General features: G+C 43.6%; 4 protein-coding genes across 4 annotated transcripts in view; 3 read left to right on the top strand and 1 right to left on the bottom strand.

Annotated features, from left to right (window-relative positions):
* Positions 1–353: 353 nt before the first annotated feature.
* On the top strand, positions 354–16,233 carry LOC308156140 (splicing regulator ARVCF-like; the record flags this gene model as incomplete). The annotated part of the gene is made up of 9 exons (XM_080529496.1): positions 354–618; positions 4,785–5,051; positions 13,988–14,115; positions 14,407–14,557; positions 14,864–15,056; positions 15,304–15,415; positions 15,561–15,648; positions 15,813–15,889; positions 16,141–16,233. 9 exons carry the CDS (start codon positions 354–356, stop codon positions 16,231–16,233), a joined length of 1,374 nt encoding a protein of 457 aa, XP_080385622.1.
* Positions 16,234–35,630: 19,397 nt separating this feature from the next.
* LOC308154788 (bone morphogenetic protein 10-like) lies at positions 35,631–37,740 on the top strand (the record flags this gene model as incomplete). Its single annotated transcript, XM_080528008.1, has 2 exons — positions 35,631–35,985; positions 36,737–37,740. 2 exons carry the CDS (start codon positions 35,631–35,633, stop codon positions 37,738–37,740), a joined length of 1,359 nt encoding a protein of 452 aa, XP_080384134.1.
* A 2,302-nt stretch (positions 37,741–40,042) lies between these two features.
* LOC308156557 (mothers against decapentaplegic homolog 4-like) lies at positions 40,043–47,918 on the top strand. The gene is made up of 12 exons (XM_080529925.1): positions 40,043–40,263; positions 40,739–41,133; positions 41,227–41,401; positions 41,557–41,586; positions 41,700–41,903; positions 42,245–42,370; positions 42,771–42,878; positions 43,249–43,302; positions 43,489–43,672; positions 43,813–43,981; positions 45,796–45,934; positions 46,277–47,918. Exons 2-12 carry the CDS (start codon positions 40,894–40,896, stop codon positions 46,486–46,488), a joined length of 1,641 nt encoding a protein of 546 aa, XP_080386051.1. The 5' UTR covers positions 40,043–40,263; positions 40,739–40,893; the 3' UTR covers positions 46,489–47,918.
* A 4,858-nt stretch (positions 47,919–52,776) lies between these two features.
* rfx3 (regulatory factor X, 3 (influences HLA class II expression)) overlaps positions 52,777–60,948 on the bottom strand; it is a gene marked incomplete at both ends in the record, with an annotated part of 31,660 nt that continues 23,488 nt past the window's right edge. Inside the window, 9 exons of the mRNA XM_080528835.1 lie at positions 52,777–53,051; positions 54,025–54,067; positions 54,711–54,864; positions 55,041–55,249; positions 55,488–55,637; positions 55,812–55,909; positions 55,994–56,148; positions 56,403–56,518; positions 56,705–56,820. Of these exons, the coding sequence (XP_080384961.1) occupies positions 52,777–53,051; positions 54,025–54,067; positions 54,711–54,864; positions 55,041–55,249; positions 55,488–55,637; positions 55,812–55,909; positions 55,994–56,148; positions 56,403–56,518; positions 56,705–56,820 (1,316 nt within the window). The remainder of the gene's footprint in view (positions 53,052–54,024; positions 54,068–54,710; positions 54,865–55,040; positions 55,250–55,487; positions 55,638–55,811; positions 55,910–55,993; positions 56,149–56,402; positions 56,519–56,704; positions 56,821–60,948) is intronic.

The raw sequence follows: 60,948 nt of genomic DNA, 5'->3' as shown, positions 1-60,948 counted from the left end.
TTTAAAACATATGTTACGGTACATGTGGGAATACGGTACATGTGGGAAAACTAGGGTTAGGATTAGGTGCTAGGGTGCTAGGGTTAAGGTTAGGATTAGGGTTAGGGGTAGGGTTAGGGTTAGAATTAGGGTTCGACATGCCAGCATGTACCAAGTCACCCTAGCACCTAACCCTAACCCTAGTTTTCCCACATGTACCGTATTCCCACATGTACCGTAACACATATATATATTTTCTTACTATCCTCCTCTTGGTATTGTTCAATGCTGTATGTAAAGCACTTTGAATTGCCTCTATTGTATGAAATGTGCTACAAATAAACTCACCTCGCCTTGCCTATGTGACACCAGATATGAGGGTATCACATGTCTTGCCAAACTTTGGCAAGGAGGATTATGGCCTCTTGGTGCGAGGGATCTGCACCAAACTGCTGGTGAATATATTTCCCGCCATATCTGGGAGAGACCTGAGTGAGAAGAGCATGGGCATCACAGAGTCGGTCCTCTCAGACTTCTGCGCAGCGTCACGCATCCCACGGACTCAGGAATACCCTCGGGGTCTGGACATCTACAAGATCTACATGGATGTTCACAAGGAGCTTGTGCAACAGTTCGGTGGTGAGGAAGGCCTCAAGATGGCGGCTGAGTCCAAATATCCAGCAATTGTCAATGTTTTGGAGACGTCATTGACGACGGAGCTTCTTGGTGCGTGTGGTGCAGCACAGGCAGCCAAGAAAGGAAAGAAGGGAAAACTATTCTCTCGCTGGAAGGTATATTACACATACTAAATCTATATCTTTCAAAATGTTAATTGATAACACTGCCTTGTCTTTAACTAATTGATACAGAATTACACATTTATATTCATATGTGTAGTATTTTAGTTTGTATAATTGCATTGCTTTATTGGGATTGATAAGCTGCAACAGGTATGGCATTTCCATTTGCACCTTTTCTCAACATTCAGGGCTCCAAGAAAATAGACGGCAGTCCTCGGAAATCGATGAAGAGCAAACCTCAAAGCTCTTCCAGGCCTGTATCCTCTACAGCAGTGGTCTTCAACCGGGGGTCCGCGATCCCTAGGGGGTCCGCAGAGGTACTGCAGGAGGTCTGCCAATTTCTGTCATAATAATTGACAACTTTCACCAAAATAATCAGTGAGAATTAAAAAATATAACAAAAATTATATTGAGTAAGGTACAAGAATTAATAGGCAATACTAAGCTACGTTTGACAAAAACAATTTACAAAATAAATGATGCCCATGATTCTAGAGTCTAACATAACGTCAGCTGGAAAAAAACACACACCTGTCTAGCAAGCTAGGTGTTGGCTAAAACGCTGCAGTTCGGTCTTCATTGCGAAATTAACGTTAATTAATAACTAGCATAACATTTCTAATTTAGTTACTAGTTTGATAATAACAAACCCGCCTCTTTGCTTCTCTATGCGCCACATTCCACATAATTTCACATTAAGGAAGTGTAATGTAAAGGTAAAGTCTTACCAGTTTATCATAAAACAGCAGACAAGCTATGCATAGTTGTTGTAGGAATAATGGGGTTTTAAGAGATATGTTCTGTCATTGATTCTTCTTCTGTAACAACTGATATAGTGCAAGAGGACCAACCAGGTTGGTGTCCAGCCTCCAGCCCCAGGACCGGAGGACATCAATGATGGTGTCCAGCCTCCAGCCCCAGGACAGGAAGGCATCGAGGTTGCCCACGACGATGGACACAGCAGAAGTAAGTCAACATGTAGAACACATAGACCTAGGACATACTAACCAGACGCCTGATCCTGGATGTCCTATTATAAGGACGGTTATTCAGGAGGACTCAGTGCAGGACCCAAATGGTACAGGCAACGCCCAACCCTATCTAGTTTCACCCCTCTATATAACGAAGAAGTTTGAACACACTGCACCAATCCTGAGATCTCTACACTGGCTACCAGTCTCTCATAGGGCTTTCACACCGGCAAAGAACCGTGCCGGTTCGCGTTCGCGTTCGGAAACCTCCGAACGTTGGCGCTGTCTGGCGAACGAGCCCGCGTTCATACCAGTGTATCGTTCGCCGGACAGCGCCAACGTTCGGAGGTTTCCGAATGCGAACGCGAACCGGCACAGTTCTTTGCCGGTGTGAAAGCCCTATCAGAGAATTGAATTCAAAGTACTCCTAATTGTATACAAATCACAAAATGGTCTTGGTAGACTAATCAGCTAATCATTCCAAGAGTGAAAACAAAACACGGTGCAGCAGCTTTTAGTCACTCTGCCGCATGCTCCTGGAACTCCCTGAAGAAATCAAACAGGCCCCTAAAAATATTTAAATCTAAGCTAAAAAAAAAATTTGCAACAGTAATGGTTAAACACTAACACTTCGATCTATGTCTTTTCATCCATTATCTATTATCTTATTAATTATCTTGTTAAATGTTTATCCATATATATCTATTCTTGTAATTTAAAACATATGTTACGGTACATGTGGGAATACGGTACATGTGGGAAAACTAGGGTTAGGGTTAGGTGCTAGGGTGCTAGGGTTAAGGTTAGGATTAGGGTTATGGGTAGGGTTAGGGTTAGGGTTAGAATTAGGGTTTGACATGCCAGCATGTACCAAGTCACCCTAGCACCTAACCAGGGGTGAAAGTGGTTTGAGTTTCTTACAGGAACTATAGGCTACTACCCCAACCTTCATCGTTTCATATTGTTCTCCTCCTGCCCCCAGCTTCATGCATCCCTGAACACACACATCGTGGTGTTGGTGTCGAAATTAGAAACACTTTAGGGCTGCCAAGTTTCACCAAAAGTTTGGAGTGAGAGTTTTTGGTGGTGGAGCGACCCAAAACTGTGCACGTTTTGGTAGCGGCGGCCCCTCTGTCCCACACAATTATTTGTGCTAGTTTCCTGCAATTTTAAACCAGCACAAGAAATGAAAATAATTGGAACATTTGATAAAACAAGAGAAATTCAGATACTATATCTTAAGTCTTAATAAACAAATACAGTAGCCTACAGAGTCTAAAACAAAATTGGGCCTTATCAAGTGAACTCAACCCCTTGGTCAGCAGCAGAAAGACCCTTGGTCATCATCTTATATACAGTGCATTGCTCATAGATGGCTATCATGTTATACAGTACATACCAGGGTTTTTCCTGGGTCAGAATCAAGCCTTGGAGGTTGATGTTGTGCGCGAGCAGTGCGCCCACATTTTCTTTGAGGGACCCCCAATTGTTGTATTTGTATTGTAAATTGTAATTATTAATAATAATAATAATACGATGCGATTTGAAAGTACCAGTAGGCTACCAGATAATATTTTGCTACCAGGGTTGCCAGATGGAATTGACCATTTCCAGCCCAACCAGTCTAAAAGCTGTCGAATCCACCCGTCCAGTGTGACCAAAAGTAGCCCAATCTGGCAACACGGCTTGCTTATGGAAGCATAGTGGACTTAATTCAAATGTTAATGCAATTTGAGATTGCATTTGCATGTTCCACTTTTGCATGCATTCTTTCAGACAATATTCAAATTCAAATGCAATTCTAATGAGCGGATGTGTTTCCTAGAACATATAAATGCAATTGCTAATCACATTATTGCATTACAATTTGAATATTGACTCAAATAACGCAGGCAAAAGTGGCAAATGAATATGCTATTTTGGGATTGCATAGTCATTTTCACATTAGAATGAAAATTTGAATTGTCAGCTACAAAGCAGATGTGTTTACTAGAACATGTAAATGCAATTGCGTATCACATAATATTGCATTACAATTTGAATATTGACTCAAATAACGCAGGCAAAAGTGGCAAATGAATATGCTATTTTGGGATTGCATAGTAATTTTCACATTAGAATGAACTTTTGAATTTTGTCAGCTACAAAGCAGCGCATGACTTTTAAAATTATATGTCAAATGGCTTTGCATTATCATTTTAATATTGACAGCGAATGTGCACATCAGGTACATGAAAATGAAAATGCAAATCATTAGAATTGCATTTGAATTTGAATATTGTCTGAAAGAATGCATGCAAAAGTGGAACATGCAAATGCAATCTCAAATTGCATTAACATTTGAATAAAGTCCACTATATGCTTCCATAATTGCTACGTTACATGCAGCTCGGGTGAACACAGGTTCTTCCATTAGATTGCAGACTGAAGTTAACGAGCGTAGCTTTCTTTAAATGAATTTCAAGTACCGCAAAACAAGAACTGGTTGAAATGCGTGAGTCTCACGGCCACCTACTGTAAGGTGCGACTGTCCCCCCGCCCCCGGCGCGACTGTAATCCCGGTCGGACTGTCTCAGTGCCCAGTGCTGCCCACCCAACCACGTCGCGTCGCGTCGGGTCTACTGTAAAGCGGGTTAACATGTCCTTTTCAAAGGTATTCAAATAGACGCAAGGAAACATAACGTCAGCCATGTGTTTCCTTGTTGGAAATTATGGATCGTGAATCGTGATTGCTTCTGCACTCTGCAGCAATCGGATTTTGATTGACAGGCAGCTGCATCTCTTCCCCGGCACAGAAAGTCTTGCCGGAACGCAGCACCGGACCGTTCCGGCCCACTTTCACCTATGCACCTAACCCTAACCCTAGTTTTCCCACATGTACCGTATTCCCACATGTACCGTAACACATATATATATTTTCTTACTATCCTCCTCTTGGTATTGTTCAATGCTGTATGTAAAGCACTTTGAATTGCCTCTATTGTATGAAATGTGCTACAAATAAACTCACCTCGCCTTGCCTATGTGACACCAGATATGAGGGTATCACATGTCTTGCCAAACTTTGGCAAGGAGGATTATGGCCTCTTGGTGCGAGGGATCTGCACCAAACTGCTGGTGAATATATTTCCCGCCATATCTGGGAGAGACCTGAGTGAGAAGAGCCTAGGCATCACAGAGTCGGTCCTCTCAGACTTCTGCGCAGCGTCACGCATCCCACGGACTCAGGAATACCCTCGGGGTCTGGACATCTACAAGATCTACATGGATGTTCACAAGGAGCTTGTGCAACAGTTCGGTGGTGAGGAAGGCCTCAAGATGGCGGCTGAGTCCAAATATCCAGCAATTGTCAATGTTTTGGAGACGTCATTGACGACGGAGCTTCTTGGTGCGTGTGGTGCAGCACAGGCAGCCAAGAAAGGAAAGAAGGGAAAACTATTCTCTCGCTGGAAGGTATATTACACATACTGAATCTATATCTTTCAAAATGTTAATTGATAACACTGCCTTGTCTTCAACTAATTGATACAGAATTACACATTTATATTCATATGTGTAGTATTTTAGTTTGTATAATTGCATTGCTTTATTGGGATTGATAAGCTGCAACAGGTATGGCATTTCCATTTGCACCTTTTCTCAACATTCAGGGCTCCAAGAAAATAGACGGCAGTCCTCCGAATTCGATGAAGAGCAAACCTCAAAGCTCTTCCAGGCCTGTATCCTCTACAGCAGTGGTCTTCAACCGGGGGTCCGCGACCCCTAGGGGGTCCGCAGAGGTACTGCAGGAGGTCTGCCAATTTCTGTCATAATAATTGACAACTTTCACCAAAATAATCAGTGAGAATTAAAAAATATAACAAAAATGATATTGAGTAAGGTACAATAATTAATAGGCAATAATAAGCTACGTTTGACAAAAACAATTTACAAAATAAATGATGCCCATGATTCTAGAGTCTAACATAACGTCAGCTGGAAAAAAACACACACCTGTCTAGCAAGCTAGGTGTTGGCTAAAAATGCTGCAGTTCGGTCTTCATTGCGAAATTAACGTTAATTAATAACTAGCATAACGTTTCTAATTTAGTTACTAGTTTGATAATAACAAACCCGCCTCTTTGCTTCTCTATGCGCCACATTCCACATAATTTCACATTAAGGAAGTGTAATGTAAAGGTAAAGTCTTACCAGTTTATCATAAAACAGCAGACAAGCTATGCATTGTTGTTGTAGGAATAATGGGGTTTTAAGAGATATGTTCTGTCATTGATTCTTCTTCTGTAACAACTGATATAGTGCAAGAGGACCAACCAGGTTGGTGTCCAGCCTCCAGCCCCAGGACCGGAGGACATCAATGATGGTGTCCAGCCTCCAGCCCCAGGACAGGAGGGCATCGAGGTTGCCCACGACGATGGACACAGCAGAGGTAAGTCATGTAGAACACATAGACCTAGGACATACTAACCAAACAAATGAAGTATTCTATTCTGTAGCTATAGGCCTGGTGAAGCTCATATGAACTCTCTCTCCTCTCTCTAGCGGCCAGCCCAGTGACAGCTGAGACGACGCCTTGTGAGGAGAGCGGAGCTATAAAGAAACAGAAGCGTTCCCTCTTCCAGAGGATCCTCACATCTGTGAGGAGACGGCCTCCGTCCCCCGAGACCCTGTAACCATCTTCACAACGATGGACACAGCAGAGGTAAGTCAACATGTAGAACACATAGACCAAGGACATACTAACTAAACTAATGAAGTATTCTATTCTGTATAGGGTTGGGTATTGTTTGGGTTTTATCCGGTACCGGTACCTAACCGATACTTTAAAAACGGTACCGGTACCGAAACGGTACTTAATTCGGTACTTTTGATTTTTTTAAATGACATACTGTATATATATATATATATAATAATAATAACACGGTCGACAACATTAAACAGCTTTTCACTTTTTTATTGCTGAGGCACAATATATATTAGTTAAATATACACTCAAATGAAAATAAATGAAAATAAAACTCCTGCTGACTGAGGCACAATATACATATATATAATATTACAGTTAAATATACACTCAAATAAAAAATAAATAAAAATAAAACTCCCACCTCAGCAATTCTCTTGCAAAAAGATCAGCATATTTGCCTTCTCTGGCAAAATACGACACCTCTCTTGACTTTTTTTATTGTCATTTTGATTTTTTTTTTTTTACATAATTGTCTAATGGCACAGATTTATAAACATAAAGTAAACAAATATTGTTTTCACGTCACTTCACCTGAAACTGAACGACACAGTGCGGAGCGAATTCCCTGGTAAAACGTTTCTCTCCCCCCGCTGTCAACGGGAGTCGTCAACCAGGAAGCGGTGCTGAGAGAGCAAGACACGAATCTACCGGCATTTGACTGCCGCTGGACTGAGGAACACCAGAGGCACAGCACATCGCCATAATAGCGATAAAGTGCGAATGATTTTAAGCATTTTGAACTTCGCGTTGTTTTCGTCGGGTGAAATGCAGCCACACTTTAGAACGCTGCTTCATTAGGGCCTTCGGCATTCTCGGTGACCTCGTAGCTAGGCTAGCTAGCGAAATTAGATAATATGATTATGATAATAATAATAATAATAATAATAATAATAATAATAATAATAATGCAATTCAGATAATATAATCATTTAGTATATATGCTTTCACTCACTCTTCTTAACTAGTAACACAACTGCTCAGCTCACTACTACCACGACACGCACTGAGTGGAAATTTAACAGGCGATGTGACGTCACGAGTCACCAGTTGACTGTTGCATGACACCGGACACCAGGGGGCGAGATAGAAAAGTACCGAAATGAGGTACCGAAATCTCCTTTGCAATTCGGTACGGTATATACCGAATGTAAAGTAACCGGTATATACCGGTACCGATTTTCGGTACCCAACCCTAATTCTGTAGCTATAGGCCTGGTGAAGCTCATATGAACTCTCTCTCCTCTCTCTAGCGCCCGGCACAGAGGACGCTCACAACTGCAAACAGCCTTGGCCGGAGCTGCTGTCCACCGTGAATAAAAAATTATTTGCATTATTTGCATGGCTTATTTGCATGGCTTGCCTAGGTAGGTAGTTTTTGGAGTGCCTGCCTGTGTATTCTAGTTGACAAGACATGGATGTTGTTTGTTTAAAACATTTATATTGATCGCAGACAGGGCCGGCCTGTGGGTCTGTTGGGCCCCAGGCGAGATCTTGAAAATGGGCCCCCCCCCCCTCGTAGTAACTAGTTTTTACAAATAATAATCGCCACGTTGCTCAACGTCCAAGAGAAACACTGTGACTGGTTAAATTGATTCACCAGACATCTTTCAATCATCTTAGCTGACACCTAATTTCACCAGTCACAGTGTTTCTCGGAAGTTGAGCAACGTGGCAATTATTATTTCGTTAGCCTCATAGCATAGCATTGCCTAAGTCATGCTTTACTTGGTCACCTGGTCACTGGGCCATCTTTGTAGGTAGTGTCAAGAATGCCAATGTCAAAGAGATGACTTGGGCAGATAGTGATTTTGGAATGTAACAAGCATTCTGATAGGCTGATGGCATAGGCAATAATGCACAGTGAATCAGCAGTGTTAGGAGAGTAGAGTTAGGCAGATATCTCAATTTGGCCTGTAGTGGCTTCAAACAATTTAGTAACCACCGTCCAGGCAAGACAGGGGTTTTGACGCACATCCAAATATTCAAACCAACAAAATCGTATATCCAGTCCAGGTAGAATTGCAACAAAAATATGGATTTATTCTCCTTTAAATATAAACATACAATTCACACTTTCAATGGCATCTTTAGAAAATAGAAAAATAACAAAATAAAAAATCCACAGAAGTTCACAGTATATATCTCAGTATATTTCTCAATATAAATCACAGTATATTTCTCAATATAAATCACAGTATATTTCTCAATATAAATAACAGTATATTTCTCAATATAAATAACAGTATATTTCTCCTGGGTCAGGGTCCTCTTGAGTAGAAGGACCTTCAAGCAGACATATGAGATAATATATAATAACCAGAAAACCTTTACCTTAAACGGACATACTGTATATCTGCAATGTCACACAAATAATTGTGCTCCTACATAACACAGTATAAAGTATGAAACATTACTCACCAGCAGCAGTAGTAGGATCTACTGGAGGAGGTGGCTGGGTTGTCACATCAGCTGGAGGTGGGGGCCCACTCAGGAATTTCAACAAAGCTATTCCTACAGGAATACAGCCAAAGCATAAGCAAGCATAAAATGCCTATTTATCGTCTTTTTAGGCCTGAATATGTATCACATTCCCCCTAAAGTGGGAACAAAATCTTCAGTTAGATGATTTGCTTGAGGATGTACTAACATCACAGCCACCCTATTCTATGGAGAGACCTTGGGGGTTGGCATGATCCAGCTCTCCTCAGGACACCCACGGCATACTGTGTAGTACCACAGCCCCATATCCTCTGCCATGTCCTATAGCTTTGCTAATGATGACTAGTAATAAGGGTACATCTTGGACTTGGGTCTCTGGGGTTCGCCCATCTAGAATGATTGTGCCATACAACCAGATGATCTTTCTGAAATTAGATTATTTCTGATCCCCTGAAGACAGTTGGAGTTCCAGTTCCTGTTAGTGAATAACTCTTTCACTCTTATTTGGTGATAATGAGACTCTCTAACAGGGTGTTGTGTGACTGCAAGAGTCACAGTGAACTCCATTTATCTGTGATTAACACACCAAGCTGTTATTGCACATCTGTCTTGCTGGGGGAAACTGATAGTTATTGTGAAAGCACTTGAGGACAAGGCAGTGAGGGGTCCATGACGAAGTGCTTTAATTAATCACAGAAAATCTAATTCTGAGCTATGCTTAAAAAAATAAAAAAAAAAGTGCCTTTCTTCATTCACTTCACCATGCATTTGTGTATATTGTGGCCTTCCTTTTCTTAATAATAACGCCATTTAGTTGACACTTTTATCCAAAGCTATTTAGATTGCAGTAAGTGCATACATCTTTCAGTACATAATATGGTCCCAGCAGGAATCGAACCCACAACCGAAAGCATTGTTAGCGCCATGCTCTACCAACTGAGCAATGACAACACAAGGACCATTGCTAATCATTATTACAACTATAAGAACGTCATCCTCGCCTTGATCAGGGTTATGAGAATCACGCTAAGCTTCTTTCAGTGTTTGCCAGCATGTGTTCCGCTCTCATGTTGCCACTCTGGGGGCTGTGTTGACACTCTAGGGAATGCTGAGACGTGACAGCCGAGGTGTCATTTTTCATGTAAATAGAGTATGGCAGGGTATAGAAGACCTGCTGTTTGTGAAATTAGGCATGGCACACACACAGCATATCCACCTCTGCTGAAACTGAACATATCTTTAACCAGAAATGGAGAGTACTGTATGAGAGAACATGAAGTAGAACCCCCCCCCCCCCCCCACTACAGAGGTGTATATTATGATATAGGAGAAATACTTTCACTGTTCACAAGAAATTAGAAGCCACATAATCGTAAAGCATTAAAACATACTACAGCCCGTTCCAAATTATTATGCAAATGATATTTTTCTCTGATTTTCCTAAATAGTCGATGCAAATGACAATCAGTATAATTTTCAAGTCTTCAATCGTTAGAGTATAATTCAAATTTTATTGAACAAACCTCCCAATGATAACAGTATATTTTTTTAAAATACAAAACTCAAAATGCACTGTTCCAAATGATTATGCACAACAGAGTTTCAAAACATTTTATAGGTTGTAAAGAACTACAAATGGTAATTTGATGAATTTAGGGTTAGGAGGTCATATTAGGAGGTCATATTTACTGAAATCAAAAGCTATTTCAAACAAAAACATCTTAACAGGTCAAGTTACATGTTAACATAGGACCCCTTCTTTGATATCACCTTCACAATTCTTGCATCCATTGAACTTGTGAGTTTTTGGACAGTTTCTGCTTGAATTTCTTTGCCAAGAAACAGAAGCAGGAGACAGAGAATGAACTGAATGCTTTATTATTTGTGTTAGTAGGTGTTCTACTGAATAAAAGGTATGGTATGTGGTTGCTTGTTGTCGTGGCAACGTGTGTGTGTGTGTGTATGTGTGTGTGTGTGTGCATGCGTGTGCCTGTGGGCGGGGGATTATTATATGAGTTGCATAGAATGATTGAAAGCTATTATGAGTTGCATTCAGTGTGAAATGAGAGGATTACTGAAAGCATTTTTAATAATGGAAAGGTAAGGTAATAAGTCAGCATGGTTGATTCTCGATTTGAAATACAATCATGTGCTTTGATCATACATTTACATTCTCTGGGTGAAGCTCTAGGTGGCTGGTAGGGGTCTGCTCTATTGAAATGCAGCATTGCAAATGTGACACGGTCTGGTAATTTGGGCCGCAAGTCGGCAACCAATCAGACTTTTATTTTGAAACACGGAAATACATTTCAACAATGTTGAAAATCACAACACAAACTCGCTAGTCAAGCCAAAATACTGCAATGCAATGGATTCGGTGTGTAATCCCCACTGCTACCTAGTTAACTTTATACAACAGTTAGTTCCGACCAAGTAATTTGATTGGACAAGAGGCATTCCATGAGTGCTGATATACAGTATAACAGCACTGGGACCTTTAACTATAGGTATCACTCCGAAATGACCGTTAATACAAAGTAGCTAACCTGCAGATGTTTGTGTTCAGGTTACTAGGCAACAGTCCAGTTGCGGAACAATTTTTTCTTGACGGAGCCAAAATAGTATCTGACACTCGAGGTCGTGCTGTTATACTGAATATCAGCACGGCTGTGATTGTCTTCGGTACTTGGCCTGCGGCCTCGTACCTACGACCGAATCACAGCCATGCTGATATTCAGTATAACACACTCCCTCTTGTGTGATATTGCTTAAATAACACTACTTTACATTGTTAGCAGGCTCAAAAAAGCTGTGTTAGTTGATTAGCGAGTGTGTAATTGATTTTCAACAACTGTGCATTGTGTTTACATTTTTCAAAAGAAAAATCTGAACCTTAAATCGGATGCCGACTTGCGGACCAATTGACCAGACCGTGTCACAAATTAGTCAGTATATCTGAATTGACAACATCTTAGCAGCTCTGACTGAAAATCTGAACTGCCACTGTGGTTTGAATAGGATCAGATACTCGTATGCGTAGAACACAATGTGAGGTATGACATGTTTTCAGACAAATCAGAATGTGAAATTGACAGGCAAGGTTTTTGTCATGGTCCATCAGAGCCCATCTGAGACTGAGAAAGCTCTGCAGATGTCATAAGCAAAGGGCTGGATAGAGATGTGTAGTGTCTACTAATAGATCATGTAATAATGCATACAGGTCCGTACTCTCCACAGACAAAACTGCACTACACAAAACTATGTGTGACTGCAGAGGCCTCCCACGCTCCTGCCAGAGGCGGCAATCGTTGTGATAAGTTAAGGTTACTGCCCTAGGTCAGGATTAGACAACACATTAAGTCGCCTAATGACCTCCGCTGCCTGAATTATGTAAATCTATGGAGGATAGTCTGTAACAGACTTCCTGAGTATTCTCATCCTCTGTACTCCAGCCTGTGGGGGAATACAGTGCTGTACATCGCCACATTTCGAAGCAGAGCAGAGCTAAGTTAAGTTCTGTTGGGTTAGAGCCCCTGTACTGGATCTGTCATGCCAAACGTTGCCACCTGCCAATATTAGTCCGGGCCATCAACTGCCCATCAAAATCTAATCGTTCGAATACTCGACGTGCATTCCGCACATCCCCGGACTAATCGGCCAAATACTGTCCGCCTGTGACGTCATTCTACCGCTGTGTGCTTACTACCACAGATGAATGTGTGTATCTTAAACTGGGAAGACAAATGTAATCTTCTTGCACTTGAATAGCATTAAGGCTGATGCAGGCTCACTAGTCAGCTATAGCTTTTATGTAGGTATGGACATTTTATATGAAAACACCTGCTAGCATGCTAATTTCACACGTAATTCCTAATGTAGTACGGAGTACGGAGTTGGCTAGTTAACCCACATCACATCACATCACAGTGATAAATATAATTCCTGCATACTGCATACTACTACTGCATACCACTACGGAGCAGAAAAATATATCCGACATATTTCAATCTCGCCGGTACCGGTGAAAATAAGTCCCTCTAGGCACAATTTGCATTGTATTAAAATGTGCTAAAATTAAATTCACATATCCTGATTACTTCTATTTATTTCTTTACTTATTTAGGCTATGATTTGAGGGATTTAGGATATGATTATTCGAGGTGCCACATGCCTTTGAAATTGCAGTATAATAGCTAGAGAGAGAGTAAATAATGACCCTATTGGAGATAGAGTAGGCTACCTTTTATCAGTGTGCGTAAAGTTCCACTTTTCCGAACACAGTCACCAAGGCACGCTGCAAGCGCTATGGTTATTAGATGTGAATGGAGCTGGACATAGCCTCATTGTCCAGCTGAAGCCCTGTAATATGGGATGGATCAATTTGATTTTGATGGGCCAGTGATAGCCCGGACTAATATTGGCACACGGACAAAATTTGGCATGACAGATCCATTAATAATGTGATAGAGATTCATGTTTAAAGAAGAAAGCATACCAGCATTGTAACAAGGGGGTGTCTGCAAATGGAATTTGAATTTGAATTTGGTTATTCGAATCCGTTTTTTCTTATCTGGACTTCTAATACCCAATACCCTACTTTTCTTTAATCTGTGTCTTGCTTGTGCTCTGTCCATGGGAATGGACCAATGGATGTAAATAAACGGCTGAGAATAAAGCACATACAGTAACGGTAATCACTACCCTCTCACTTTAGCCTCAAATCTCCAAGCTGCCTGGAGCAGTACCCGCTCTTTCATGAAACATAATGTAACATAATGTACAGCCCTCAGTCATACCACATGGGTGTTTCAATTGAAGGTTTGGTCTGTGATAGCTTTTCATGCTTCTGTCATGTCCTCTGGGTTTGTGTTTGTACTCTGTATCTGCTGGTTGCTGATTCCCCATCTACGTAGTCAATGGTGGTGTGAAGATCCTCTGTGTCTGACGGATGGTGTCAGTTCCAATTAGTCTGAGTTTTTTTGTTTTGTTTTGTTTTTTGTTTTCTGGTGCGTTGTAGATCTGTGGTTTCTCTCCCCCCTCTCTCTCTGAAGGTCTGGAGCTGCTGTACCAGCCAGAGGTGGTGAGGCTGTACCTCTCTCTCCTCACACGCAGTCAGAACCACAACACACTGGAGGCTGCGGCTGGAGCTCTGCAGAACCTCGCTGCAGGACACTGGGCTGTGAGTGGGGGGGGGCGACGGGAGATGAGATATCTAAAGCTAGGAGGGAACAGAGAGAGAGAGAGCGAGCAAGGAGAGAGAGATAGATGGAGAGTGTGTGTGTGTGTCTGGGCAGGGGGTTATAATTAATACAGAATTATGGCTATATATATTATAAGGTTCATTCATTGTGAAATGAGAGGATTACTGAAAGCAACATGTGCGTGTGTGTGAGAAAGAGAGGATGTAGGAAACATGAGTGTTTATCAGTCTCTCTCTTCTTCTGTCTCTCTTCTCTGCTTTTGCTCATAGTGGTCTAGTTACATCCGGGCTACAGTGCGGAAGGAGAAAGGTCTGCCTGTTCTAGTGGAGCTCCTGCGCTCAGATGCTGATAAAGTAGTCAGAGCTGTAGCTATTGCTCTCCGCAACCTGGCCATAGATCGGCGCAACAAAGACCTCATAGGTAGACCTCATTTCTATCCCACCCCCCCTTTCACTCTCTCGCATGCACACACGCCCACACACGCACACACACACACACACACGCACGCACGCACACGCACACACACACACACACACAGACGCATGCACGCACGCACCCACACACACACACACACACACACACACACACACACAGAAACACACACACACACACACACACAGACGCATGCACGCACGCACACACACACACACACACACACACACACACACACACACACACATACATCACACACACACAGATGTTTGATTGTGTTGTCCTGTTTCACAGGGAGCTATGCTATGAGGGATCTAGTCAGTAACCTGCCGTGTGGCCAGCAGCGGCCAGCAAAGAACCTGGAGGGGGACACAGTGGTGGCCATTTTGAACACCGTCCATGAGATCATCACAGACAGCCCTGAGAACGCCCGTGCCCTCACACAGGGTCACGCCATCCAGAAACTGGTAGCCATCAACAAGACGAGGTATATAAAATGTCCTAACTCCCCCTAATGTAGTATCTCTCACATAACATATGGAAATGCCAGTAGTTTAGAAACGCACAGGATCTGATGAAGTCTGGGCTAAGGAGGGCAAACATGGACTAGTGACTTGAGAGTGAGTTGAGAGAGTTGTTTTGGGGTTGAATTAGCTCAAGAGTAGACGTTCGGTCTACAATGTCCTCTCTTTCATGCTGCCACTGTTTTTTTTCTTCATTCATGTTGTGATCAGCCAATCTGTACGTGAGACCAAAGCTGCGTCCCATGTGCTGCAGACAGTGTGGGCCTACAAGGACCTGAGACCTAGTCTCTTCAAGGCAGGCTGGAACAAGAGCCACTTCAAGGTATGCCATGCTATTTTGTATTATTCTCCATGTATTACAATGTCCATAGGAGTTACCAAGTACATCTGGTATGGATTTGTATTATATCTGAGCACAGTATATCACAAGCTGGTCATAATGTTGTATCCCCTTTTCCATCTAAAAGCCAACAGCTACTGGAATGCCAAAGAAATCCAAGAATGGAAAGCCTGGCTATGATGACATCACACTGCCCCTGATGGAGAAAAACCAAGGTCAGCAAGAGGATAATAGATTGTAGGAAACAAAGCACTGCTAAGCCGTTGTATAATGCACTACTGCTTTATGAGTATGTGTGTTTGTTCAGTTTGGTCGGTGTGCGCCTCCTTACCTATCTGAGACTGTTGATGGCTTTATTCTCACTGAGGGCTTTCTGCAGATGGATACTCCCCTGTAGACCAGAGTGACAGAGTGGGTGATGGACCAGGCCTCATGATGGAGAGAGAGCCTCTCCAGGTAAACCTGACCATCCGATGGACTCTGTTCGGTCAACAGTTTAACTTAGACCGCTCACTTTCTTAAAGCTCATATCTGAGTCGGTTGAAATTGCACACAAGTGTCAAAAGTAACAAATAAAACACATCTGGTATAAACTGGTGTACAAATAATATTGTAATGTAATATGTCTCATTAATTGCCGGTATACTTTAGTCAACTTTTCTAACACCTGTTGTCATGCCATGCACTTGCACACTTTTTTGTTGCAGACTATCCCAGAGAGGAAGCACTTTATCAGGGCTGGGAGGCCTGCAGTGGGTCTGGTGGACCGCAAACCTCCACCCCTAGACTCCTGGGTATGAAGAGGGCAGAAGGGGCCATAGTGCAGTAAGTCCAACTTTAAGTCCTTTTAAGATGGCATGACTCAATGCTTGGACACACATGGGTTTCTACTATTAGAGTATTTATGTACAGTAGTGAAATAGTCATAGATCTCTTACAAGTCCTTCCTTTGTTTGCAGGAGACATCATCAGTGTCACATGTAAAAGAGGATGACAAACATCTATATTTGTGGAGGTCATTTTGATGTGGTTTCCCTTAGACATCTATTCCCCCTGTTAAGATCGAGTGAATATTTGTCCCTATTTTAAAGTGTTATAGAATCTGTAATACATAGTTGATTGTACATAACCAGTAAATTACTTTTTGATTTTGTTTTTATACACACAGGCCAGTAGAAAGACTGGAACGATGCAGCTGAATATAAAATGGGAAAAAATAATTACATACTTAACTAGTGTAATTAGGATTTGTTGTCAAAACTCATTTTAAATCTATTTGGGATATAATTTCTTGACCCTTTCCCCGCTACTGTATTGTTTTGCTCCTGCTTCAAATTGTGCATTATTTATTTTTGTTAATTTGAGAGATTGGCAATGGGATTGTAAATGTGTAATAAAAGATTGTTAATATTCTAAATGAAGGCATTTATATTGTAATATTCATTGTAATATTCATGTATTAACAGTTGTGGATGTTATCTTGTAGCCAGCAAATGCGATAGATACATTAACATTATGATACTAAATTATAGCGCTATTTTATCTGAACCTATCTGATCAATTTGCTTTATGCGTGTTCGTTCTTGCATTGCAATGTTGAATGGAAAATGCTGCTTAGCAAATAAAATCCATAATTTCTAGATTTTGTATGAGCTTTCTTAAGACACATTTTTTTGCTGTATCAGGCAAGGATGGTATGAATTGTATTTCACTTGTACAGTATGGGAGGTTGCAAAGTCTATTTCAGCACTGGACAGCTCCACACGTACGGAGCTATTTTAGTGCCATCAGAAATTGAATTGTATTTGACAGATTGAATTGAATATGACCACAAATTGAATTGTATTTGACAGATTGAATTGAATCTGAGCACAAACTGAATTGTATTCGACAGATTGAATTGTATTCAATTCAGTTTTCATTATTTTCATAATAATAATATTTTCAGCCCAGAGTCCCCGGATGAGTGCCTCTAAAACTGAACTCGTATTTTGAGAAAAACGGAATTGTATTTTGAGAACTGAATTGTATTTTGAGTAAAACTGAATTGTATTTAGAGAACTGAATTGTATTTTGAGAAAAAACGAATTGTATTTAGAGAAACTGAATTTGAAAACTGAATGAAAATAATGAAAACTGAATTGAATACAATTCAGTTTGTGCTCAGATTAAATTCAATCTGTCAAATACAATTCAGATCTGTGAAATACAATTCAATTTGTGGTCATATTCAATTCAATCTGTCAAATACAATTCAATTTCTGAGGCACTAAAATAGCTCCATACACACGTGCCTAAGTTTCTATAGACTATAGCACTGAAACAGCCAGAACGAACTCTGCCGTTGGAGAATCAGCTCGCGCTAGCATTTTTCAAACAAGCAACTTCTTGGAAGAAAACAACTTTACGGTCTCTCTTTCTTAAGCTAGCTCATCTCAGTTAAAATGAAACCAGAATATTCTCAGCCAAAGGGGAAACGGTGGGTCTGAACACAACAGTTCTGTTCATTACTTGTGTTCGCTACATGATAATATCAATAGCCACTCAAACTGGCCTCAAAGTCGCGTGATCACTGCAAGGTCATCTGGGCTAGCAGAAGTTCGTTACAACGCTGCTAAATCAAAACTAAAAATGTCTTAATCATGCATGCAATATACAATCATGTGAGAAGGGGAAGTTAGAAGAGTTTTTGTTGACATAATTATTATATTAGGCTATATTATTATATATCATAAGGCCTATTGCTAGAGAAGCGAAACAACTAGTTTGCTAGCTACATTTTGGTATTAGCGTAGTTCAACAATTAGCCTAAGTAGGCCTAATCTCACAATTGCTTTTCTAGGATCCAGAGGGAAGGCAATGTGAGGGAGAATGTACATTTAGCTGGTGAGGATCCTTTTTAATGCATCTATTTATCAGTCTGTCTGTAATTGGGATACTATGTAGTCTATTTAAGTTGTCATAAATTGTAGAAATTATCTTAATATTTACTGATTCATTTAGAGGCTTGGCTGCAGTTGCCTACATATAACAACCTGTGTTAAGCAAGAATGATGTTGGGAAAGGATAGGGAAATCTTTCATACAGCTCTCCCTGAGAAAAACAGTTATTCAAATTTGATGATCAATACAGTTTTTTGTATGGATTGTCTGTTGCTAGCTATATCCGTTTACTACAGAGATTTGATTGTTCTGGTTAACATTTCTTTGTCCAGCTGTCCCATCATCCAGTGATGCAGGAGAGGGGATGTCTACTACCTCCATGCTGCCCAATCCTCTTCCTCCATCAGGCCTTAGCCAGGGGCTCTTAGCTGATCTGCCAGCTAAGAAAAAGATTGCTATGCCAGTGTTGTCAAATTGGAAAGGAGAACCATATGACAAACCTTTGACCAAATACACTAAAGCCTGTCCTCTTCGTCGTAGATCTCGTCCAAAACAGCAGGTCATCCATAAGAAACATACCCCCTGCTCCAATAATAAACAAGTGAGGTTCACCGTTCCGGAGGGAACCCAGCGTCAGAAGATCAACAGGCCCCTCACACCCAGACCACCCATATGCAAGCTGTCCCCCTCTGCACATCAGACCCCCTTAAACTCTATAAACCCCCGTAGATCTTATACTACGGTGCAGGGTGCTGAGGCTGGAGATGAGAAAGGAGAAGGGGATGGTGGCTCCCTGTTCTGCTGTGTCAGGGCCATGCAGGTGGTCACGTCTGAGACGTCGCCCTCGCCTGTCTCGTCCCCGTCCCCCACTCGGCCCATAAACCGACGCGAGAGGATTATTCATTTGCATGTAAGCAACCCATTTCTTTTTTTCAAACCACAACTGAATTGAAAATCAATCTGAACAAACGTCTGCTCTCGTAGTAAGATATTGATCTTCTCTCATTCTTGTTTCCCTAGGAGACATCAAATAGGAATTTTGCTGAAAAAGGTAGGGACATTTGAGACATGAAGAATCATGGTCTTTTTTGTGCATTACCAACTGCCATTACCTCTTTTGCATATTAAACCATTTAGAGAACTGAATTGTATTTTGAGAAAAAACGAATTGTATTTAGAGAAACTGAATTTGAAAACTGAATGAAAATAATGAAAACTGAATTGAATACAATTCAATCTGTCGAATACAATTCAGTTTGTGCTCAGATTAAATTCAATCTGTCAAATACAATTCAGATCTGTGAAATACAATTCAATTTGTGGTCATATTCAATTCAATCTTTCATACAGCTCTCCCCGAGAAAAACAGTTATTCAAATTTGATGATCAATACCGTTTTTTGTATGGATTGTCTGTTGCTAGCTATATCCGTTTACTACAGAGATTTGATTGTTCTGGTTAACATTTCTTTGTCCAGCTGTCCCATCATCCAGTGATGCAGGAAAGGGGTTGTCTACTACCTCCATGCTGCCCAATCCTCTTCCTCCATCAGGCCTTAGCTCAAGAAGATCTACCCCTGTGCACCAGGGGCTCTTAGCTGATCTGCCAGCTAAGAAAAAGATTGCTATGCCAGTGTTGTCAAATTGGAAAGGAGAACCATATGACAAACCTTTGACCAAATACACTAAAGCCTGTCCTCTTCGTCGTAGATCTCGTCCAAAACAGCAGGTCATCCATAAGAAACATACCCCCTGCTCCAATAATAAACAAGTGAGGTTCACCGTTCCGGAGGGAACCCAGCGTCAGAAGATCAACAGGCCCCTCACACCCAGACCACCCATATGCAAGCTGTCCCCCTCTGCACATCAGACCCCCTTAAACTCTATAAAGTCCCGTAGATCTTATACTACGGTGCAGGGTGCTGAGGCTGGAGATGAGAAAGGAGAAGGGGATGGTGGCTCCCTGTTCTGCTGTGTCAGGGCCATGCAGGTGGTCACGTCTGAGACGTCGCCCTCGCCTGTCTCGTCCCCGTCCCCCACTCGGCCCATAAACCGACGCGAGAGGATTATTCATTTGCATGTAAGCAACCCATTTCTTTTTTTCAAACCACAACTGAATTGAAAATCAATCTGAACAAACGTCTGCTCTCGTAGTAAGATATTGATCTTCTCTCATTCTTGTTTCCCTAGGAGACATCAAATAGGAATTTTGCTGAAAAAGGTAGGGACATTTGAGACATGAAGAATCATGGTCTTTTTTGTGCATTACCAACCTATCTGCCATTACCTCTTTTGCATATTAAACCATTTAGCAGATGCTTTTATCCAATGCAACGTACAATTAGAGATTACAGGGACAGTCTCCCTGGAGTAATGTTTTTTTTTTCCCCTGGCACACTAGTGGTGGTGTTCCCAGATGGGATTTGAACTCATGACCTTCTGATCATCAGTCCAACTCACTATCCACCAGGAAAATGATAATCCTTATTTCCTTGCTTCCGATTTGATAGCAGGTTCTTCTGGTGGTCTGGCGAAACCCTCCGACGGTCCTTTGTGTGGTGGGAAGGTAAAGTCTGGCTGTAACCTCTACCAGGATAGGAAGAGGAAGAGGAAGAGGAAAAGGAGCCCACAGTCAGAGAAAGGCCCAATGCCGCCCAACCGAGGGGCGAGGAGTTTCAACCGCCGATCATGGCGTCGCCAGCTTGACAGTAGTAGTTCTGCCTCCCCAGCATCTGATGGCAGCATTCTCCTCCACAGCCCAAAACTTATCCAAATCCAACCTGATGTTTCCTCAACTGCTCAATGTCGTTTGTCAGAATGTGAACCAACCCCATCCTTAATTACCTTCCTTGAGGAAGCAACACAGAGCAAAAAAAGGCATGTTCATAAAAGCAGTGAGAAGTCACTGTGTAAGACATCTACTCATTCAACTACCACACCACAGAAACTCAAGGCTTGCCAAGATGCTGGAACATTGAAAAAAAATCCTAAAACAAAGGTGTCTAATTTGATTCCATCAAAGATCCCTGTATCATCAGAGAAGCGCAAACACAAAACTGATTTTAAGAAACCACCCACACCACAGAGTGCTGTAAATACTGTAGTCTCACAAGATGCTCTATCCACCACAAGGCGGCCTAACAAGATGTCTTCCAGTGACACTCATTCTATCCCAGAAGGCTCTTCAAACACTGCTTGTGTAGCAAAGCTGAAGGAGGATACTGGGAGGAAAGTAAAATCCCCACTTCCTAGCTGTAGAGACAGAGAGCAGAAGCCTGCACCAGGCTCTAGAGGCCTTCATCAGGAGAAACCTGTGCTGACCAAACACTCAAACCCAATGTCCAAGGCTCATGCGGACACACATGTACTATCTAAGACCCCTTCCCACAAGAGTCCTGTGTGCCTATTCAAGCGGCCCACCCCAAGCACCGCTACCAACCTGGAGGGAAAACTCATGAAGGATTCAGATGGCAAGATGAGACAGTGTTACCATAAACCAGACACACCCAGACCAAAAAGCTGCCCTTCCAAGACCAAACCCATAGGGATCCCTCGGACCCACAGAAGTGCCCCTGTGAAGGGGAGAGAGGGGAATCAAACTTCAATCCCTGCCACAAAGAGCAAGACATCCCACCATGAGAGTACATCTCAGAGCAGGAGTGGCTCCTCTCTTGCCTCAGTGTGTCCAGGTGAGCTCTCTGCTCCAGTGAGGAACCTCACAGCAACACAGCCAAACATGGTACATCATGGTAAAGAGGGATATAGAAGCAGCAAGCAAAACGAGGCCACTAAAGGGCTGGGCGGGCTTAAAGCACACCAATCCACTACCTCTAAAACGATTATACCAAATGCATCCTCCTCCCAGGACACCCCATCGCTAAGAAATGGCCAAAACACCAAAGGCACTCCCTCTGTTCAGTCTAAATGTAAGTTCTGGTGCCTCATCTACTATCTGTATTCTGTCTGTGGATAACTTGTTTATTCATATTTTGTTTCCCTGCTCATTTTGTTTACTGTAGCGATACCAACCCTGAGCCACACCAACCCAACACTGACCCAACAGTCAGACCCAACTCAGAGGGTCTCTGATTCATTCTCAGACCCTCAGCTTCCTAACCTCACCGGACCGACCTCCAGACGGGAAGACATACAGTCATCCCACACAGGACAGGTGACAGAAAGCTTCTAGTAACCATACTAATGTAGTTTCTCTGACAGTTACTAATGATCATGCCAACACAACGTCATATTAAACAGACACTGTATACAGCTTCAAAACATGGTTCAAACTGTAACTATTTTGATCACATCACATTTGATCGCATCCTTAGCTTTGTCTGAGTTTGAGAGTGGTTACATTTTTCCAGCCCCATCCCTCAGCACCACTGTGTTATTTGAATCTGAGGTTAAATAGAGGTTATAAGATAGGTATTTGGCCTCTTGAGGCACAATTTTGTTATTTTACAACTGTATAATCCATGTTAATTGAAATGATTCCTGACCCACACAGATAATAAACAACCATTTACAAAAGGACGCCAAAAAGTAAGTGGTAAATTGCTCATTCATTGCCTGGAATGTGTTTCAGATTGGGATTTATCACTGTAATTTATGTCGCATTCATTCTTTCTCATATTATTTCCCTAAAACTTGCTGTGCACTCTAGTGTAGTGCATAGACAGAGCATACATTCTGTAAAGCCTGTACATTTAGTTTTCACACCTTCAAACTAGTCATGTTCATGACATTTTCTTTACATTCTGTAACACCAGGTGAGAGAGTTTAGGATGGGAATATTGCAGTATTCTGCAGAACAGCAAGGAGTCAGGGAGTAGGCGCTGGAGAGCATGACTGGTGAAGGCAGAAGAAGTTGAGATCAACAGAATGAACATCTAGGCTCATGGATTCATGCTCTTTCTATTAGGTATATTTGTATAGAATTAACGTCTATTGAATACTCTCTGAAATTGTAGAAAATACAGGACATTAAACAATATGCATGAAAAAAAAGAAGATGAACTAGTTCTATTTAAAGATGGTAAAATATTTTATTTACATTCTTCAAGGTTTGTAGAGTAGCACTATATTGATACTTGAAGATTCATTTTGACAAGCAATGATCCTGCTTCATGTTTGATCTGAAACACACAAGCGAGGTATTACACATGTGACCACACGAGGGCAGTCTTGTACCAAGCAAATGCTAACATGATTCTTGGTAGTCAGAATTAGGCAGGAGAAATAAATCCAATGTACAATATGTTATTTTGGTATTCATTGTATGTAACCATTAATAAACATGTATACTGAATTAATCAAATCTACAGTATATGGCACCCTTTTTTATCAGGTACATTTCTTTGAGCAATACCATGTGTGTGTCTCTTTCTAGCTGGTGCAAAGGATTCTGGGGGTGAGAGTCTGAGGGGATTGGTTTTCATTCAGCCTTTATGTTTTACCTATTTCTGGAGAGATTGGTCACGACTGTTCTAGAGAGAGAGAGAGAGAGAGAGAGAGAGAGAGAGAGAGAGAGAGAGAGAGAGAGAGAGAGAGAGAGAGAGAGAGAGAGAGAGAGAGAGAGAGAGAGAGAGAGAGCGAGAAAGAGAGAGAGAGAGAGAGAGAGAGAGAGAGAGAGAGAGAGAGAGAGAGAGAGAGAGAGAGAGAGAGAGAGAGAGAGAGAGAGAGAGAGAGAGAGAGAGAGAGAGAGAGAGAGAGAGAGAGAGTACTTTGTCCTTGCTGGATGTTCAATCAACCCAATCCACCTCAGATACAATTGAAGTGTATAATGGGTGCCTGCTGTTGTCCTACTGTCTTCTGTCCTGGCAGAGCCTCTCTCCCTCTCTTCTGCCTCACAGGCTTCACATTGTGCAGAACAATGCATGACCCTCAAAATGGACACGCACGAAGAAGCAGGTAGACCTACAGATGGCCAGAAACCCACAATTGTCTGAGGCATTCTATGGAGTTGGTCTGTTTTATTATTGTTATGTATGTGGGACTGCACCTTTAAGAGACACCGGAAGTGTGTGGAGTTACCCCCCGGTTGACACGTGTTGTTGGTGTGCAAGATGGCGATGTGAGGAGATAATAAAGTGATGACTGTTACCCACGGTGCGGACAGTTATTAATCATAACATTGGCGACGAGGATTATGGATTCTCTACTCTCACCTCTTCCCCCGTTCCTCGCCCTGCCGGGCGATCCACCGGTCCCGTGGATTCGCTGGTGTGAGTCCTTCGAAACGTTCATAATAGCCGCCGGGTTGGCCGGTGCTAGTGACCAACGAAGAAAAGCCCTGCTAATTCACTCACTGGGCAGCGAGGGACAGCGGATTTTTCGGACTCTCGGACCCGCTCCGAGATACGCGGACTGTGTGACACTGCTCAATGGACATTTTGCTGCTCCACAGAATGTAATGCTCCGGCGGATAATGTTTCGCCAACGTCGGCAGCAGACGGGTGAGTCTATCCACCATTACGTGGCTGATCTGAGGGGACTAGCCAGCCTCTGTAAATTCGGGGTGCTGGAAGACGAACTGATACGGGATCAGCTGGCTGAACACACTAATAACTCAAAGCTCAGAGACAAGTTGTTAATGATGCCAGACGACCTAACTTTAGCTAAAGCTGTGGATTTAGCATTCCAGCTCGAGTCAGCAGCAGCCTTGAAGTCACAGCTAGCGCCCACCTCCAGCTCGTTTCCCCCCAGACCCATGCTACTAACTCAAATGGTGGCACCGCCCACGGAGCCTTCCGAGTCCGGTTTCCCAGAGGACGGCCTCGATGTGAACTTTGCTGCACGCCAGGGTACGACAACACGCCGGGCCTGTGGTAATTGTGGCTCATCATCACACCAAAGCCGAGCACCAAACTGCCCTGCCAAGGGGCAGCAGTGTCAGCGCTGTGGCAGGCAGAACCATTTTGCCCGGGTCTGCCGCTCTACCCCCACAACAGACAGTCCACGGCCACAAGGTACACCGGGACGGCCCACACAGACGACCATCCATTCAGTGACTGCCACCCCCCGACCGGCTAAGTGGTGCACTGTTGAGCTGGATGGGGTTCGCCTCCCACTGCTGGTGGATACGGGGGCCTCCAGGTCGCTCATGAACGCTGCCACGGTACGGCGGCTCTTTCCACTCCGAACGCTCACTGCCAACGCCGAGGACCTATATGGCTATGGGTGCTGCAAAATAGACATGGTGGGCACAATCGCCTTCACTGTGCGTTACGGGACTAAGGCCCTCCCCTCATTCACCTTTCAGGTGTCTCACCAGGGTTCTAACCTCATGGGTTTTGATTTGTTTTGCGAGCTGGGTTTCACCCTCATGGACAATGTTGGATCCGCCATCTTGTCTGTCGGCTCGCCGTGGGAACAACGCTGGCCTGCTCTATTCAGCGGTTTGGGCTGCCTCACCGCCTTCAACCACCAGCCCCTCCTCAAGCCCGAGGTGCATCCGGTGATACAGCCCATACGCCGCCTGCCCCTCGCCCTACGCGACGACGTCACCGCCGAGCTCCAGAAACTCTCGGATGCGGGCATCATCGAGCGTGTCGATGCCTCCCCATGGATTTCGAACCTGGTGGTGGTAAAGAAAAAGTCAGGGGGCCTGCGTCCGTGCATCGATCTCAGGTCAGTCAACAAGGCAGTGATCCCGGACAGGTACCCGCTGCCCACGGTGGAGGAGCTGGCTGCACATTTCTACGGTTCCTCTGTGTTCTCGAAACTCGACCTTCGCCAAGGCTACCTACAGGTTCCGCTGCACCCCGACAGCCGCAACCTGACAGCTTTCGTGACGCATGGCGGGGTGTTCCGCTACACCCGCATGCCCTTCGGTCTCAGCTCAGCCCCCAGCTGTTTCCAGAAGATCATGACCACCATCTTCGCCGGCATCCCGGGCGTGGTCATCTTCCTGGACGACATAGTGGTCCATGGTGCGACACCGGACGTCCATGACGAGCGCCTGGCGAGGGTGTTGGACGTCCTCGCCAGCCACAACCTCACGCTAAATGGGGAAAAGTGCACCTTCGCCACTCCGGTCATCGAGTTCGTGGGGTTCCGCCTGACCGCCGACGGACTCAGCCCGCTACACTCTAACGTTGAGGCTGTGCTGCGCCTGCCAGAGCCGTCCTGCCCAGCTCAGCTGGCTTCGTTTCTTGGGATGACGGCCTACTACCTGCGTTTCCTTCCCCGATACTCCATGACCACCTCCCCACTGCGTGAACTATTGAAACAGGACGCGGTCTGGGAGTGGACCCCGGCCTGCTCTGCTGCTATTCACCAACTGAAGAAGCAGCTGACCTCGCCGCCGGTGCTGGCATTCTTTGACCTGGCGAGCCCCACACTCGTGACGTGTGATGCATCCAACACGGCGATCGGGGCGGTGCTGTCCCAGATCCAGGGGGGCACGGAACGCCCGGTGGCATTCGCCTCTCGGTCCCTCAACACAGCTGAACAAAAGTACTCGGTGGGGGAGCGGGAGGCGCTAGCCTGCGTCTGGGCGTGCGAGCGGTGGCATATGTATGTGTACGGGCGACACTTTACATTGCGAACTGACCACCAGGCTCTCACGGCCCTGCTCGCTACTTCAGGTTCGGGCCACAAGCCGCTGAGGATCTACCGCTGGTCGGAGAGGCTTCAACCGTATGATTTCACCACACTGTTTACCCCCGGCAGGGAAAATGTAGTGGCTGACCTGCTCTCCCGAGCCACCCCCGTCCCAGCACTCGGCGGCCCCAACCCCGGCCCGTTGCCCAACAAGGGCCCAGACGAGATGGAGTCAGAGCTCGTGCTCATGCTGCACGCCCCACTCCAGGCCACGGTTTCCCTGGAGGACCTTCAGCGCGCGTCGACAGAGGACCCCACGCTCTCCCATCTCCGCACTTACATCCGGGAGGGTTGGCCCACGAAAGTGCCGGAGGAGCTGGCGCCTTTTCATCGGGTCAGGAATGAACTGACCTGCTGGAACGGTGTCTGTGTGGCCCGGGGGCTCCGCACGTTCATCCCCAGCGACCTCAGGGCGCGCGTCCTCGCCATGGCGCACGAGGGCCACCTGGGCATTGTAAAGGTGAAGCAGCGCTGCAGGGATTTGGTGTGGTGGCCGGGCATAGACCGTGATATCGAGATGATGGTGAAGGAGTGCACGGCCTGCCTGGTCAGTGGGAAGACGGGCCCGCCACCCTCACCACCCCTACAGCCCTTGCAGTGGCCACCCACGCCTTGGGAGCACATCCAGCTGGACATATGTGGCGAACTTCATGGCGTCCCACACCACCAACGTTTCCTCCTAGTGGCCTACGACCTCCACTCAAAGTGGCCAGAGGTGGTCGCCACGGGGTCCGTAACAGCTCGGGTGGTCACTGACTTCCTCTCCTCTCTGTTTGCTCGGTGGGGCAATCCAAACGCCATCACAACGGATAATGGCCCGCAGTTTGTCTCAGCGGAGTTTGCCGTCTTCGTGGAGGAAAGGGGGATCAACCACATACGAACGGCGTTCTACCACCCGGAGGCAAATGGGGGGGTCGAGCGTTTTAACCAGACTCTGAAGAATGGGGTCAGAGCACACCTGGCAGATGGCCTGCCGTTCTCAGCCGCGCTGCTCCGCACCCTGCTTCACTACAGAGCAACGCCACACTCAACTACCGGCAGCTCCCCAGCACTCCTGATGATGGGCCGTGAGCTGCAGCTTCCTCTCAATCGGCTGCGGGCCCCAGCGGTCGCCACGCCAGCAGCAGCACCCTGCCAGAGCGCCAGGGTCGCAGACGCACAGTGGCGGATGAAGCAGCGGTTCGATAGGAGACGGAGGGTGAGAATACCTCCCTTCACAGAGGGGGACTGGGTCAGGATTCGCCGCCCTAACCGGGACCACAAGCTGCTCTCGTTCTGGTCTGCGCCGATGAAGGTCACCGCTCAGCTGGGCCCAGCCTCGTTTCGCCTGGACGACGGATCACGGTGGCACGCAAGCCGGCTTCGGAAGGTGGCATCGCCTCCCATCATAGACCCAGAACAACCGCAGGGTCCAGCTGAGTTCCCACCTGAACTGGTGGAGGCCGGGGTTCGCCCAGAGGCTCGTCCGGCCCGTGCCCGGGTCAGACCAGCACACCTGAGGGACTATGCCGTGGACTGGTGAACCCAAGGGTAGGGTTTAGGGCATAGCCTGTTCAGTGGGTGACTGGCAGTCTACCCAGTTCATTAAGTTTAAAAAAAAAAAAAAAGAAAAAATAAGTTTGATAATTATAATGTTGTGTTATTCATTGTGTTCTTCTGGTTCCTGTGGGGGGGGGTAAATGTTATGTATGTGGGACTGCACCTTTAAGAGACACCGGAAGTGTGTGGAGTTACCCCCCGGTTGACACGTGTTGTTGGTGTGCAAGATGGCGATGTGAGGAGATAATAAAGTGATGACTGTTACCCACGGTGCGGACAGTTATTAATCATAACAATTATAACTATGTCTAATTAATTAATTAGAGTGCTAAGTTTAGTATTAATCAGAGAGCAATTTAACTGAGGATACATGGAAATTAATGGATTCCTAAAGAAACAGACCAGTTGGGCTGCCTTAGGTTAGGATCACTACTTTATCTTAAGAATATGAAATGTCAGGATACTAGTAGAGAGTAGAGAGAATAAGTTCAGATTTTATTTCTGTCATCACATTCCCAGAGGATCAGAAATGTACATACGTACACTTAGTATTTGGTAGCATTGCCGTTAAATTGTAGCCTTCCACAAGCTTCCCACAATAAGTTGGTGGAATTTTGGCCCATTCCTCCTGACAGAACTGGTGTAACTGAGTCAGGTTTGTAGGCCTCCTTGCTCGCACACGCTTTTTCAGTTCTGCCCACACATCTTCTATAGGATTGAGGTCAGGGCTTTGTGATGGCCACTCCAATACCTATCTATCGATCTATCGATCTATCTACAGTACAGGCCAAAAGTTTGGACACACCTTCTCATTCAATGTGTTTCCTTTATTTTCATGACTATTTCAATAAATTTTGCCATTTAGCAGACGCTTTTATCCAAAGCGACTTACAATTACGAATTACAGGGACATTCCCCCTGGAGTAACTGAGGGCTAAGTGCCTTACCCAAGGGCACACTAGTAGTGGTGTGGCTTCAGGCGGGATTTGAACTCACAACCTTCCGATCACAAGTCCAACTCACTATCCACTAGATATACCTATTTACATTGTTGATTCTCACTGAAGGCATCAAAACTATGAATGAACACATGTGGAATGATGTACTTAACATAAAAGTGTGAAATAACTCTGAATATGTCTTATATTTTAGATTCCTCAAAGTAGCCACCCTTTGCTTTTTTGTTGTTAATAAAATATTTTTGTTGTTGTTGTTAATAATATATATATATATATATATATATATATATATATATATATATAAAATAACATATGATTATTAACACATATTATATTAAATATTATTATTATATATTTTATTAACAACAAAAAAGCAAAGGGTGGCTACTTTGAGGAATCTAAAATATAAGACATATTTAGAGTTATTTCACACTTTATTGTTAAATACATAATTCCTATGTGTTCATTCATAGTTTTGATGCCTTCAGTGAGAATCTACAAATAGTACAAATAGTTTTACCAAATAGTCATGAAAATAAAGGAAACACATTGAATGAGAAGGTGTGTCCAAACTTTTGGCCTGTACTGTATATATCTATCTATATATCTATCTACCCATCTAAATGAGTTATGCATAAGCCTTTATAGTCTGGGCACTAGGTGGGGCTACGTGCCTGCAGGCTTCCTCAGCTTGTCCAGGTGTGAGTGAAGAGGGTTTCTGAGGGTTTCAGTGAATAGGTATACAGAATGCGTGTCCCATTGTCAGGGTCTCTCTTATCTCCTTCAGAGAACCTGTGTTACATTTGTAACCTCTAGGTTTGCTGATTAGGGCAAAAGCTAGAGATGGAAACCAACAGATGACAGATAACACACAGATGAAACATGTTCAGGCCCTGTATCTTTGAAATGGGGGTTTTCCTTGATAGTCCATGAGACAGACCAGATATCGGTACCATCAGAGTGGGCAAAACCTTACCTATACTAAATTGTTTGTAGGGTCAATATAAGTAACTTAATATATGATAGCCTTTCCACAGGAACAACCTTTCATATTTATTTAATATTTTTGTTATTTCCCCCTATTAGCGCCTGTAGGAGATTCAGTTCACAGGGGACAACTGAGCCAGCTGAAGGAGATCTCCTATAGCGCTCCTTAGTGCAGCCTGGTTGTAGTAGTCTGAAAGTTGTTCCCCCCAATATAAATAATTTCTAATTAAATGATGTAATACCGTATGTATTGATACAGTTATCAGAGCTTTCCATAAGTGCCGGCTGCTGGCCAAACAGCCGACTACTCATTTATGTCCAGTCGGCTACTTTCAGTGTTTCCCATCAATTACCTATTGTTCCGCCACAGTTTCATACCGAACCAGAAATACTTTTACTTTCTCATAATAGCATATAAGATCTCTAACATTGTGATTTACACTGTTCTATTTCATGGAGCTCCGCCCCATAGGGGAGCTATGCTCCTATTGGTTTACCCAACTACCTTAAAGAATTGCTCCATAGTCCTAACATCATAAGGTGCAATCTATACAACTTCATTTTCGGTCTTAAGTGCACTTGTTTGTAAACTAGGGAGGTGGATCTTGGAGCTGCAGAACCTTCAGTTGCCACTGGGGAAATATAGTATCACTATTAACATTTGCACAACAGTTACTGCATTTCTCAAAACAATTAGTACAAACTGCAAAACCTAGTTGATAACCTGCAAAAGCGTGTCACTTGCTCAAAATGGATAGTTCATTCCTCAAAAGCAAGTATTCATGTCAATGAAAGTGTCAGTGTCATCAAAATGAAAAGTCCTGACACCATTGTTTATGAACAAGATAGTCAAATGGCTTTGTCATGTTTTCATTATGACAGTTCACTCTGTAAGTGTTTTCCAATGCAAAAAAGTCAGATCTTAGTGACACTACCTGAAAATGCTCAAGACAGTACTATACACTATTTGCACAGCCATTTGAAATCTACAGTGGGTTACACATTACTGTATTTAGTGAGGTAAATGAGTACAAGACACTGAATAGTTATGTTTCACATTTTTACTGCATATGCTCTTTGCAATTCTAATTTGTTCACAGCATTGTGCAAAAGAAAAATACAAACTTATTTACAACAAACATAAGAAACTCCCTTTGGGTAGAGCTGTGCACAACTGTAAGCAATATTGCAGTACATATTGGAACTGAATTGGAACATACAACATACACAGTACTGTAAATCATTCATTCACATCCAGAAGTTCCTGTCTGTCTGGCCACATATTTTCATCGACATCACAGCGAATATCATCCCTGGCAATGCAGCGAGGAAGGTATCTCCTTGAGTGGCGAATCCACCCTCTGCAGGACTGTGCTGTGATGTCATCACATGCTGCATCAATGGCTGCTATCAAGGCCATTTGGGTATGTGGATGCCGGTCATACCTTCCACCTCCAGGCAGAGAAAAACTCCTCTATTGGATTCAGGAATGGGGAGTAGGGAGGGAGATATTCCACCAGCATCCTTTCATGTGCTGCAAACCACTGTCTGACCAGATCTGAGTGGTGAAAACGCACATTATCCCATACAACAACATACTTGTTCAGATGGTCTCCATTTAGACCCCTCTCATTCTCAGGGATTATGTCCCTGTAAAGAATGTCTAAAAAAGTCAGCAGATGTTGTGTGTTGTATGGACCAAGACAGGGTATATGTGAAGACGCCGTTTTCTGAGATGGCTGCACACATTGTAATATTCCCTCCTCGTTGGCCTGGGACATCAATGGTTGCTCTCTGTCCAATGTGATTTCTTCCACGCCTTCTACCTTTTGCCAGATTGAAACCTGCCTCATCAACGTATATGAATGTGTGCAGCGGTTCCCTGGCCTCCAGCTCCAGTAGATGCTTTATCCCAGAATAGAGAGAGAGAAAAAAATAAAATAAAAAATATAAAAACTTTTCCTGTGTAACATAATGCATTTTGGACAACATATTGTACAGTATGAACTGTCATGTAAGTGTACTGCATGGCACTACACAAAGTAACCAGTTTACAGCACTGGACATTAGAGTATGCATAGAACACATACATTTTTTACCTGTACATACTGGTGACGGATCTCCTTCACTCTGTCGCTGTTCCGTTCAAATGGCACATTGTACAATTGTTTCATGCGCATTTCATTTCTACTGAGCACTCTGTCAATTGTAGCGATTGAAACAGATTCAATATTCCCAAGGATATTGTCATCCTCTATAACAGCGCTTTGTATCTCTCTCAACCTTATGGCATTGTTTGCAATCACCATTGCACAAATGGCTTCCACTTGTTGTGGAGTAAAAAGGGGCCCTTTTCCACCTCTGCGAGGTTGTCTTGCCTTGTCTTGTCTATGTGGTGCAGAGTAAAATTACAGTAATGTACAGTAAACATGAGATATACTGCTTTAACCCATATTACTGTAGTGTACAATAACAGTGCTTCCCACTTGTAAAATGCTGCAGTACAGTACCAAACTGTAAATATGGCAAATATTTACTGTAACACTACTTTACACTACAATACAGTAAATCTGTAAGTCTAAATGTAAAAAGTGACGACAAGTTCTTGTCCTACTGTAAGCTTCATGTATGACACAATGACAGTAGTGCAGTGCAGATAGTTTAGTGCTGAATTACTGTCCAATATACACACCTGTTCTCCCGACGAAATGTTTGAATAATTGAATTCACAGTGGTTCTCCCAACATTTGGCTGCACCCTTCGACCAGCCTCAGCCATTGTGAGGCCGTGATTGACAACATGGTCCACAATTGTAGCCCTAATTTACGTAAGACCTTTCTTAGTTCAGAAAAAGTCCAATATAATGATGTTGTTGTTCTGCGCTGTCTCTGGAAGCACTTCTCTGTTTCTATCTTGTGCATTACTGATTACTGTCAGTTCCCCCTCTGATGTTTCACTTGACCTGTTGCTCAGTGTTTGTGGAGAAGTGCTCTGGGTTTGTGAAGGGGTCTATTCCCGTAGGGTTTTTAATAATATTATCGTTAATATTATTATTATTATGTTTATTGTGATCGTTATGATTATTATGATTATTATTATTCCTAAAATAATAATAATAATAATAATAATAATAATAGATTAACTTACTTAAAAGCACTCAGACTCAAGGACACTTGACACTTTTTTCCCTCCAAGTCACATGTATGAATATTTGTTGCCTGTTAATAAAATAAATATCAAGATAAAACAACTGCTGTAATTGATTTGATCATAGCACCACTATGTTTATTATTTTGTAGAAATACAATCAGAGACTTCATATTGGCCATGATGTGATAAACAATTTAATTTCAATTAAATCACATGAATGACATCACTGCATCTGTAAGACAGTGCCAACAGTCAATCGGGTAAGCCTCTCAGAAATTAACAATAGTCCAAGATTGCACAAATCAAAATGTATTACTTGATGACTAACGAACCTCCCCCTGTCATTTAAGCACTTGGAAAGCCATTTGTATTGTTCTTCTGTTTTGCTTGATAGGTTGTTATTTAGACTGCTTGTCGTTTTTTTTTGTTTGATTGATTGTACCTAGTTAGACTGCTTCTGATGGACTCTGTCCCCCTTATTTTGTGCCTTTTGAGCTCAGAGCAGAGAAATCGATTAGAGCTTTATTGTGTTAGAGAGAACTGCTCAAACATAACATTAACAACCATGCCAGTCTTGCTGCTCCAATGCACAGCAATACATAATTACCACATGTCAATAAGAAGCCAGGGGGGTATTCCCTCAACGTCGCTAAAGGAAAATCCAGGCGTGAGGACTACATTAATGAGTACTCTGACCTCTTGTGGGGCACTTGCAACATTGCAGCAGACAAGTAACAGTTTAATTCACTTCTCAGTATGGCCCTTACACAAACAGATTTAGAGGGATACAACTTAGTACAACTAAGCAACAACTCAGTAAATTAGACACCAGATCTGGGGGGTATTCCATGTACGTTGATAGCTACATCAGCGATTAGTTGAAAAAACCTGGATCAGGTTAATCTTGACTGTGTTGTAACTCTGTTCAGGCTTGGAAATGCTCGCTTTGTGCTATCTATCACACTATCAAACTATCAAACTATCTATTAAATAATAGACGCGCATCTAACTTAATCTATTTTTTACAAATATTTTATTTATGCATTTTCAGTTTACAGGGATAGACAAGATACATCACAAAGACAATAAACCCGCCCACCTCCCCCTTCCCTCCACCCCTAAGCAAATTAAACAAGCACGAGGACAATAACATTTAAAAAAAATAAAAATAAACAAACAAACAATAACAGCATAACTAACTGCTCTTCAGATGTAAAATGTGGGGGAAAAAGTAAAACTAATAATATTTATATATATAAATACATATACAGTATATCAACATCATATACATATCAACATCATATACAGTATATCAACATCAGCATCAACAAATCTAGAGACAAGCCTCCTTGACTGAATCTAACTTAATCTTGACAGTTAACCTGGTAGGTACCAGATTAGTATTAGTAGGTACCAGACCATATTCATGGTCTAACATGTAAAACATGTTCTTTTTTCATCTCCAGCGTGATTATTATACTTTGCAAGGACATGCAAGTTACTTTATACATTGGTTGATGTTGATGGTATTAACATAAAACTTCACAGTAAGCATAGGAGTGAGTTCCTGCATCAAACATCAGATTCCCCGGCATTGTCTTGTCTGGAACACACCAAATAGTTCAGCTTCAATGTGGATTGATTAGAAAGAAGAAAGCTGGTATAGATGCAAGGAGCAAAGTGACAGTGGACACAGGCAAGCCTCCCCTTAGCCATGGCAGTAAACAGCCTGAGAAAGGCATGCATGGAAAGAAGATACACGATGAGTGAGGGTTCGCGGTCGTCACAAGCCCCTGGCCAAGAGAGAGGCAGGGGGCGAGTAGAGCCATTGTGACATCTCCAAACATGTCAGCACAGCATGGTTGACAACACAGCCCTGCCCTCTGCACCAAGATCACAAGATCAACAAGGACAAAGCTGTTTTCCCTCAACGCCCTACACCAACCTGTCGTCCCATACGGAGAGAAACTACTGGTGGACAGGGGGGAACTGTTCACAGGTGTCCTCTACTGAGAATCCTATCATATTTCCACATTTGATACTCATCCTTTGGACTTTCAACCTGCCCTTGACAATGGTTGCTCCAGTGTTCTCCAGACTTGGGTACATCTTCACTCTGAGCCTCCTGCCCCTGCTGTTGCCTGGTTTGAGCCAGAATAGTTCCATCATGTCCCCTGAGGAACGCCCTGGTCCTGGGGTGAGGGGTTTGGTTGACAACTCTCTTTCGGAGCAGGATGATGACCTGGATGTGCAGGACTTCCTGGGGCAGCTTCTGTCCACGTTAAACCTCACAGAGCTGGGGCCACGGCCAAGGCCCCGCGCTGCCCGTAAGGAGCCACCAGAGTACATGCTGGGACTGTACAAGCGCTTTGCCAACGATCGTACTGCAATGCCCTCTGCCAATATCGTGCGCAGTTTCAAGAATGAAGGTACAATACATACAAACTTCCGGTTGTCTAAAGCAACATTTTTGTTAACCTGTAGAATTAACTTAATTTGAGTGCTTGCTTATTTACCATTCTAAAGCCAGTCAAACGAGTGAATGTCTGATATTAGAACTATAACCTAATATTATACAATCTAAGCTACATTAGAAGTAAACTAATTGCAATTAAAAATACTTTGAGCTCTGCTTGTATTACCTTTGAAGTGCACAACATAATAGTCAAATATGACGTTTTAAAGGAAAGACTATCATTAGAATTAGAAGTACATTCAATTGACATTACCAATGTATTCTTTACTACTGAGCCCAGTGAAACGTGCTGTATAAATGTTAAACATGGGCATCATCGGGCCATCATTATTTTGTTGTTGACGAAGATAATAAAACTGGAATATAGTAGATAATAGAGTAGAGTTGTATGCCGCAACATAGACTAAATACCGGTATCCCTTCTTTCTTGAAAGGTTTATCAAAATATTTTTCAAACGTCCTTATAAAGAGACATTAAGTGCATTTAATTGACATTACCAGTGTTTTTGCCTTTTAATAGGAAATGGCTCAACAGCGTTTTCCTCCTGTAGTCAAATGATATCACAATGAACAACCTGCAATTACAGTTTTTATTGACACGATCTATGCATATTTTCATCTACATTATTATTAAGAGATCTGCTTATTTTTTAAATCTGAATCTAAACCCAATTCAGACCCCACTATTGATATTTTAATTCCAGATTGCTCCCCCTACAGTATCACAGCCAGGGGTGTGAGGACACATCCCCTGCTGTTCAACATGTGCATCCCCCACCACAAGCACATTATCACAGCCGAGCTCCGCCTATACACCCTGGTCCAGCGTGACCGTAGACGCTACGCTGGACTCGACCGCAAGGTGACTGTCTACAAGATACACAAGGGGGGGCCTTGGAGGGGAGAGGAGGGGACAGAGGGGAGAGGGGATGACGAGGAAGTGGTAGAGATGGAGAAGCTGGCGAAGCGGCATGTCTTTGGTGAAGATGATGGCTGGGTGGCATTCGACCTGACCCATGCCGCCAATCTCTGGAGGAAGACAGAGTGCACCACTCACAGACTGGAGGTCCACATTGCAAGTTGGGGGTCCAAGGGTGGGATGAGTCCCCTGGAAGCTGCAGAGGAGGATGGAAGGATGGTTAATGTGGACATAGACAGGAGCTTGGAGGGGAAACACAATCCAGTTATGATTGTATTCTCAGATGATCAGAGCAAAGACCATCGTGGGGACAATCAGGAGCTCCACCAGATGATTGAACATGAGAATGACCTTCCGTCAGATGAGGATGGGCATGGTGCCAATGCTGAGGACGATCTGGACGAAGAGTCTCTCAGGCATCTGCGCTCCAACTTCATCTATGACACACCATTGCGAATCCGCCGCAATGCCAAGAACAGCCCCTGTAAGAGGACTCCGCTCTATGTGGAATTTAAGGACATTGGCTGGGATTCATGGGTCATACAGCCCCTGGGTTACGAGGCTTATGAGTGCAATGGAGTGTGCACCACACCTATGACTGCTGAGGTCTCGCCTACCAAACATGCCATTGTCCAGACGCTGCTGAGCCATAAGAGTCCACAGGTGTCACGAGCCTGCTGTGTTCCCACCAAGCTGGAGCCCATCTCACTCCTTTATGAGGACGGAGGAGTGGTCACCTACAAGCACAAATATGAGGGCATGGTGGTGGCAGAGTGCGGCTGTAGATAGTCATAGAAGTGAAGGTACAGGTGAAAGGTAGAGACTGTGGATCTATATAGACTGAGTGATCTTAAAATCAACATAAATGTAAGCCAAGAAGAAAACAACAAAAGTGCCCTTTGGAAATTGACACATGAATTGCCATAATCATCAAGGATACTTGCTTTGTCAGTTAACATAGTAAAAACATACTAGATGTACTCTGTCAGATTTAAGACATAAAATATGTCTATATTTATCTTATGTACACGCAGCTTCTTATGGAGGGTAACAGGAAGATCACAGAGCAAGAGTGGCCTGTAGACTATGTGCATTTTATGATGTAAATTTGCTATGTACATTTCCTATTGTATGGGGATCATTAATGCTATTTAATGTAGAATAGAATGCCTTTCATTTAGTAAAATGAAAGAAAAACTAAAAGATGTGATATGTGAATAACATACTGTTTTATGTAGTTTATGTATGTTTGTCATCTTATTTTACTTTTATCAAATGAGAATTTGCTGCAGTGTACTATTGCACAAAACCTTCTTGGTCCGAATGAAAGCTAAAATGTATCAGCCAACTCTTTCATCATCTGCAAAGGCAGCAAGGCGGAAGTGTCCAGGAAACCAGAATAAATGGTGTGTCCATTTATGTGATATTGATTTCAAATGTGGGTGCCTCCATAAGGCAGATGTGCTGTATAAATGAAACATTGTCTCAGTGGCCCTAGGACAAGTCTGGAAAAACAGAAAATGCCATTGCCTTGCTCTGTGAGTGGCTTTGTGCAAACATTATAAACCAGGCAACAATTAAAACGGAGATGGATAAAACATGAAGCAGACATTTTCATTAAGCAGGCTTATCAAACGTCTGCCAATACCTTGAGCACTTGCTGTTTGGCTAAAAATAAACCCACGGCAATTGTCATGTTGAAAAGTTGCAACGGCCACTTTTATAAAACGGGATTAGAGTAGATATAATACAGCATATAGAGTTACTAGCAGCAACACAGACAACATACAGATAATCTTCATGAAAAGTTTATCAAACATATTTTCCAAACCTCCTTATCAAGAGGCAATTTATCTTGTATTTGCCCCCTCCCCACTAACTCTAACATATATTAAATTCTCAAATCCATCCTGCCCACTGACCTCCCACCAACACACCCCTGATACACCCCCCACCCCCACCATCGCACGTCCTTCTAGCGCCACATGCCTGGCGAGCCGCTCTCTCTCCCCCCTCCATGCCAAGGTGATAACAAGGTGTCAGGGGCTCGAAACTTGTAGACCATCACTCAGGATGAGACGCCAGTCCAAGTGGGCAGCAGTTGGGAGAGGGTGCTGTCAGATTCCTGGTCTCCAACACCAACAGACTCTATGGACAAACCACCCCCAACACAGGCCTTCTTTACAGGCCATTCTCCATCTACTGCTGCCCAGAATCCCTCCCACTTCCCTTTTCTGACAGGGGCACTCTGAGACCCTTATCATGGCTTTGCCTACAGGACAAATGGAAAAACATGTCACGTCATCACCCAGATTCTGCTGTCAACAGTCTGAAGGAGTGACAACTTATATGGAATAATGTGGTCATATCCAGTATATATTGATAACTTATGATGGTTATTTATTTTCTAAATGTGATGTGTATGTGAAAATCAAATAGAAATGAACATGTTCATTATGTGTAAATCATCTTAAGGAAAAATAAACGTTATTTGTTTGCAGCACACTGATATGTTTGCAGACAATACTGTTGCTCAATGCAATGTCACAGGACACAAGCAGAGTGGACAAACCCCCTTGTTTAGATTTCATGAGATTTATAAATAACAATAATCACCAATGGAAGATAATACAACTACCAAAGCCAACCATGCCCACGTGAAGGAGAAAATATAATAAATTTGTATCTGTATCTGAAGTCTTGACCTACATGTCTGACGCATACATACAATATAATGTAATGTCTATGGCCAAAAACTATACATGGGTCTAAACATAGGCTGCGTTCGTAAATTCGCTCTGTAAATATGATCTGCACTCATGGAATGCCTGTTGTCCAATCAAATTGCTTGGTGTCTTTATGACGTTGAACCGAGTGTGTGCTCCGGCGCTGTCAGAGCACATTTACGAACGCACCCATAGTAAGGTAAGTAACAGTAACTATTCCTGCACAGACTCACTGCGCATGCGCCGGTGTGATACGAGTGGCCGTGGTGAGGGCGTTGCAAGGAGGAGGGTAGTAAAATAAATGTACCCAGCAATTTAGGTATAGCGCTAGCCATCGTTGTTTACCAATGGTTTGCGACTATATTTACTTTACTACTTTAGTTGTGTTCAGACAGTGGTTACGATACAGTTGGGAAACGTGACCGATCGTTACATAGCGTCTCTAGTTTCAAGGACAGTCGAATATCGCTGGTTCAAAATCCGATGAAGAGAAATGCCAGTAGCTAGCTAGCTGTTGACTTGTTAGCTGTTTTGCTAATGGACTATCGACTTATGCTCGCTAGCTAAATCAGTTGTAGAAATCCAGGTAAGGGAAGGAAGTAAACATTTGATTTATAGTAGTTATAACATTTGGTTAGCTATGAATGCAATCTGACACATTTATTTATTTCTAAATGTATCATGTCAACCAACGTTAGCTATCTAGCTAGCCTGTACGCTAGCAATGAATAGACTGAGGCACAGCAGCATCTTTGATCTGTCTGTGTCTATGTGTCTGGGCACGCCAGCACTGTCAATTAATAATCATATTTATTGGTATCTATGACTGTTCATGTTTCTGCCAATTAATGCTATTTTTCGTTAATAGATTAGCATCTATTGCAACAATGATAGCATCAGTTATCCTCTCGGCCATGCAATATTTCTGACCTGTGCGATGGAGTGAAATAATGTATACAACAAGGCAACTTGTAACAGCAATGCCACAGCTCTAACTCTTCAATATGTTCTGTTTTGTTTCCATCATTACACTCTGGCCTGGACCACCCTCTTTCTGCTAGAGTGAAAGTACTTGGGCTATGCCATTCTCACCCTAGTGTCATCCTGACATATGGCTTGGAAAAAGCCCCTTTGTCTTTGAAATATCCATAGAAAGGAGTTAACTGGAAACCCTCTAAGAATTGAACCCAAAGGAACTGATAGAGCAGTGAGCAAGATGTCAATCACAAATACACCCACAAGTAACGACGCTTGTCTGAGCATCGTGCACAGCCTGATGTGCCACCGACAGGGGGGTGAGAGTGAAACCTTCGCTAAGCGAGCCATCGAGAGCCTTGTCAAGAAACTGAAGGAGAAGAAGGATGAGTTGGACTCTCTCATCACAGCCATCACCACCAACGGAGCTCACCCCAGCAAGTGTGTCACCATACAGCGCACCCTGGATGGACGCCTGCAGGTATAACAGCTGATATCGGAGATCTAAAGAGGTTCACTACCTGCTGTTACCATGACTCCTACTGTTATTTACCATTGTCCCCTGTGCTTTTAGGTGGCAGGGCGTAAAGGCTTCCCCCATGTGATTTATGCCAGGCTGTGGCGGTGGCCTGACCTGCACAAGAATGAACTGAAGCATGTGAAATACTGCCAGTTTGCCTTTGACCTCAAAGCTGACAATGTATGTGTCAACCCATACCACTATGAGAGGGTGGTGTCACCAGGAATTGGTGAGTGTGTTTTTTTCTCTTTCTCTCCTCTCTTCAATCTCACATTTTATTTAGCATTACGGTGTCTTCTCTTTTTAATATTGTTATTGTTAAATTTGAGGATTAAGATGTGCTTTCCTGCAATTTCACCCGTCACTCTCCAATTATCTTCACAGACCTGTCTGGGCTGACGCTCTCAAGCTCAGGTAGGGGAGGCGCCTGCCCTGTGCTTGTAATTTGTAGTTTGTCTATGTTTTACTTCACAATAAGTCAAGTACCCCCCACAGCCTTGACAGTCTGGCCTCCTCTGTCCCACCAGGCCCACTCATGGTCAAGGATGAGTATGACTTTGACAACCAGCAATCTCACTCCGGCGCTGACGGCCACCTTCAGACCATCCAGCACCCCCCCTCCAGGTCGGGTCCCCAGGAGCCCTTCGGCCCCCCCGGCCTGCTCCCCCCCTCAGATGGCGGCAGCTCAGCGTCCACCTCTGCCTTCGCCAGCCTCGCTGCTGGATCCTCAAGTGAGACAGTGCACTGTGTTGACGCTCCTCTGTCCTCTCTCGCATTCTATCGCTCTCCTTTTGATTTTAACATTTGTATCTGTAGTGAATACATTCCCCCATCTAGCTTCCCGTGAGGGTATATGATGAATTCCAATAGTGGCTCCCTAATTCTCCATGTCAAGGTCATGCTGAAAAGCTTTTATTTTATATTTTTTATTTTTTCCCCCAGAGGTGTCATTTCTGATTTACTTTAGTCTGTCTCAGTGTGTCTGCATCTTTGTGTTTTACGTATGTGTCTGGGTGTGTGTACTTGTTTGTTTTCCATATCCACCCCCTGGCCCCTCCATCTCTCTCCTTAGCCCAGGCCAGTAGCCTTCTGTCAGGAAGCCATAGCAGTGAAGGGCTGCGGCAGCTCGCCTCAGGGCCAGCACAGGGCTCACACCAGAACGGCTTCCCCTCGGCACAGAGCGCCACATACCATCACAGTAAGCACTTAACGCCCAGCCCTCTCCGCATCCCACCAGATAACATAGCTGTCATGCACCTGCATTCACCACTGAAGGCCACCGACTGTCATAGACAACCATTGTGAAGAGCGTCCTCTTCGATTACAGCCCTGCCGACCTTCTGTGTAACCGCTTTCATTGTTCTAAGACCCTGGACAGAATGGCCTTGTGTCATTCTCTCAAAGTGAAAGCTTTTCAGCATTAATCTGGAGTTATATCGAGCCTCATCTGCCTCCCCTCTCCCTCCATGAATGTTTATTGAATTCTGTCGTGCTGAGAGAGAGAGACTGAGAGAGAGAGAGAGAGACTGAGACTGAGAGAGAGAAAGACTGTTAGCCTCGTTGACATGGTTTGATGTACCAGTGCTTTATGTTTCAAGATGTCCCCTCCAACTGGACGAGAACCGGCAGCTTCCCCCCCTCAGTGCCTCATCACCAGAACGGGCATCTTCAGCACCACCAGGCCATGCCCCACGCAGGGCACTACTGTGAGTGTCACCCTCCTCCACATTACCTGTGCCAACCTATCCCCATTTCAGAGCCCAACAGGAAATCTGCAGAGCAACAACCTAAAATGCTATTTCACTTTTGAATCATGCAGAATTAAGGGGGCTGAAGTAATGTGTTTTGAAATAAAGTGATTTGTCAAGCTGGTGAGCTCATTATGAGGAAAAAAGGGCAAACTACATTATGCGTCTGAGGTGATGTGAAGGTGCACTAATAATTAGGAAATGCGGTATAAGGATGCCACATATTCCACATTCTTTTGTGCTCATTTGGGAGATTTATTTGGACTCATTTGGGCAGTTCAACACGTTCTATGACTGCTATGGACTTATCAAGACATTCTTCTTCCAGGGCCTGTGCATAATAATGAGATTGGATTCCAGCCCCCCTTATCCAATCACCCGGGTGAGTGTGCAAGTCTCCTCAGTCGGAGGGTAAATGTGTGTGTGTGTGTGTGTGTGTGTGTGTGTGTGTCCGTCCGTCCGTCCGTCCGTCCTTGTGACTTGTCCCCAACTGCTTGGTCAGTCCCTGAAACATTGTGGTGTAACTGCACGTGAAGTGATGCTGGCGGCGCGCTTGTTCTGTCCCCAGCGCCTGACTACTGGTGCTCCATCGCCTACTTTGAGATGGACGTGCAGGTGGGGGAGACGTTCAAGGTGCCCTCTACCTGCCCCGTGGTGACCGTGGACGGGTACGTGGACCCCTCAGGAGGGGACCGCTTCTGCCTGGGCCAGCTGAGCAACGTCCACCGGACCGAGGCCATCGAGAGAGCCAGGTACCCAACCACATGTGGAGACTTGTTAAGTGTAAGCAATGAGGCCTTCAATAAGCTGTTTAAAAAAAAAAAGAAGATATATATTAACTTTTTATCATGCTGTCTGTTTTGTGACCCCCCCCCCCCCCCCCGTTCACAAGGCTTCACATCGGCAAAGGAGTGCAGCTAGAGTGTAAAGGCGAAGGTGACGTGTGGGTGCGTTGCCTCAGCGACCATGCAGTGTTTGTGCAGAGTTATTACCTGGACCGCGAGGCTGGCCGTGCCCCTGGAGATGCAGTCCACAAGATCTACCCCAGCGCCTACATCAAGGTGAGACAGAGCGCCCTCTGCCTCCCTGCTAGGGAGTAGCGTCACCAAGGCTCGTTGGTCTATTATTATTTGCACTGCAGGTTTATATTTGTGTGTCTCAGTGGTTAATGGATCGCTCGCCCCTGCCTCATGACGTCTAGTCCATAACCTCTCATGTACACTATCCACTATACTATACAAATAAAACACTTGCTGTACTCTATGCTATGCTATACCTATTTCTAACATTTCCTATTCTCTGAACCTTATGTACCCTAGGATTGTCATATTGCACATAGTGTTATTGCACATTCATTTAAAGTGTCGCAGTTTGCAAGCTTGAAATGTACACATTTGTGCCTCAGCACTACACCTGATTTCAATCCAGCAGCTGCCATCAATCCGTCCAGACTGTCCAGGGCCCAGAACCTAGGTCTTTGCTGTGTTCAGGGCCTGAAAGGCCCTGGGGTAGAAGCTGAGCTTCAGTCTGTTTGTCCTTGCGAACATGGTCCTGAACCGCCTGTCCGAGGGCAGCCGAGCAAAGTGTTCGTACCCAGGGTGGGATGGGTCTCTGGAGATCTTGTTTAGCCCCTTAACGTTCTCTCTCTCTGCTGTGGAAGATGTAGGCCCTATCATTCCCATTTTCTCTCTCTCTCTCTCTCTCTCTCTCTGGGTGCTGTGTTAGGTGTTTGGCCTCTCGCTCTCAATTTCAATTTTCAATTTTAAAGAGCTTTATTGGCATGGGAAACATATGTTTACATTGCCAAAGCAAGTGTCAAGATAAAAACAAAAAACCCATCCTTTTACTGTCACAACAGCTAACAACTGCTGTGTTTGCATTGTTTTACTTCACCCAGCGGATATGGCAGTTTTTTGTCATTAGTCAAATCTTTTTGGGTGTTTGTAATCAGTGGGAAGTATGTGTCTCTGATGTCTTTGTACAGTTGGCAGGTGGTTAAAAAGTGCAGCTCTGTTTCCACCTCGTTTTGTGTGCAGTGGGTGCACAGCCTGTCTTTTCTTGTGAGCCAGGTCACCTCTCTCGATGGTGAGGCTGTGTTCACTGAGTCTGTACATAGTCAAGGATTTCCTTAGTTTTGGATCTGTCACAGTACTCAGGTATTCTGCCACGGTGTATTCTCTGTTTAGGGGAATTGAGTTTCTGTCTTTCTCTCACTCTCTCTGGGTGCTGTGTAAGGTGTTTGTCCTCTTTCTCACTCTCTCTCTCTCTCTGGGTGCTGTGTAAGGTGTTTGACCTCTCTGTCTCTCTGGGTGCTGTGTAAGGTGTTTGACCTCTCTCTCTCTCTGGGTGCTGTGTAAGGTGTTTGACCTCTCTCTCTCTCTGGGTGCTGTGTAAGGTGTTTGACCTCTCTCTCTCTCTCTGGGTGCTGTGTAAGGTGTTTGACCTCTCTCTCTCTCTCTGGGTGCTGTGTAAGGTGTTTAACCTCTCTCTCTCTCTCTGGGTGCTGTGTAAGGTGTTTGACCTCTCTCTCTCTCTCTGGGTGCTGTGTAAGGTGTTTGACCTCTCTCTCTCTCTCTGGGTGCTGTGTAAGGTGTTTGACCTCTCTCTCTCTCTCTGGGTGCTGTGTAAGGTGTTTGACCTCTCTCTCTCTCTCTGGGTGCTGTGTAAGGTGTTTGACCTCTCTCTCTCTCTGGGTGCTGTGTAAGGTGTTTGACCTCTCTCTCTCTCTGGGTGCTGTGTAAGGTGTTTGACCTCTCTCTCTCTCTCTCTCTCTCTCTGGGTGCTGTGTAAGGTGTTTGACCTCTCTCTCTCTCTCTCTGGGTGCTGTGTAAGGTGTTTGACCTCTCTCTCTCTCTCTCTCTGGGTGCTGTTTTAGGTGTTTGACCTCCGGCAGTGCAACAGGCAGATGCAGCAGCAGGCAGCCACAGCACAGGCGGCGGCCGCAGCTCAAGCTGCAGCAGTGGCAGGAAACATCCCAGGACCGGGGTCTGTAGGAGGCATCGCCCCTGCCATCAGTGAGTGTCTTCAGTGGTCTATTCAACCTGACTTGTCTCATCCCAAGGGCTTTCACTCTTGTCATCTGACACGGTTTTTCCATAAATTAGAATCTTTCTGCCATGCCGTAGATGACTCACCTTCTACCGCCTACGCCTGACCCCTTCCTACTCCCCGCTTCACAAAGACGTGAACAGTCTTTGTGAAGCGGAAGTCATCGACTCTTTTTCCCTCACACTCTTTGTCTGCTAACCTTGGTGAATAAATGCCACAGCAATGACAGAGTGTTCCTCAGTCATTGTAAACTCCTGGCAGAGATATCTAACCACTGTGTGTTTTTAACCCCCCCCATCCCCCTCCAGGTCTGTCTGCTGCAGCGGGTATAGGTGTGGATGACCTGCGCAGGCTGTGTATCTTGAGGATGAGCTTCGTGAAGGGCTGGGGTCCCGACTACCCCCGGCAGAGTATCAAAGAGACACCGTGCTGGATTGAGATCCACCTCCACAGAGCCCTGCAGCTGTTGGACGAGGTGCTGCACACCATGCCTATAGCTGACCCCCAACCGCTGGACTGAGCTAAGGGCATCACCCCCCCCAACCCCCTTCCCCAAATATGAGACTGTGTTCATAGCTGAGCTCCACACCTGCTGGACTGAAGGATGGAGTGCCCATAGCCCACATGAACTGTTGGGACTGCTGAGCGTAATGGGATGGTATAGAGGGAAACAATGGGACAGGATCTCGACTCAGCATTTTTTTTTTGTTCTCTCTGTTGTTTTCACCATATTTCACTTTCCCTCTCCCCTCACCGACCATCTCATCGATCGGAAAAGCTACGTCATTGCTGGGGTTTGTTCCTGTACATTCATAAGTACAGTGTGGCAGGCAAGGGGGACTCTTATTTCTTTGGGTCACACTCAGCTGTGGTCTTTTATTCTGGCCATGTCTTGAGTACTTGAAAAGTACATGAAATCTCTGTCCTCCCTGTTCACACCGAACTGCTCTGGCCCTATCTGGTCTTCCTGCGCCTGTGTCCACTCTCACTATCTCACTATTTCTCCTCTATCACTCTGTGGGTTACACTAGACTAGAGAAGCCATGCCATGTTCCCTGGTGGTTTTTGGTGTCATGCACCTTGAGGTTTCTGTGGGTTGGGGTCAAAGACTTGTGGTTTTATTCAGCACAGCAACACACTACAGAGAGAAGGAAGACCGAAGACTCCCACTAGGACTTTCAAAATTTTTCCATTCAGCATTTTGGATTTTTTTTTATTACATAATAGCTTATTTTTTAGCACTTTATTGATTTGCTTTTCTCAACGGTTGTCTTGTTTTATTTAGGGAATTCATAAAATGGCAGCATCATCAGCCATAGTCTTAGGTCTGCAATGTAGAGGTTTATTTCCTCTTACAGTTATATTTGATCCCACTCAGAAGGAAGAGGAGCATCTGGCCTCAGAGTGTTAGTTAGCAGGTGTTGTAGTTAGTGTGTGACCCAGACCAGACCGTAGGACGGTCCTCACTAAGATCAGAGTATTCTAATATGCCCCCTTTTCACTTCATGTCTTGAAGTGTGACTTGGATGAACCTCTTGTGATGTAGCCCATAGAAATATTGAAGGGAAGCAGGCAGCAGTTAATAAGATAAGTCATAGAGGAAGTTGAAGCCATATCAATACCAAATGGACCCTATGAAAGGTGCAAACAAGTCACCAGAGTGCAGTCATGTCAGTATTATGTGAAACTTGTACATGCTTGTTTTTATGAACAGTTATTACAGTAGCTGTATTTGGTCCACAAATAATGTCATTGAAAGATACCCGGCAATCAAAACTCATTACATCACGTGTCGGTCTGGACTAATTGTCAGTTTAAGTATATCTATTACAATATTTTATATTCCTTTTGCTACTTTTCCTATGATGAACCTCATCTGACATGTTGCTGTGTCAAAATGATTGGAAATAGCAATGTGATGAAACAATTCAAGGAAACAAGGTGCTTGTTCTCTACCTTAATCAACTGTATCTACAATTCATGGAAATAAATATTGAGATACTGAACCATGTACGGTAATGTGATTCTTGTTGTAACTTGGAAAAGCAGCCCTTATCACTCCCAATATGTGGGGTTTGCTGTTGCTAGTTAGCAAAACTTAGTAGATAGTGGCTATTAAACAAATATTAACCATTAATTACAATTTCTTCTGGCCCATAGACTACTTTTAGGGTAAGGAACTATATGACTACAATGTGTAAAATACTGAATGGCGGTGTGGATCAACGTAATTTCCTTTTCACAAGCAGGCCTACATGTTTGGTTGTTCACTGTTGACTAGTGTAATTCATAGTAGAATCTATGGGAAAACAGGAAAGACAATACATTGAAACAAGAAAAAGTTTATTACGGTAATTTAAAGACAAGCCACACATTTTAAGAAAACAACACTAATAAGCTAGCCTGAGCTCAAGTCTGAAATATTCAGAAAACCAAACTACATGTGTCTTTAATATTTCCTATATTTTCGTCATTACGACACACTAAATGTTAATATATGCCTTTATAAATATAAAAGTTCCCCCGTTTTCCTCATCTTTTATGTAAAATACACAATACAAATCACCCTACACTTATTGGTTTGCTCTTGCCAATTTAAGAAGATATCATATACTAAGAGGTTACTTGAAACAACACACAAAAAGAAAGGTCACATGAGATATATGTATATATATATATTAATACAATACATTATCCAAAAAGAGGAAAAGAGAAATCACAAAGTACTTTTTGCCAACATATCTGATAATAAAACTCATCCAAAAGAACAAAACAAATAGATAAGACACAGTCAATAAATATCCTTTCTTCCCATTGCTGTCTATATTTACATCTTGGTTATGTCTGGGGTGAATTGAACTAAAGGTCTCCCCAGATCTCCACTGCCAAATGCTTGTGCTTGCATTAGAGCGCGCTACAGCGGGCCACAACTCACTAGACTGTCAAATGGCACTTAAAATAGATCAGAAACATCTTCATCAAACTGAACAAAGCAAAAACAGCAATCAGTGAATAGTCATTTGACAAAAGAAATGATGATCATGATAACTATGAATAGTACAGTGTTGTCATTGGCAAATAACCCAATCCAGCTCTACTCCTCATGTCTTCCTGTTAGTGTAGTGATGCAGTAAATCTATACAGTAGTGTTCTCCTAATGCTCAGCCCAACAGTCCTGTGTGGTCAGTGATTGTTGATGAGTGTGGATGAGGCCCCAGGGGAAACCTCGATGACGCCGCAGCTCATTCTCTTCTCAGCCTGATCAGCCATCTTCACCTCTACTATGGAGTGTCTGCTGTAGCCTGTATCTGCAGCTGTGGGGTCAGTCAGCCCACCAGAGACCAATAGTCATTTCCAGAGACATACTGTAGTGTAACCCCCCCCCCTCCCCCCTTGACTGGTTAGGGTGAAATAAAAGGCACTGGAGTCTTCTATGGGTCAGTGAAGCTGCCATATTCTCAAGGTGGAGACGCAGGTATATTCCCCCAACTGAAGTAGTTGAGGATTAGCTGATATGTTTGCAGGATGTCAAGATTTTGTTGTTGGATATATACACTTTTTAGGTTTGAAATGGGCTCTTTTGAAAAAGAATTTACAGGAAAAAAAGGGAAGGCCCGGTTTTTCATTTACAAATAAATATCAAATTAAGATTTTTTATTTACAATTAAAACAAAATGTGTGTTGACAGTATTGGCTTGAATCCAGTGTTAAAACAAGCGGGCTTCATGAGGTTGCAGAATGAAAACAGTATTAACTGTCTGGCACATATTCAAAAGAAAATAAGCAAAATAGACAAACCAATAGCATAGCAGCACAAAAAGGCATGCAAGACAAACAAAAATGCACTGTCAAGATTCTAAAGCACATATTCAAGGTAAAATTAAGAGATTCTGTAATCTGTTTGCACTCCAGGCACAAATAAACACACACATAATCTTTACATCTTTTTTTTCTTTTCCTTATTTCTATTTTCAAAAAAGTCAAAACAGGTTTACGTTCAAAAGCCACCTGTAACTGCATGTTGAGTGACAGTAAGTAAGAAAGAAGTTTCCTTTCATATCTGTGTGGTCAGAGTTTGACATGTAAACAAATGCCCAAGGCCTTCTATCACCTGTAGGTGAAGGTCAATGACCTTCTTCAGTCTAAAGTGAATGCACTTAATATCTTGGATGAAAACTAATGCAAGGCAATGTCATTACAATGGCCCTTTCTCATATAGATCATAAAAGCATGATTGCCATGTGAAAATGCACAAAAGTACCATACAACTAAAGAAAATGTAGTCAATGAATTAAATCCTCAATTGTCTGAAAACAGAATTTTCAATCCTTTTGTAGGTAATTTTGTTTCTCAGTAGCAAGATTCTTCAGAAGTTATAATGTCATTGATGAGACTGGTTTAAGCATGGATTGAAGGTGCATAACTTAAGAATAACTTCTGAAATAGTGAAACAAAAGCACAATAAATACCAATAAATAAAGTCTATGGAAGCATTGGTGCAGACAGTTCTCCAGATATGAGAGTAAAAACACAGTAATAAAGTAATTTCAGTAGTAACAAGATTTTCCAGTTCAACACATTTTTGCTTCCATGGTTTTCCATTACCTAAAAGCTATCAATAACAGTTCAAGTACAAAATTAGTGTCCAGTGTAGTCAGAAGCTGGTCCCCATGCCCCATCTCATTTCACAGTCAATCAACCAATTACAGAAGAGCTACCAAAGAAACAACCACAGATGACGTTCAACCACATGAAAAAGAAAGAAACAAAAATGAATACATGTTCTGTATTATCCTTATATATATATATCTATATATATATCTTTAAATATCCGAAAATATCTACTTTTGGTCCACTATACAAATATGCACTTTAAAATGTAGAGAATAAGGGGGGATGAAGCGGTGGACTGAGAACTGAAGAGGCTGGAATGAAAATATGTATTTAAGTTGTGTGGCGTGAGAGGGGATGTTGTGTGTTATGAGAGATGCGGAGCAAGTATGTGTGTATGTGTGTGTGTATTTATGTGTAATGTGTGTTTGAGAGAACAATGTTTGGTGACTGCATGTGTGCTGCATGTGTCAAAGGGCTGGCACCACTGGTGTGAGGTAGGGTGACTTGTGGGTGGGCTCAAACACACAGGCAGGCAGACGTGCACACACGCATTAACTCATTCATACGCACGCACGCACACACACGCACGCACGCACGCACAGACACGCGCTCACGCACAGACACGCGCTCACGCACAGACACGCGCTCACGCACAGACGCACCCACATGCATACTTCACCCAATAGCAGAGGCCAAAAACAAGAACAGGCCTTGAGTGGAGAGAGAGGTGCGTCTCGGAGCCTGTACCTCCCCAGTCCTTACACTGATGCGCTAGCCCAAATCCAGCCACAAGTCACCAGGGAGAGCCAAAAGCTGTGGCTGGGACAATGCAGAGGAGCTGTGTGCTCTCAAAAACCACACAATCAGTCAGGACTACATGAACAGCTGCAGTTAGGTTAAGGCACTACGATAAAGCCGAGGTACATAGAATCCCTGACATTCACTCTGCTCTGCAACACGGCACTGTTGGGGCAGGAAACGCAGCCTCACAGCAGCCACTGGGGCTCACTCTCTGACAGTTTTCTCTGGTTAGTATGTTTTTGGTCCATTCAGAACTTAAGAAATCTCCCAAGATAGAAACTGCAAAAACACACACACACACACACACACACACACACACACACACACACACACACACACACACACACACACACACACCATGTAAGTAGATTATAAGAGTACAACTAATCACATTGACCACACTATTGAGCATCTAAAATAACAACAAACCAAGGCAATAAGAGCACTCCATGTTATGCATTAAGTGCACAGAAACCCTACCTCTTACCTCGTATATATATACAGTAGCAGCACAGATAACAGTATGTCTTTCTTTGTCAACAAAACTTTCTGCGTGGCTGAAGGCCATCAGTGGTCATTAGGGGACACTATTCAATAAATCATAAAGATGCAAAGCACTCACATTATAAGCTATCAAATTCCATCATTTCATATTTAAACAAAGCCTAGCAAATAGCTTACCGGTACTACAAATACAAAAGAAAATCATATATCTCAGGTCTCCAATTGGAATGTGTCAACGCTTTCCTCTTTAAGAACTTGTATCATCTCATGATTGGGAGGGATATCTGGTAATGTAACAGGATAGCACCAATGTGTGTTTGTTTGTAAACTATACTATAACACTATATACACACTAAACAATCTAATCTAGAAAGATGCAAGTCTTTTGCAAATGACATTGCTCTCCTGGGCTGGTGGCTTGGATTTGAGCTTTGAGACATCAGTAAATATGTGTGAGATCTGATCTCTCATTTAAAATGGGGCCCTCCCGTCTATACAGCTCAGGTCGGTAGCCCCACGCCTATACAAGGCAGCATCACATAAGTCAAATGGACACCTATCAGCATCACATAAGTCAAATGGGTAGAACAGAGATAAAGGATGCCAGCAAGAGCAGCACATCCACATAGTTCTCTCCCATCATCCTAGCATAGCCAGCACAGAGACCACATCTAACTCTATACACCGGTAGTGTGACAGCAGCTGTACGTACTCATGATCTTAAAGCTGCTCTACTGGCCCGGGGCCACGACAGGAGTGCAGAGAAACACAGCACACGACAGAGGGAAAGAGCAGACGTGTGAGAGAGCAGGACAGAGAGAGAGAGAGAGAGAGAGAGAGAGGGAGATGGAGAGAGGGGGGGGGAGATATGCCCAGGTTGGCGTCTCCCTCAGACGGAGGCATAGGTGTTGCCTGTGGCGCTGCAGTGGCGTATGGTGGGTGTGCCAGCTGAGGGTGTGAGGATGTGCTCGGCGTGGTCCTGGGGGGGCTGGGGGAGCGAGTGGAGGATGCCAGGCTGGACCACCCCCACCACAGGGTGACTACCGTCCTCCATCCCCCCCACCTGGATCACCTGGATCACCTCGTGCTCTGCCTTTTCCCGCTTGGCCAGCGGCTCACCACACTCCTCCATGTCATCATCCAGGTCACTCTCACTTACATCATCTAGAGAGGAGCAGGGCAGGAGCACACCATTGTGACAGTCAGTCCTGATGGACCACTTAGGCCTGGACTACACGTATATGGATATTTTTCTAAACGCAATTTTTGGTACAATTGGGCTTCTCAACCATACGAACACAGCGTTTTCACTCACATGAACTGAGATTTCTCTAAACGGATAAAAAAAGAAATAAAAAATATCCGATTGAGTGGATCAGTGTGGTTATGTTAAACGGAGCTGGTGTTGAAGCAATGACGTCAAGTGTCAAGCCGTTCACACATGTGCATTGAAGCAAAACGGTTGTCAACAGCAACAATGGCTCAACTTCATTGTCAGTCCACACAAAATAATCCGTTTTTGCTTTCTTCTTGGTCGCCATAACTTGCTTTTCTGTCTGTTTCAAAGAGTTTGGTCTGTTTACGTTTTGAGTCACTGCTGCTGTTTGATTACAACTGACTGCGCATGCCCATAACGTTCTTCTACGGTATTTGACAGATCGTGTTCAGTTTTGGCTTTTGGTATGGACAGAGATATTTTTGTTTTATTTTTCTTATTCTTAAACGAGGACAAAAAAATATCTGCTTAAAAACATATCCATATACGTGTAGTCCAGGCCTTAGAATCTATATACTTCAATGGGTCTCTTGTCGAACAAACTGATCACAAACTGTGGTAAAGGCATTACAAAAAGAATATAGCTGGTTGTTTTGCTCTATTTCATGTTCAATTTAACTTCACATATAATATGAATAAAACGGTCTTTGGAAGCAAGCATCAAATTGGTTGAACAGTCACAGGGGATCATAGCAACGGTTGCCCTTCTGCATGGCGGCATGCTGAGAGTGAGAGGAAATAGCCTTGACTATCGAGAGCTGTGCCACAAAAGAAGAATGACGCACAGACATGGGCCCTACATTTCACTGCTAGTACAATGTACCACAGAAACAAGACTTGTCATTGTCATTGGCCACTTACCTTTGTCCATGTGAGCAAAGGACATGGTGCTGAGGTCTTCAAACTGAAATACATAAAGCAACACAAAAGAAATCCCAAATGAGATTGGCTGAGAGAGAGAGAGAGAGAGAGAGAGAGAGAGAGAGAGAGAGAGAGAGAGAGAGAGGCACAGTGATGATATACAGTGTCCAGATTCTGATTGTACAGATTCTCAGCTTTGATTCATTGTCTTCTTTTGATTTGATTTTCAGATTTATTTCAGGGAGCCAAAAGTATTGGAAAATTGGATTGGCGTGTTCCGTCACATCATTTCAGGCTTGGCATTTGCCTTTGGAGTCTGCTATTGGTATCTGTCAAGATGAGGCGATGTCAATGAAAGTCAAGGAAGCCATTATGAGGCTGACGTATCAGAAAAATCAATCCGAAACATAACCGAAATGTCAAAAATATGAGCACTTTATTTGGACATTATATGATTTCCTCCAATACTTTTGGAGCCCTTGAAATAGGGCGGGTAAAAAAAATAAAAATCTTGTACTTTCTAAATGGCAGACCCCATCTGAAACCCCCATTGATTGAATTAAAGCTGAGAATCTCTACTTCGACCCAAAGTAATTGTTTGATTTCAAATCCAACTGGTGGGAGAGTTAAAAGAAGACAAAATGCGAGCGAATAAGAGTGTGTGTGTCTGTTTCATGCTTCCTCACCTCTCCCATGATACCAATGGGTGTCTCTCCGGTTGCCTGAGCAACGCGGTGTTCCACCAGGTAGAACATGTACTCGTCGTAAAGCAGGCGGATCAGGTGGAAAGAGCCAAAACTGGCAGCGCTGCGCAGGGTCAAGTCTCTGATCACCATGGAGCTGCCAGAGCACACCAGAACACCATGACGCCTTCAAGTCTGACATACCCATCAACCCCCAATGAACAACAACAACAACAACAACAGGGAGCAATTCTCTTGGATGTAGAAACAGTGCGTGTGTAACAACATCTTAATGTGGGTGTTTATTTCTGTGCCGTGGTAAGTTCAGCTGACCTATAGAAGGACCACTTGAGCAGGAACTGGCGTGCGGCCTTGGGGAAGCTGGGCCGGTCCTCGTAGGGCTTGAGGACCTGAGTGACCACGTTGTCCAGCCAGGCGGCCCACTGCTCCAGAGAGCTCTGCTGCTGCAGGGTGGCCTTGAAGTCCTGCTCTAACCGCTGCACCACGCCCTCCTCACACTGACACACCCACGATGCCTGCTCCTGTAGCCAGAGAGGAGAGAGAGAGGGGGAGGGGGTGAGTCAGAGGGGGGAGGCAAGTCTCACAGAGAGGGAGAGAGCAAGAGAGAGAGAGAGAGAGAAATCCTTGGACGATACACATTCAATACTTCAAATCAGACAGAAGGAAAAGGTCACAATAAAGACAGAACAGGTGGTGGTTGGAACAGGGGACAGACAGAGGACAGTCTGGGGACACAGACGGAGGACAAGACGGACAGACCTGCACGTTGGCGAAATCGACGCGGTTCAGATCGCTCAGCATCTGGTTGATCTGGGAGGTGTTCTGCAGCACGGCGCGCGCTGCCTGGGCCAGGTGGTTCAGAGACGTGTATCTACGCAGAGTCTGGGCAAAGGCACTAACAGCAGCAACCTGCAGCCACAAACCAGAAACACACACACCCATCAAATTACAGCAAACTACAACTCTTGTGTTTTATTTTTTATTTTATTTTTTTTAAAGGAGGCCAATCCCTTAACGGATCAAAATCAGGGGAAGGAAAGGAGGAAACATGAGTTGATTTCCAAATGTGTGAGAGTGCAGTACCTTGGTCTGGATCATTCTCTGGGGAATGTCATTCATGGCAATGTTGAGCCAGCCTTCCAGGCTTTTGGCAAAATTGCGGATGGCTTGGGTCAAGGCACCTAGAGACAGAAAGATGCAAGGACATAATGTGAATCCTCATCCCTGCTCTAGGGACTGATTAGGGAGTGGAGGGGGTCACTCACTGGGGATGGGTCTGAGGACATCAGGGATGAGGATCTCCACTAGGGCCTGGTACATCAGGTGATCACAGCCGTTCATCCACTTGATCACAACCTCGTTCCTACAGAGCACCAGCAGACTGGAGCAGGGCAGACGTCCCTCGATCTCACTGATCCCACTGTGGAACACCCAGGGGTCAGGGGTCAATGGTGAAACACACACACACACACACACACACACACAGAAAAACAGTACAGGGGGTAGTAGATGTCTCGGGAGGGATAGTTAAGGTGTAGCCTGAAGAGATGGGTCTTGAGTCTCCGACGGAAGATGGGGAGTGATTCTGTAGCTCTGACAGCCGTGGGAAGCTCGTTCCACCGGACAACACAGAGGGTGTGTTGTGTGTGTGTGTGTGTGCTACCGTATGCTCACCTGTTCTCTGTGATGGTGGAGCCCTCTACAGAGTCGGAGGGGGAGTAACGCCAGAACGTCTGCCACAGCTTCTCTATTAGACTGAACTGAAGGTTCACAACCACGTCCAGGATGGCCTGCAACACAGGAAGTGTTCGACCCCAAGGTCAGACACTGGTGAACGCCACAGCGAGAGGGCGGGGGGCCAACTGAAACGGACAGCTCGGCGAGAGTGAAATGTGATCGGGGATGTTACGTGAGAGGGGTTAGAGGGGGGGGATGTTACGTGAGAGGGGTTAGAGGGGGGGGGGGGTGTCTCTGACCTCACAGTGCTCTCTGTACAGCGTCTGGAGAGCTTTGATGTCCTCTGGGCTGATGTTGTCCACGTTGGTGTCTCCCAGATCCAGCTCCACAAAGTCAGGCAGCGCTCGTGATGCGTCTGGGGGCGGGGGGGTGGAGTGAATGAAAATCTGTTTACATTTCCTTGCCGACCTCGGGCAATCAACAACAGTAAACATCGAAATCAACAGTATAAAGATAGAACAGTTCATCCCAACAGAACAGAACAGAACAGAACAGAACAGAGAGAGAGAGAGAGAGAGAGAGAGACAGAGAGAGAGAAATATGAACAGTCAGCAGACTGTTGACAGTGGCACTCAGCGGAGCTCTTTGGTGAAGTGGTATCAGACACGAGAGTCAATACAGCGTCTGCTGGGAGGGTGAAACACCTAGGGCCGCATTGCTGCTCTGTAAACAAAATAAAAGAATATATATAGGCTATATTATACATATTTAATAATAGGCTATAATATAATTGTAATTGCAATATATTATAGCATTATTAACAGTTGGATCACCAATTGAAAGCGCTAAAATGCTTAGATCACGAATCCAGGATTGATTTGAGATTTTCAGCCCGAGGTAACAAAGTCGTTGCCGGTATATGCGCTCGGCGTGCCGTCTTCGTCTATCACAATTCCTTCCTCGGATATATTCCATTGTTCTCTCTCTCTGGCTTAACATTTGCCAGTGGTGGCATTTATACTGTGACCGTAATTGACGTCTTGCCGTGGAGCCACGTGCGTGTTCATGTGTGCTCACATGCATGCGCAAACCGCGGAGGCGCGCTCGTGTTTCAAAACGTGCATGAAGTCTAAACTTAAGAACTTTTCAAACCACTTCTTAGCGCTAGGAGCAAAGTCAGACCGCATAATAGCAGGGGCGCCTAGTGCACTTCATTAACATATGAACACTCCCACAATGAGTAATATATGCACAGGAGTCTTACGTGTTATGTGTGGGCGCCTATCGACACCTGCATAATAGCAGTAGCGCGTATGAAGCGCATAATAAGGGTGGCGGTAGGTCTTAACCTGGCGGTGCGTCTTAATTAAGACTTAAGACGGCAAGTTAAGAAGTGCATAATAGGGCCCCCAGTGTGTATTCCAACTCTATCATCCGCCTCTACTGTGACTGAGCCAGCCCATCCATCCATCCATCCATCCATCCCCAAGGTCTACCTCCAACTCTATGCCCAGGCACTGACATCTCTCTCCTGAAACAGAGTGCTCTGGTGGGTCCGCAATAAGGTATATGATCTAGACCCATCCCAAAATATATATCTATATCTATAAAATATAAAAGATCTAGATCATGGAGTTATTGACATTTCCTCGAAGAGGAGAACGGACTGTTGCGTGGTTTAGGTAGTTTAATGTTGTTGGGCTTTCGTTTCACCCTCCACAACACGAAACTGTCTTAATTGCCTCAGTAAAACTCGGCGCATCTCAGAAAGTATCTTTACTGTCGTTCAATCCACGGTCCTGGATGGAGTGCATTTTTACGTGCTTGATACAAAATACATGATACATGATGTGATACATGATAACTATATAAATAAAGTTATTATTATGATGTGTTGAATTATGAAGTATAGCCTCCTGTTATGAAGTATAGTCTCCTGTTATGAAGTATAGTCTCTGTTATGAAGTATAGCCTCCTGTTATGAAGTATAGCCTCCTGTTATGAAGTATAACCTCTGTTATGAAGTATAGCCTCTGTTATGAAGTATAACCTCCTGTTATGAAGTATAACCTCTGTTATGAAGTATAGCCTCTGTTATGAAGTATAACCTCCTGTTATGAAGTATAGCCTCCTGTTATGAAGTATAACCTCCTGTTATGAAGTATAGCCTCCTGTTATGAAGTATAGCCTCCTGTTATGAAGTATAGCCTCCTGTTATGAAGTATAGTCTCCTGTTATGAAGTATAGCCTCCTGTTATGAAGTATAGCCTCCTGTTATGAAGTATAACCTCCTGTTATGAAGTAGTCTCCTGTTATGAAGTATAGCCTCCTGTTATGAAGTATAGCCTCCTGTTATGAAATATAGCCTCCTGTTATGAAGTATAGTCTCCTGTTATGAAGTATAGCCTCCTGTTATGAAGTATAGCCTCTGTTATGAAGTATAGCCTCCTGTTATGAAGTATAGCCTCCTGTTATGAAGTATAACCTCCTGTTATGAAGTATAGCCTCCTGTTATGAAGTATAGCCTCCTGTTATGAAGTATAGCCTCCTGTTATGAAGTATAGTCTCCTGTTATGAAGTATAGCCTTCTGTTATGAAGTATAGCCTCCTGTTATGAAGTATAACCTCCTGTTATGAAGTATAACCTCTGTTATTAAGTATAGTCTCCTGTTATGAAATATAGCCTCCTGTTATGAAGTATAGCCTCCTGTTATGAAGTATAGCCTCCTGTTATGAAGTATAGCCTCCTGTTATGAAGTATAGTCTCCTGTTATGAAGTATAACCTCCTGTTATGAAGTATAGTCTCCTGTTATGAAGTATAGCCTCCTGTTATGAAGTATAGTCTCCTGTTATGAAGTATAACCTCCTGTTATGAAGTATAGTCTCCTGTTATGAAGTATAGCCTCCTGTTATGAAGTATAGTCTCCTGTTATGAAGTATAACCTCCTGTTATGAAGTACAGCCTCCTGTTATGAAGTATAGCCTCTGTTATGAAGTATAGCCTCCTGTTATGAAGTATAGCCTCCTGTTATGAAGTATAGTCTCCTGTTATGAAGTATAACCTCCTGTTATGAAGTATAGTCTCCTGTTATGAAGTATAGTCTCCTGTTATGAAGTATAGTCTCCTGTTATGAAGTATAACCTCCTGTTATGAAGTATAGTCTCCTGTTATGAAGTATAGTCTCCTGTTATGAAGTATAACCTCCTGTTATGAAGTATAGTCTCCTGTTATGAAGTATAGTCTCCTGTTATGAAGTATAGCCTCCTGTTATGAAGTATAACCTCCTGTTATGAAGTATAGTCTCCTGTTATGAAGTATAGTCTCCTGTTATGAAGTATAACCTCCTGTTATGAAGTATAGTCTCCTGTTATGAAGTATAACCTCCTGTTATGAAGTATAGCCTCCTGTTATGAAGTATAGCCTCCTGTTATGAAGTATAGCCTACTGTTATGAAGTATAGCCTCCTGTTATGAAGTATAGTCTCCTGTTATGAAGTATAGCCTCCTGTTATGAAGTATAGCATCCTGTTATGAAGTATAGTCTCCTGTTATGAAGTATAGCATCCTGTTATGAAGTATAGCCTCCTGTTATGAAGTATAGCCTCCTGTTATGAAGTATAGTCTCCTGTTATGAAGTATAACCTCCTGTTGTGAAGTATAGTCTCCTGTTATGAAGTATAACCTCCTGTTATGAAGTATAGTCTCCTGTTATGAAGTATAACCTCCTGTTATGAAGTATAGTCTCCTGTTATGAAGTATAACCTCCTGTTATGAAGTATAACCTCCTGTTATGAAGTATAACCTCCTGTTATGAAGTATAGTCTCCTGTTATGAAGTATAGCCTCCTGTTATGAAGTATAGCCTCCTGTTATGAAGTATAGTCTCCTGTTATGAAGTATAACCTCCTGTTATGAAGTATAGTCTCCTGTTATGAAGTATAACCTCCTGTTATGAAGTATAACCTCCTGTTATGAAGTATAGCCTCCTGTTATAAAGTATAACCTCCTGTTATGAAGTATAGCCTCCTGTTATGAAGTATAGCCTCCTGTTATGAAGTATAGCCTCCTGTTATGAAGTATAGTCTCCTGTTATGAAGTATAACCTCCTGTTATGAAGTATAGTCTCCTGTTATGAAGTATAACCTCCTGTTATGAAGTATAGCCTCCTGTTATGAAGTATAGCCTCCTGTTATGAAGTATAGCCTCCTGTTATGAAGTATAGCCTCCTGTTATGAAGTATAGCCTCCTGTTATGAAGTATAGCCTCCTGTTATGAAGTATAGCATCCTGTTATGAAGTATAGTCTCCTGTTATGAAGTATAGCATCCTGTTATGAAGTATAGCCTCCTGTTATGAAGTATAGCCTCCTGTTATGAAGTATAGTCTCCTGTTATGAAGTATAACCTCCTGTTATGAAGTATAGTCTCCTGTTATGAAGTATAACCTCCTGTTATGAAGTATAGTCTCCTGTTATGAAGTATAACCTCCTGTTATGAAGTATAGTCTCCTGTTATGAAGTATAACCTCCTGTTATGAAGTATAAC

This window comes from Nansenia antarctica (genome assembly GCF_963989245.1).
Source record: "Nansenia antarctica genome assembly, chromosome: 4".
Classification (NCBI taxonomy): Eukaryota; Metazoa; Chordata; class Actinopteri; order Argentiniformes; family Microstomatidae; genus Nansenia; species Nansenia antarctica.
The sequence above is the reverse complement of the archived record's forward strand: the minus strand, read 5'-3'. Positions and strand labels throughout refer to the sequence as shown.

Coding starts and splice junctions, on each gene's coding strand:
- LOC308156557 (XM_080529925.1), top strand. CDS start 40,894: ATGTCAATCACAAATACACCCACAAGTAACGACGCTTGTCTGAGCATC. Junction 41,402..41,556: donor GGTGGTGTCACCAGGAATTG/GTGAGTGTGTTT, acceptor TTATCTTCACAG/ACCTGTCTGGGCTGACGCTC. Junction 43,673..43,812: donor GAGGCCATCGAGAGAGCCAG/GTACCCAACCAC, acceptor CCCGTTCACAAG/GCTTCACATCGGCAAAGGAG.